Consider the following 60,948-nt stretch of genomic DNA (forward strand, 5'->3'; position numbering starts at 1 on the left):
GCTCGCAAAAATCTAACTTGCAAACACTGGCTCCTTTTAATAGTCCTTGATTCATCAGAAGATTCAAAGATTTTTCTCCGGCATGCCCTAAGCGCATATGCCATAATCTGGTTACTTTCAATTCTCGATCATCACTGGAAGCCACGGCCGCTACTCCAACAACTGCATTACCTTGATAGTAATACAAGTTATTATTTTTTCGGATTTCTTTCACCAGCACCAATGCACCTGAAATGATTTTCATCACTCCATTATATGCCGACACCTTGTAGCCCATTGATTCTAGTACTTCCACAGAAATGAGGTTCTTTTTCAATTCTGGCACATATCGGGCATTAGTTAGAATCTTAATTGATCCATCCTGATTCCTTAGCCGAATTGAACCAACCCCATTTGTTGCTAATGTGGTCTCATCTGCCGTGTAGACGACTCCACCTTCTTTTTCCTTGAAATCAAAGAACCATTCTCTATTGGACGTCATATGATGGCTACAACCTGAGTCCAATAGCCATGTACTAGAATGACCAGTAGGCATGACAGCTAATGAAAAATCTGAGTTTTGATCAATGCACTCAGATACATTTGAATCCGCAACAGCTTTTTCTTTGTCAGGTCTACCCTTCAGTTTTGGACAGTCCTTCTTCCAGTGCCCTTTCTCTCTGCAAAAGGCACACTCATCTTTACTTAGTCTGGCTCTTGACTTGGATCTTCTTCTCGTCCCCTTTCTCTGGTTTTGTGAGCGTCCTCTGGTTACCAGAGCTTCTGCTGCTCCATCTCTGCTATTTTGCTTGTCTTTTCTTCTGAGCTCATAGCTGTACAGGGCAGAGCTAACTTCACTGAGGGACACCTCAGCTTTCCCATGGAGTAGAGTTGTTTCAAGATGCTCAAACTCCTCAGGAAAAGATCCCAACAACATGAGAGCCAAATCTTCGTCTTCAAATGTCACATCTAAATTCATCAGATCAGTGATTAACTGATTGAAAATTAGTGATGTGATCACTTAGAGTTGTGCCAGGAACATAAGTGAAGCGAAATAAACGCTTCTTCATGTTGAGCCTGTTCTGACAATTTTTCTTCAAGAACTTCTCCTCCAATCCAGTCCATAATTTATTTGCAGAGGTTTCTTTTGAGAACACATATTTTTGTTCCCTTGAAAGACACGATCGAATTGTACCACACGCTAAACGATTTAGCGTCCTCCATTCCTTCTCTTCAATCTCTTCTGGTTTCTCTTTTTCGATGGCAATGTCTAGACCTTGATTAAAGAGCGCGTCTAGAATCTCACTTTGCCACATGCCGAAATGACCGGTACCATCAAATGTCTCCACATTTAATTTTGTATTCGTCATAACATTTCTCGCCATAATAGATAATGACGAGCTTGTTGATGCTTGCATTGTAGATGAAGATCTACTTTCGGCCATCTCTACAAATTATATTTAGTAGCTCCTAAATGTAGAGTAACAATAGCCCAAGAAATCTTTTCTGATGTGGAAGATCAGACCATGCTGCAACCACAGAGCATACTAAGAAACCTCGAGCTCTGATACCAATTGTTGCGGAAGCCCTACCAAAGTTAAGGTATAACGAGTAAATTATTGTACCTAAAATTGCAAAATGGTAATTCCCAGGAAATATTTGGTGAGGCACACTGGCCTGCTTAAGTACCAATTTCCTAGACAGAATCACCTATATATGCACTTAATTGCACAATAACTCACTACAAATATACCTACAAATATAGCTACTAAATAGACAATAAAATAGAACACCAGAATTTAACGAGGTTCGGCTAATTTGCCTACGTCCTCGGACACTACCGACAATTTAATATTTCACTAGAAGAAATATTACAAAGAGAGAGAAGAAAGCAAGTTATTGGCTCTTGCTTGGTGTACTTGAATTGGTTTGTTTGAGAGCTATTTATAGTTCTCAAACAACCTCTCAAATGTTAAACTTAACCGATGTGGGATTTAGAAACTTAGGCCAAAGAATTCAAAGTCCTCAATTTTGGCTTGAAAAAGTCATCAATTGAGGCTTGGCTTTGAATTCAACAGTATAATGTCTTCCGCCAATTCTATAAGGACCTCAGAGGTCTGCCATTGATAGATGGATAGTTAAAAGATTCTAAAACTGCAGCAAACAGTCCAGAGGTAGAAAACAATGACATCTTCTTGGCTAGGACACTATAGGGTATTTAAGCATTACAAATTAGTTCAATAATTACAATTTCCTAGAAATCTGGCCTAGAGAGTCCTGGATGAAGATTCCCTTTGGATTAGTGAATTTGCTGCAACTAAAATTTCAATGTTTGTGGCACAAATTCAAATAGGACTCCTCAACCAGGGAAGAAGAAGAAAAGGAGGGAAACTAGAGTTACCTCTGTACTGCTCCTATTTTTTTTTTTTTTTTTCCAAATTAAAGCATTTAAAAGATCAGAGACAATAATTTCGATGTGAAACCAATTTTACTTTTTGAAGAAAAGCCAATTCAGGGTATTGTATTGTTTCTGGTATGTTACATGTACTGTGGATGGGGACTTTGCACTTCTCAATGTTTGTTTCCTATGCTCAAATGCAGAATTGACCATTCAACTGCTGTTTTAAGTCTAAACTTTCCAGGAGCTAAATCTGGTTTATTATAGTCCAAAACAACAATGGGCAGTACCCACCGCAAGCAATACACTATGTAAAACCAAAAGAAGTCGAATTTGTAAAGTATTTGCCATATTTGAACAGAGTGAGCTGATTTTTAGCTATCAAAACATTCAGTCTAGAACAGCAAACAAACAAGTTAATAATTGGTTTCAGAAAGATAACAATCATTTCATTAATGCAATTGTTCATCATACTTTAATTGATTGAAGGGGAACGAAAGAAAATTGCACCTGCACTATGAAAATTCAAGGACAATTATGTGTTCTTATCATTATCTGCAGCAAACAAATTGTGATGAAATGTTGAGAGTGGCTCAAGAAAACTTTCCAGCCACCAGAAACCCCTTGTGGTCTCTTACTCTGTGTGTGTGTGTGGGGGGGGGGGGCAAAGCAAATTATACTGGATAGCTAGGAAGGATTGCAGATAAACATTCAAAAACGCATGTGAGTTTTCAAAAATATCCTTAAATATCATTTACAAGAATCAAGTTATAAGAGAAAATAATAGTTTGGGAGCTTATAGGATAGAACTCAGGAAATGCACATATCTAGAATGAATAGCTGCTAAGACTTGCAGTATGAAATCTGTAGTGTTGGGGCTGCTCCGAGAGGTGCATCTTTCCTGCACAGCTACTTTAAAAGACAAATAATTCATTGTTCAAAAAAAAAAAAAAAAGACAAATAATTCATGAACAGAAAAGCACAAGAACAAGAAGAAATAACAAGCTAGGAACTTGCATGCAGCGATCTGCTGGTTGGAAATCAAGCAACATCTGCTGTTTTCATGAATCTTTCTGAGAAGGAAATTAAGAAAAACATGGTAAGGGTCAAAAGAATCCCACACTTTGTATCAAGCTCAAAAAGTACTTATAGCAGGAAAGCAGAAATGGTAGACATTGGTTGAAATGAAGAGAAGAGACATTGAGCAGGAGTACAACTCAAGTTTGAGCACTTTATTATACTTCGACAGACAATACAACTGCAAATATTATTATTGAATACAGTATATGACCAACACAGAGAGTATTTTTATCCGCACAATACACTGACTAGACAAAGTACGAGTCTTCACACTTGTATGTCACTTTGCAGTGCTCACTCAATTAACCAGAGCTTGCTGTTTTGCTCTGCTTGGTTCGTACAATTGAAATATAGTCCTATTCGAAAGACAATGAAATAGAAGCAATTGTGGCTGCTGAAGATGTATTCCTTTTAACCATAAATGGGAGCAGTGGTTTACTGCAACCCCTTTGGAATAGTTGACATGACATTTTCCAAGTAGTCATGGCAATGCTTACAGTTGAAATTTGTCTGGCCAATTAAGAAAGTTGTCAGTACCAATATTCAAACAGACAAATACTTATGCACAACAAATGGAAAGTGAAAAGAAAACGAGAGAGAATGTTCAAGGAGAAGAGAAGAGAATCATTTTTTTGGGGAATAAAAAGCAAAGATATACCCAAATTAGCAATTATGGGAATGATAAGAAAATGCATCAGATAGTAGAATCTTACCAGACAGAATGAAATTTCAGTAAGCCCCAATAGGTTTGTCCTCAAATTGAATGTGGGAAATATTAAAAATCTTGGGCCACTCGGATGTAGCGCCAGGAGTGAAATTTTTCTCTAGGAGAGAACAACCAAAACTTCCCAGGAATTTTAATTTGGTGAGGCGCCTCATGGCAGCAGTGGAAGGTAAATGCTGAAGCTTTTCACAACCATCTAGCCGTAGTTCCTCAAGGGATGCAAGATTCGCCAACCAGTCTGGTAAAACTTCCACTCCAAAACCATGTAGACCTAGTGCTGTCAGGCTAGTAAGGTATTGAAGCTGTACGGGCAGAGAGTCTGATTGAGGCTGACCAACCAATGATAGTCTCTGAACAGAAGAGGAAGCCAATGCTGATAACCATTCATTCTCCGTGTGGGAATCTAAGAAGGGACCAACATGCAACATACTCAAGCTGGAAACCTGATCTAGTCCTTTAGGAATAGTGGTCAGCTTTGGACACCCGAACAATGCTAATGAAACAAGAGACGGCATTTGCCGCAAATCAATTGGAAAGGAGACAAGGTTGGGGCACTTACACACCGTCAGAGACAATAGAGATGAACGAGCCTCCAGCATTTCAACTGGTAGACTAGTTAACCCGTTGCAATAACCGATTCTCAAATCTTTGAGGGAGGTCAGGCCTTTTTGTCCACTAGGAATTGGAATTGTCTCCAAATTATGGCAACCCCCGATGACCAAAGAATCCAAATTCTGTAATTGATGGAGACCGCCATGTATGTCAACTAATTCGGGGCATTTTTCTAGTATCAGTGCCTGAAGGTTCAAGCCATTCAAAACATCTTGAACATGAGTGAGATCTGCCATCCCTTTGATCCAGACAGCTGAGAGGTTGGTTGCATTGCTGCAAATCTTTTTCACTGGCTGAAGCTTGTCAATCTTCTGAATTTTCAAACTCTTCAGACTTGGAAAATTGCTTGGAGCGTTGACCAGGCGGTAGCACTTCTTAATTGTCAAATCCTCAAGAATGGGAAACACTTTAACATCTTCATTACTCTCTCTTCTTGACTCAGCTTGTGCATCCATCCATTCTCTCAGATTTGGCATCTTTGATAGTACGAGACTTTTAAGAGCTGGAAACAATGTGTTTGACACTTCACTGCTGCTGTTGTTTCTTGATGCACGGCGATCGTCCATGTCATAGAAGGAACGTCCAAGGCATGTTAACTTATCTAGGCCATCCAACACGAGAAATTCAAGAGAAGGCAACCTTCCAAGGGCAGGGGCGTCTTCGCACATTTTGCAGTCTACTAATACCAGCTTTACCAATCTGTCAAGTCTTCTTAAGGAGCCATACATATTGTACTTTGCTATGCTCATATTCATCAACCAACGTGGAAATTGGCTCCCCATATAATTTTTCACATATAAAGATTGCAAATTTGGGTGAGGCAGGAGACCTTCCAACACATCTTCATCATTGTAGTCTCCTTCTCGACCGCTACCCCACTCAAATGCCAAATCACTCAAATTTGGCTTACTCAACAAATCTTCCTGGTGTGCTTCTCTTTTAGCATTTACAAATTCGAGGTTGCGTATTAGAATTTGGCCTCTGAGGTTTTTTAAGCATCCTACCTCCTCAATTTTGCAACCTTCCTCCTTGCCTATGTTGAAGAATTGTAATGTTTGAAGACAAGTTAATTGTCCCATCCCTTTTGGCATTCTAAATTTGCTATCAGGAGTGAAAAAAAAAAGATGTCTCAAGTTGATCAAGTTTCTCATCCCATCAGGAAGCTCCTTCAAGATTGTAGGGTTAAAGTGGTTGCTCAATACCAGTGTCTGCAAATTATATAGCTTGCAAATGGACTCTGGCAAAGCTTTGAACCTTGAGTGTGATAGGTCAAGAAATCGTAAATGGATTAGCTTGCTAATTGAGGTTGGCAGCTCCTGACTAGTCACAAGAGGCAACTGGAGAACACGCAAGTACTTTAATTTCAAGAATACCTCTCCAGACTCTATAGTCCCGTTCCCAAGTAAAGTCCGGAGTGAACTTGATCTGCTTTTCAAGTTTTCTTGCGTTTCTCCATCAAATGAAGGCAGCAATAGGTAGCGGCAATTCTCATCGGTGATGCTGTCAGATCTCAATACTGATTGTGCAAGGTCATGCACAAAATCATGCATTGTACAGTTTCTATCGCCTATATGATAAAAGGGGCCGAACATTGCTACCTCTTCAAACAAGGAGCTTTGCAATAAAATGTCGAAGTGCTCCTTGCCTATGTCCTCCAATACCTCATTAAATCTTGGTTGCAGAAAACCTTCTGCCATCCAGAGCAAGGTTAGCTTCTGCCTACTCATGACAGAACCTTTGCCAGCGATTGAGCAGTATGCAAAACACTTTTTGATGGACGCACTTGGCAAATGGTCAAAGCTCAACTTAAGAAGTTGCATCACACTACTTTCTTCCCCACCCAAACGCGCAAACCCACTCTCCAAAATAGCTAGCCACTCCTCTTTCCTCTTGAAACGTAACAAACCTCCAATTACAGTCGCAGCAAGAGGTAGACCTTGACATCTTTTTATTATTCTACTCTTTAGTGCTTCCAATTCTTTTGGTACTTCTCCACTTGGAAACACTTTCTCTTTCACAATCGACCAACAATCATCATCTCCTAATTTACTCAATGAATATGGAGGATGTGTAGCCACACGTGTGGCCACTTCTATATTACGAGTTGTTACAAGAATCCAATTTCCATTTGTAGTGCTAATTCCAACCAAAGAATGAATGAAATCCTCCCACAGCTCAGATCTCTCATTCCATACATCATCAAGTACCAGAAGATATCTTTTTCCTTCAATTTCTCTTCGAACTTCTTGAACTATAGGCTCCCTGCTTTCGACATCGGCTTTTCTCTTTGTTAATGATTCTAGGATCAGTTTGAAAAGCCTCGTAACTTCAAAATTACGAGACACACAAACCCAGATCTTTTTATCGAACTGCCTATTGATTTCTGGATCATTATAGACTAACTGAGCCAAAGTTGTTTTGCCCAACCCCCCCAGGCCTGTTATGGGAATAACAGAGACAACTTTTGCAGACGAGCTCAACAATGTTCCAACTATGTTGGATGCATCGGTGGCTCTTCCAACTACATTTTGACGAGCTATGGAGTCAGTCTCCCGACTCATAGTCATAGCAGGGAGGGGAGATACATATGCACCACCTCCCATTTGGGACCTACTAAGCCCAAAACCAACAGCTTCTTGATTGATAGATTTCAACTTCATGTTGAGATTCTTGACCTTAGAAGCCATTCTCCAACGAAAAGCAAAAGTACAGGAGGTGGAGAAGAAAAGGCATACCTTTTGCTTGAGACGATTTTGAGTCTCCATCCTACGACGAAGAAATTCATAGTTGATCTCATCCAACAGATTATCAGCATCAAAAGCCACTCCTTCAAGCCTCTTCAACCATAGTTGCACGTCCTGGTTCTGCACTTGCTTCTTCTCAGCATCAGCCATGACAGCTTGGATCATGGCAACAGATCCTTTTAGCTTCTCCAACTCCTTGAATCCTCCAAAAGCCACACCAATCACATCAGTGGTGGCAGAAACTAACTTTTCCAAGACAATCTGTATGCTAGCAGCAACCAGTGCGTCAGCCATTGTCCTCTCTTTGGTATGTGGTAGAGTGGAAGGAAGGAGTTTTTTTTCCCTTTTTTTGGTAGCTAAAAATTTATTGCCAGAGGAAATATTGGCGTAGGTAGCATAGGTTTGATCACCTCGAATACATAACACTAAGCAGACGCCAGATTGATTCTTTGCTTGATCAAACTTGTTGAGATGCCTTGAATTAGATCTTCAACCCCCGCTGAGCTGTACGGGGGTCTCGCTGCCCGGTCAGCGAGTCGGGGGTCCAGGGGGCGACGCGCCCCGATTGGGGGGCCCGGGGGGCAGCGTTGCCCCCGGTGGGGGTTCGGGGGCAACGCCCCCGAAGCTTACGGTATATATCAGTTACCGTGTCTGTTTTATTTCGGGTCTTGTTTTGGGCCTATTTTGGGTCCAGTCTGTTTGGTTGTATATATATACACCTTATATTAGTTTGTAAACTATTCCGATTACAACCCTAATAAAATCTGATTTCCCCCAAGTTGTTCTTGTCCATTCTTGTTTGTTCTTCTGTTCCGCTGCATCTGTTATAACAAACTGGTATCAGAGCTCTAGGTTTGTCCTAGGGCTCGGATCACGCAACAACATGTCTGCTTTGAACATCAAGATCGACAAGTTCACCGGGAGAAATAGTTTCAGTTTATGGCAGATCAAGATGCGGGCTCTGTTAAAGCAGCAGGGCCTGTGGAGTCCGCTGACGAAAAAGAAATCGGATTCCGTTGATGAAGAGTCGATGAGTCTGGAGGAAAAAGCTCACTCGACAATCATGCTGTGTCTGGCAGATGATGTCATCACTGAGGTCGCCGGTGAAGAAACTGCTGCGGGTTTGTGGGTTAAACTTGAAAGTCTCTATATGACGAAGTCTTTAACCAACAAGTTGCTCCTAAAGCAACGTCTGTTCGGTCTGCGTATGCAGGAAGGTACTCCTCTTCGAGAACATTTAGATCAATTAAATACAATTCTTCTTGAATTGCGTAATATTGATGTTAAAATTGAGGATGAGGATGCCGCGTTGATTTTGTTAGTGTCTCTACCGTTATCGTATGAGAATTTTGTTCAGTCTTTTATTGGCGGTAAAGATACAGTAACTTTAGAAGAAGTAAGATCAGCACTGCATAGTAGAGAATTGCGCCATAAGGCGGCTGGTAATGTTACAGATAATCAGGCTGCTGGATTAGTTGTCAGTAGTGATAAAGGAAAATTGGGGAAAAAGAAGTCCGGAAATAAGAAGCAGTTCTCTAAAGGTCCCAAGCCGGATGATGTCTGTAACTATTGCAAGGAAAAGGGTCATTGGAAATCTGATTGTCCCAAGAAGAAGAAACAGCAGGAAAAACAACACGCTTCAGCTTCAGTTGCAGAAAAGGAAGCGGAAAATTCAGAAGAAGACCTGGCCCTAATTGCAAACGAACCAACACATCACTCTGATGTGTGGGTTCTTGATTCTGGGGCGTCCTATCACATATGTCCAAATAGGGAATGGTTTACAACATATGAGCAGATAGATGGCGGAAATGTCGTGATGGCTAATAGCGCTGTCTGCAAGGCTGTTGGAATCGGTTCGATTAAGATCAGGACACATACTGGAAAAATTGCCACACTGAACGAAGTCAGGCACGTCCCCAAAATGACGAAGAATCTGATATCACTTAGTACTCTTGACAGTAAGGGTTTCAGGTTCAGCGGAGGAAGTGGAGAGTTGTGCATCAGTAAAGGTTCATTAGTGGTTCTCAAAGGAGTTAAGCATGGCACCCTGTACATCTTACAAGGTTCTACGCTAACAGGTTCTGCTGCTGCTGCTGTTGCATCTTCTGAAAATCGCAGGTCTGATATGACCAAGCTGTGGCACATTAGGCTTGGTCATATGAGCGAAAGAGGGATGCAGATTCTGTCTAAACGTGATCTTCTAGAAGGCCACAAGGTCACTGATCTTGGATTCTGTGAACATTGTACTTTCGGTAAATTACATCGCAGAAAGTTTGGGAAGGCAATTCACAGGACAAAAGGCACACTGGATTACATCCATTCTGACTGTTGGGGTCCTTCACGAGTTGAGTCCTTGGGAGGCTGTCGATATTTTTTATCTATGATTGATGATTATTCAAGGATGACTTGGGTAATCGTTATGAAGGAAAAAGGTGAAGCTTTCAAGAATTTCAAGCAGTGGAAGGCCTTAGTGGAGAATCAAACTGGAAAGAAGATCAAAAGGCTGAGAACTGATAATGGTCTGGAATTCTGTTCAAAGGAGTTCGATGAGTTCTGCAAAGATGAAGGAATTGCCCGGCATCACACAGTTCGACACACACCACAACAAAATGGTGTAGCAGAACGCATGAATCAGACACTTCTAGAGAGAGCACGGTGTATGCTCTTCAATGCTGGTTTGCCAAGGAGGTTCTGGGCGGAAGCAGTGAGCACGGCCTGCTTCTTGATCAATCGTGCACCTCATACAGGTATAGACTGCAAGATACCTTATGAAGTGTGGTCTGGTATGTCCCCTACTTACTCAAATTTGAAGGCTTTTGGTTGTACTGCGTATTATCATGTCAGTGAGGGTAAACTAGAACCAAGGGCTAAAAAGGGAGTGTTTCTGGGATATGGAGATGGGGTTAAAGGGTATAGAATCTGGTCACCCTCAGAAAGGAAAGTTATACTTAGTAGAAGTGTAATTTTTGATGAAAACTCTATACTTAACCCCCCTGTGAAGGCTGTTGTTGAAGAAAGTGCAGGTGTTGATAAACAGGTGGAGCTAAAAATCATTCAAAATGGTTTTGAATCACAGCAGCAATTTAGTGATTATCAACAGCTATCCTGTGAAACTGAACCTCCTGCAGAAGTAGAGTCTCCAGAATCTACATCAGCAGAAAGGTTGGCACCTATATCTCATACTACGTCAGAAACTCAGCAGCATGGTATTGCTTATGATCGTGCAAGGAGAGTGGGAGTACAAGTTCCCAGCAGGTATCGAGATTTTGTAGGTTATGCATTTCAGGTTGCTGAGGAGGTGGATTCTCCCGAGCCCTCTACCTATAGAGAAGCTATTTCAGGCAGTGAGTCAGTTCAATGGCTTGCTGCAATGGGTGATGAAATGGAGTCGTTACACAAGAATGGCACTTGGGAATTGGTCAAACGGCCAGCAGAGAGAAAGGTTGTGACTTGCAAATGGGTCTTTAAAAGGAAGGAAGGAATTTCTCCAGCTGAGGGCATCAAGTATAAAGCACGTGTTGTTGCAAGAGGGTTCACTCAAAGAGAAGGAGTAGACTACAATGAGATTTTCTCACCAGTGGTCAGACACACTTCTATCAGGGTGCTACTAGCAATGGTTGCACATCAGGACTTAGAACTTGAGCAGCTAGACGTGAAGACAGCTTTCCTACATGGAGAGTTAGATGAAGAGATTTATATGACTCAGCCAGATGGATTTCATGTTTCGGGAAAAGAAGATTATGTATGCAAGTTGAAGAAATCTTTGTATGGATTAAAGCAGTCCCCAAGGCAGTGGTACAAAAAATTTGATGGCTACATGATTGAGCTAGGCTACAACAGAAGTCAGTATGATTGTTGTGTATATCACAACAAACTTGAAGATGGTTCGATGATCTATTTGATTCTGTATGTAGATGATATGCTCATAGCTGCGAGGAACAAAGCTGATATACAGAAGTTGAAAAGTCTTCTCAGTGCAGAGTTTGAGATGAAAGACTTGGGTGCAGCACAGAAAATTTTGGGAATGGAGATTTTCAGGGATAGAAGTCAGAAAAAGCTTTTCTTATCGCAGAAGAGCTATATTGAGAAGGTACTATCCAGATTTGGCATGTCTACAGCAAAACCCTTGAATACTCCGAGTGCAGCGAATGCTCAACTATCAGTTACACTTGCACCACAGTCAGAAGCTGAGATGGAGTATATGGCTAAGGTTCCCTATTCTAGTGCAGTGGGTAGTTTGATGTATGCCATGGTCTGCACTAGACCTGATCTGGCACATGCAGTCAGTGTTGTTAGCAGATTTATGGCTAATCCTGGGAAGGAGCACTGGCTGGCCGTGAAGCGAATTTTTCGGTACTTGAGGGGTACATCTGATGTTGGTCTCATCTATGGAGGTGATACAGAGTGTTTGGTTACAGGCTATTCAGATTCTGATTATGCTGGAGATGTTGATAGTAGGAGGTCGATGACTGGTTATGTTTTCACTCTTGGGCATTCTGTAGTTAGTTGGAAAGCAACTCTACAACCTACAGTGACTCTGTCCACTACTGAGGCAGAGTATATGGCACTGACGGAGGCTGCTAAAGAGGGAATTTGGTTAAAGGGGCTAGTTGGAGATCTTGGCCTACATCAGGATCAGGCTAATATATATTGTGATAGTCTCAGTGCAATATGTCTAGCCAAGGATCAAGTTCATCATGAGAGGACTAAACACATTGATGTTCGATATCACTTCTTGAGATCTGAGACAAGGATCAAGGTGAAGAAAATTGGCACTGCTGACAATCCTGCTGATATGTTCACCAAGCCGGTCCCTCATAGCAAATTCAAACATTGTTTGGATTTGCTAAATGTCCTAAGTTTCTGATGGCCCTTATGGGCATTCTGATGGTACTTGAAGATAATCCTCTGAGTACTTTTGGCACTTCATTAGTGCGTCTGTTACATTTTTCGGGGAAGATTCAAGTCAAGGTGGAGATTGTTGAGATGCCTTGAATTAGATCTTCAACCCCCGCTGAGCTGTACGGGGGTCTCGCTGCCCGGTCAGCGAGTCGGGGGTCCAGGGGGCGACGCGCCCCGATTGGGGGGCCCGGGGGGCAGCGTTGCCCCCGGTGGGGGTTCGGGGGCAACGCCCCCGAAGCTTACGGTATATATCAGTTACCGTGTCTGTTTTATTTCGGGTCTTGTTTTGGGCCTATTTTGGGTCCAGTCTGTTTGGTTGTATATATATACACCTTATATTAGTTTGTAAACTATTCCGATTACAACCCTAATAAAATCTGATTTCCCCCAAGTTGTTCTTGTCCATTCTTGTTTGTTCTTCTGTTCCGCTGCATCTGTTATAACAAAACTTCCAAAGCATCTTCATGACAAAGTATTTAAATTAGTATCACTTTGAATTCTTAAAACACAAAAACACTAGAATTGGGTGCTTTTCTTTATTCTTTGCCTCGACATAGGGCGCAACGGATCTTCTGTCCCACACCTGTGCCACTCTCTGTCCCACTTTTTATTATATTGCTATTTGTCCTTCATAAACGTCATGTTTTAATTCTTTTTTGCTTCCTTAAGATCCAATAACTATTAATTGAGTAATACACAAAATTTAACAAACTCAAAAAATTAAAATGCATAAAAAATGAGATTTTTTATGAATTTTCTGCTATATTTTTTAATTTTCTATCATACATAGGGGCTTTGGTTTGGGGAAGCAAGATCATAAAAATATTATATGGAAAAGTATGCATCAAGGGTGGTCTAAACCTTATTCTCTTCATCGTTAAAGAAAAACCAATTAAACTGTATACAAATAAGAAAATGAAGAGTTTGACAATGGTCAAGAATAAGGTTCAAAACTTGGTGCATGTTTATGTATATCATCAAAATTCAGCTATAGTTATGAAATTACTGTAAAGCATTAATAGACATCTGCAGAAGATTAGCTAATATGCTCATGGTCATACCGAAGCAAGGCATTTCTTTCAAGTTTAACAAAACCAAGCACTTGAAGAGTCAAGAAAAAGAGATAGGTCACCTGAGATTAAGATTTACCTTAATGATGAAGACCTCCATTGCCTTTGCTGAACTAACAAGCAATCTACACTTCTGCCATATCATGCCAAAGAAAAGAATCTGGTCAAAATACAGCACTTATCTCACATTCAAAGAACTCCAGAGAAACAATGAAGAAAAATATCCAGGGCCTTTAGATATAGGATAACCTTTTATACATTGTTAGTGTAAAGATTTTTGTTTTTCTTTTACACAAACAGGTTTAGTTCATGCTATATGATATGAATTCAAAGTTGAATTCGAATCATGCACATGAGACATACATCTAAGATTGTTAGTGTAAAAAAATTATTACAGTGTAAAAAAGATTGTTAGTGTAAAAAAATTATTACAGTGTAAGTGCATAAAAAATTAATTTTTATAAATATTAACTGCTATTTAAATTTTTTCCTTGGTTATGATTTCTGAAAATGCATGAGGAACTAATCTACATATGGCTTATTATGCTAGTTCTGCATTTGTGAATGGGGTACCCGCTGAATGGTGCATGGAGCTTTTGATTTCATGAATAGTTCATCTGCAAAATTATTACTACCACCAGGTGCTGGGGCCTCATTTGCACCAAATAGAAAACCCTTGACTGCGTTTGGATTGAGAGATTTGATGTGATAGGTTGCAATTTTATCATTTATTTTTATTATTAATTTCTCTTATTACCTGACATGATGTGGATTAATTGCTATGTTTTACTTACTTTTTAGTATTTTGCATTCATTTCAGGGAGTAGAACGAAATTATGATAATAAGTACCAATTTAGCAGAAAGGGAGCCCAAGTGATAGAGCTTGCCCCAAGGGCATTTTTGAAAAAGAAGATATCACGCCCATTTCGATAATTTCTGCAGAGGAATGACGGACGAAGGGTTTCTTTCACCTAAGAGCCGCCGCACATCTGGGAGGAGGCAGAGGATAAAAACCAAAAGAATAGCAGAGGAAGGAGGCTCTGGCTTGTCCTCTTAGTTTTTCCGTTTCTTTAGTTTTAGCTTAGGATTTTGACTTTTCTTCTCTTAGGAATTTTGGGTAGCTTCTCTACCCATTTTATGTCAGACAAAGAAAAAGCTATCAATTACTTCCTGTGGCTTACGATCTAGTCAACACTTGGACGATTTGAATTGCCCAAATCTCAAAGGACGATGACAGCTGCTTTCTCTTCAATTGCGTGTGGGTTTTTAGCATTCAATATGAACTAATTTTTCCATTCTAGTCAAGAAACGATGGATGTTTTAGATTGTCTAAAAATTGTGAGATCGATTTAATTTTATCTTTTGCTTTTATTTATTGATATTCGCATATTCCTGATTACAGTGCTTATGATTGTTTAATTAATTGATTGTTTTGGATCCGGATAATTAGTTAATTTGATAATCTATTATCAATTGGGACGTTAAATCCGTAATTGTTTAATTGTCTCAAAATAGTGATAACTGACATGATTGGATTCGTGTCAGGGGGATACACGGGCTAATCTGAAATAACTCTGATAGTGCGTTATTTGATTAGAATAGGGTTCCTTTAATACGTAAGACAATTGGGAAATTAAATCATACGGGCGTACCTAGGATTATTTCTCAATTAGAGCAGTGATTAACGGACGTACCTTAATCACCGACACAGTAAGGAGGGGTTGACTGTCATCGCTTGTTTGACAGTTATAACCTATTTATTGGTAAATAATTGTAATTGGCTTTGTATCGATGATCAATTAGGTGAACCATTGCTGAAATTATTCCTTGGCTAAATCCTTAATTATCACTCATTTGATTTTAGTAATTTGTTATTTAATTTTTAGTAGTTTCTTAGATTTTATTTGAACTTCTTTTATTGTCACCGTCTGCACAAAAACACCCCCTTTGTTACTGTGAACTTGAAAAGAAACAATTACTCCTAGTCCCTGTGGATTCGACCCTACTTACCACTATCTATAGAAATTATTTTTAGTTTGAGCAGGTTTTATTATTGCACAGGTTTCGACACCCTGTCAATTTTTGGCGTCGTTGCCGGGGACTGGTGCCAAATTAATTTGTTTCTTTTTGAGTTCATCTTGTTTTTATTTATTTATTTATTTTTCTCTTATTTTTTTTTATATAGTTTATGGCTTCTAACACTCCGTATTCTGGTGATAGACTGGATTTTGTTTCCAGGGAAGGCAATGAGGCTTGTTTTTTTCCTGAGTTTGCATATGCAAAGACACTAAACTCTATTAGAGAAAGAATGGCTGCTGCAACCTGTAAAATTTGTTATGCCAGGGATCATTCAATCGGTATGTGCCCCGAATATCAAGATAATCTGAGTGTCCCATTCAATAATTATGGAGATTTTTCACCCTGGTCTCAAACGTGGTATAACCCTAATCCAAACGGGTATGATCAAGGATGGTGGGATAACTCCAATTATAATTATACAACGGGGCCAATGAATTTTCAGCAGTATGAGTCTCAAGAATCGTCATCTATGTCAGGTATGTCTCTTGAAGAAATAGTTGAATCAATAGCTACTAATACATACCAATTCCAACAGGAGACACAAATGAGGAATGAGATGATGAAGGATGCAATGAGTTATCTGGCAGATCAACTATGTCTATTGACATCCAGAATAAATCGATTGGCTTCTCAAATAGAAGAATTGCCCTCGAAAACCATTGTTGATCTAGAAGAAAATTAGAGTGCAGTTTGCTTGACTAGTGATGAGGAGATGCAAGAGTGTCAAAATGAGAAATCTACAGATGCAGTTGAAAAAGAAGGCGAAAAGGAAGAAATGGAACTCCAACCGCAACCCATTCAAGTGAAAGAATCCAGTGAAGAATCATCAAATATGGTGACACCACCTCCATTCCCTAACCCGCATTTTCTTAACTCTTACTCCATGATTTCTGTTAATAAGATTGATTTTGTTATACCGGAAGTTTTTGAGTCTCATGGCAGAAATAAGTTAAGAGTAGCTATGATCAAATATTTTAAATCGTTGAGTGCTCTTGATGGAGGAGTGGATGAAGAATTGAGATCACTGCTTGATTATTTGGCGCCATCAACTAGTCCATGGAAGACCGTAACTCGTGTGTTCAAGATTACTCCATCTATGAGGGTTACCAGGATCACATTGAAGATGAAACATTGAAACGAGCCACAAGATTTTATCCTCCATGAGCAAAACATGATAATGTTTAGTCAAAGACATTAAAGAAAGGCGCTCATTAGTAGGCAACCCAATTATTCCTTTTAATTGTTTGTTTTGATTTCGTGTGATAGTTTAAATATGTTTTCCTTGAATTTGACTGATTTCGGGTTTCAATTTTCGTTTTTTATGATTTGTAGGTGTCTTTCTGTCATGACGCGCCCGCGTCATGACGTCTGGAAAGCTCACGGTCAGAATCGTCAAAAGGGATTTCTGCCCTCATGACGTGCCCGCGTCATGTCATATGGAGAGCTCCAGATTCCGTGCCTTCATGACGTGCCCACGTCACATTCGCGGGAAAGGGAAGTATTCAAAAAAAAAACTCAAGAACGGTTATTGATTTTCGGTTAATCTCTAATTTTGAATTTCGAAAATAACATTTGCAAAAAAAAAAATGTAAAAAAAATTTTTTTTTTTAAAAAAAACAAAAAAAAAAGAAAAAAAAATTTCAACCGTAGCTAGGTTTGTGAGAACCCTGAAAATATATATACAAATAACATTGCATATTTCATTTGCATTTCTAATTCTCTAATAAATTTTAGCATTACTTTCACTTGTTTGTAAATAAGTGCATAAAACAATTTTCATGTGAAAAATAATATAAATTTTCTAAGTTACGAAATTTCTTTTGTTTTGCTAAACTAAATTAACACCTTTAGAGTTAGAATAATTTTAGCACCCCAACATAAAATATTAAAATACTTAGTCTCCATTATGTTAAATTAATACTACCTGAGCAGATTAATTTTACTACTTTAAAATAAATTACTTGGATTCCAATAATTAACTCCAAATAGATAATAACGTTAAATGTTAATAGAAATTTCACGTTAAGACGAGGCCGATAAAATTTAGATAAAAACAATACAAGTATACTAAATACGTGTAGGACGTAAAAATTTTGATAATTGAAACCTTGCAAGATTAGTGCATTATTAGGAGCTTAATTTATATTCAGAATAGATTTTTGGAGTTAAGTTAGAATTAAGGACTTAAGTGGTCATTAGAAGGAAAAGTGAAAAGACTAAACTACCCTCACAACCTCACAAATCACCATGCAATCCAACACCCTCTGACAACATCATCACTCACCACCCCATCCGGCCAATGAAACTTTCTCCAATCCAACACTCAAACCTCACCAACACGCAATCCCTCAACTACCGTAAATCATCTCTGCTACCTAGCACCACAATCACTCCACCATCTCACCTCAACTATAATCAATTCACTTCACCATATCAATTCCAATCCTCCACAACACAACTTCCTCATTTCCATCTCCTGCTGCAACCGAGAGAAAAGAAAAGAGAGAAACCGCAAGCTGCAATATTTTTTTTTTCTTTTCCTTCTTCTGTTCTGACCGTGGGCTAAGAGGGAAGAAAGGAGAGCAGCACTGCGTGAGTTTCAATCCTTGCTGCAACTTCAACCAGTTGCAACCATCTCCAACTACAAACACCACATCTGCAACCACCGGCAACCAAGACAGCAGCCAACCATCCAGTCGCGTGCGAGCCGAGAGGGAAGAAACATTAGCTTTCTGTCGTGAGTATAAGCTTCGATCTGAGGTAATTCTTAAGCTAAACTACATTGACCAGAGGTAGATTGAGCTATCTACGGCTGTGCATGTGAAGCTTAGGCGATTGGATGATGATTTTAGGAAAAGAAAACCTGATGTGCGAAGGAATGGGTTTTGCTGGAAAGCTGAATTGATAATGCAGCCTTAATCTTATTTATTTGAAGGAAGCTGAGCTTGTAACTACAATTAACTAATTAAGAACTAGAGGATTAAGACTTGCATGTTGAGAGTATGCATTCGGATGATGAACTAAGAGCATCGGAAATTCTGGTTTGGAAGAAATGAAAACTGCCGTGAGATGGATTTAGAAATGCAGACCTTAATTTGCTTATTTGTGGTAACCTGAGCTGATAAATGTAAGGATCAAACTAAGAACAAGATAATTAAGTCTTACATGAGGCTGAGCAGCTCGGCTAAACAAGGAAAAAAAAATTATAATAAGAATAAGCTACAATCTGTCGTATGCAACCTCATCCGAGATAGCTAAACCAATTTCTGGAATTTTGGATGATTTTAGTTATTGCTTGAATCTAATTTTGAACTGGAAATATTAATCGACTAGCTAAGTAATTGCATGCCAAAATTGAGTACTTAATATCATGTTTTAGCCGATGACAGATTTACTGTGGTGGATCTATTTGCTAAAATTACATGTTATTCGTTTTATTTCACGTTGGGAAAATTTTGATGGTGGGCTCTATGAACTCCCACCCTTGAATTGATGGTTGATGAAATGATTGATGATGGATATAATGCTAGTTTAGTGTTTAAATAGCTAGATTAATGATATCTAGCTAGTCTAGACTTCAAGGGATGCATAGTTCAAAAATGTTCAGTTTTGCCTTGTTTTAATCACACCCCTTTTTGTAGAATTTTGAGGGTTTCATGACTCGTATATTATGTTTATATGTTGAATATGTGGTGTACAAAGTTTCATTGAAAATATTGAGATTTGGTTGGTCAAATAAAATGATTTCACAAAGCTAGTAAATCTGGAACTGTTTCCGTAATATTCTGACCAGCTTTCGTATTTCGGCTATAAATCTGTGCTCTGATGTCGAAATTAAGTGCCGTTAGCGGCATTTAAAACTACACATCCCAGCCTTTCCGACGGTATAAAATGTACATTCTGGTTCCATGTGTGTGAGCCGAACCAGCCATTTTAAGTCGGCTGTCCTGTTTCTCTGTTTTACAAGAACAAAATGATGAGGCTGCAACTTGTGGCTCGAATTCGAGCTAGTTGTGTGCCGAATTTCAAAGTGATTTCTTCTGTGAAATTATAGCTCTATGAATATGTTTTCCAACGCCATAAACCATGCCAAATTCCTAGTTAATTTGAGTGATCTATGATCAAAATAGGAAACCTGCTCTGTCCTTGAAAACCCTGATTTTTAGACAGATTTGATGCAAGGCTCGGTATAGACTTGCAAATTAAAACTCTTGGTGTTAATCACCACAAATGTTGTTCTGGGATGACCCTTAAACCTTTTCTATGCAAATGAACCATGTTTAGAGGATTTTCCTTGGTCAAAAGTTTAGAAAAGGAAATGTTCATATACAAGGCAACTTTGCCTTAAAAATTTTGGAAACTTGAGTGATTTTGTTAAGTGACTTTCCGTGTATATTTTCCTATGAAATTTGGTAGAGGGACAACCCTTATATGGTAGTATTATACTGCTAATTTTGGTGTTATTCTGAGACCGTTTCATGGGTCAAATAAATTACCAAAGTTCATGACTCGAGCTTGAAAAACCCATGTTTCACAAGGAAATTTTGGTAACTTTGAGTTGCCATATCTTAATATTCAAAACTCCGTTTCTCATTCTGTTTGTTTTACTGTACACTTGGATTACGACTCTAAAAGAGTACCAAATTTCAAAAGCTAGTTCCCAACGAGTGAATTTTTCCGAATTTTCAAAGTTGACCAAAAATCAACTTAAATCTGTCTTATGAACCAAAGCAGCGTCCTTGAGCTCATTTTGAATATTTTTCATTTGGAATCATGGAAAAGTGTCTTCGAGGAACTTTTAATACTTTGGAATTAGTTTCCAATGGTACCAAGTTTTTCAATTTTGGACCTACTGAGTGCAAGACCTGATTTTTCTAAGTTTGACGTGCACAGCTGAAATTTGCCGATTTCTTAGAAAATGAAATTTTGAAAAAACCCGTTATTCCTTCTTGATGATAATTGGTCGCTTTAAACTTGATTTCATGAAGGAAATTATTTTTCCTTGTGTTAATAAAACCTCACTTTTGAACCTTTATTTGGAGTGGCTAAGGTTCTTGATTTGAGGTATTGACAAGTCTAGATGAGTGTAACTCCTTTCTTGATTAATGCGTGATTATGAGTAAAAAAAAAAAAATACTTGTCAATTGCTTCAGGTGCTCAAGCTAGTCTTGAAGAGAATCCCGGAGGGGACAATTAAAGATTTTCTCGTTCAATTACTTTTGAATAGGTGAGTGTCAAGTGCATGACTTGTCGTGTTTACTTGGTTTACCTGCTTATATACGTGAATATCGCTTGATGGGACGAGTGTGTACTTTATCGCACTCGCTCTCCTTTACTTGAACTTTATTCGTATTAACTTGGTTTTCAAGTCGATTTGAGTGAATCTCGTCGGCTAAAATATACCCGTTTTCGTGTACGTGTCGTGCGTGACGTGTTGTCGGGGTGGAGTGAAACTTCTCGGCTTATGGGGACGCCCAAATTCTCTTAGCCAATCTTGCAACTCGAGCCGGCATGGGCTTGGTCGAGAAGCTTGAAAAGCCAAGGGAACAACAAAACATAACTTGATCTTTTGAGATCTTGTTCGGCATACTCGTGGAATATCGCCCTTTTCGTGCGTGTTCAAAAATCAAAACTTGATCTCTTGAGGTCTCGTTCGGCATACTCAATGAGTATCGCCCTTTTCGTGCGTGTTTGGTTACGGATCCGAGAGGATGGAATGTTGGCCGGAGAGAGTAATAAGTGAAGTTTCTACGGATATATACCCACCCGAATGACGGAGGGTCATCGTGAGGGGGTATCGGATCGAGCCGTGGCGAAGCAAGTGGAAAATACCTCCTGAGAGCTCCTATATCCTTGAATTGTTTCTGTTTACTTGCCTCGCTTGAATTGTAAATTACTTGAACCTTATTGTTCTACTTGGACAACGTGCGTGCATGTGTGTTTTCTTGGCCTCACGAGCTATTGGCTCACCGTGTATATTTGTTTTCCTTGACAGGTTCTGAAAATTGAGAGCTTTACAATTTACTTAGACTTTCTTATGGATGTAAATGAATACTATGACTTCGCTTTGCGGTCTGTAATGTTTAATGTTACTTATGTCATGTATCGGATTGGAGATACGTTAAGCTAGGTGTACTTATTGCTTTGGATTGCCACTTGAAGTTGGAAAAGTGAAATCCCTGATTCAGATATTCGGCTTGTACGTTCGTACTTGTGTTGTATGAACTTGTATGCTTGGGATGGTATGACTTTAGACTTGGGTTGTAACGCGTAAGGTTCTTAAGAGTCGACGATTGGCTATATTGAATGCTGTTATCTCTGAAATTAATGTGGTTTGGTTAATGACCATTTTGGAGGGAAGCGATATTGTAATAGATTAGGTTATTCTTCGGAAGGGTTTTGGCTAGATTTCTTGCGTGAGTCCTGGCGAGAGCTGGGCAGGCGTTCCGCAGATATCTCTTGGTTCGCCTTGGGGAGAAGTGGGGCCGTCACAAGGTTTCTCAATTTCAAAAAAAAAAAAAATTTTTTTCTTTTCTCTTTTCTTTTGTTTTCTTCCTTTTTCTTTCTTTCTTTCTTTCTCTCTCTATTCTTTCTTTCTTCTCCCCTGTTTTTCCTTCCTCTTTGTCGGCCGAGCACACCTCATGCCCACCGCCATCTCCTTCACCCGCGACCAACGCCCAGTGCGTCTCCACCTCTACCGCAGCTCACCTTCACGCACGACGAACAACGCCGCAACTGGCCGCCGTCGATCTCTCTAATTGCGCGCCGCCAGCAAAGCCACCGCCGCTGCCTGCGATCTCGCCGTCGCCAGGTGCACGGCTGCAGTGCCTCGCACCCAAGTAGAGGGGCGCCGCCGCCCCTTAGTCGACATCGCATCCACCGCGCGCGCCCTCTCTCCTCCTCGCCAGTGAGCTCTCCACTCGCGACTCCACCACAGCAAACCCATTGGCCGCCGCCGTCCGCAGCATCGTGCGCCGCTGCTCCGCGCAGTCCACTCCTCCACTTCACAGCCGTGACATCTTTTCTCTGCCCTTGCACCAGCGACGACCACCATCGCGTGACACCGCCCTCACCGTTGCTGGAGCTTGCGCGCCTCTGCCCAGCAGGCAGCGCCACCAGCAGCTCACACCTTTCTCCCTCTCGATCTCACCCTCCACCCGCAGCTACTACCGTCGAGCTCCACTACTGCCACCCAGCCTCCACCTGCGCTCAGGTCTACTCCAGCAGTCAACCAGCCGCGCGTCTCCTCTTCCCCGATCTCACTCCAGCGACTGTCACCACCTTCCTCCACATCGCAGCGTGACCTCTTCCTCACAAGCCACCAGCGAAGCCGCTTCTCCCACAGTCGCTGTTTCTCGCTCACGCATGCACGCCAGGACTTGTGCCTATCCCACTTCTTTCGACCATCAAACAATTGAGGTATTTGACATTCGTTCCACAACTCCTCAGTAGTATTTGGTGTTGTTTGGGGGTCATTTTTTGTTTGAGCGGGACGCGGAGTTGTTTTTCTTTTACTGAGGAATCCACCAGTGGTACTGGTGGGGTAAATTGGACGTGAATTTGGTACCTTCATTTGGTTGTCTGAGTTATTATTGTCAAATTTCTAAACTGTTATCATTGAGATTGCTAATTTTGAGTTAAAACTTTAACTGGCCAACTGGAGCCATTTGTTGAGAATTTGGGTGAGCTGAAATATTGCACTTGTTTGTTAAATTTGGAGGCTTCTATACCATTTACATCGCTTATTCCAGTTCAGTGCATCTAGTTGAAATGCTGGGTTCATTATTAGATTTGACTGAGAATCCTGTGGATACATTGCTTGTTGTCCGAATTGAGCTACATTATTTAGGGGGTCTCACTAGTGTAGGTTAGCCGTTGAACTTGTTTCATCCACTGTTTGGGTATTTTGGCTTCACTGGGTCACTTCTACTCTTTTGGCTGACTGTTGGAGGTTGGGCACTTGGAATTACTCTGCTACTGTCGAATTTATGAGTTATTATTGATTGCATTGTTCTTTCTTGGGGCTGTTTGATTGGGTTGTTAATTCCATTTTCCGCCAGTGGTACTGGTTGGATTGTTTTCACTTCAATTTGATGCTTCTTTTGGGTTGGTTAACATTGTGCGGTTAATTGTCAAATTGGGACCATTTGTTGGGATTCTGGTTGACCTTTGTCTACTTTTACCTGTAAATTTGGGAGCCGTTGTTGCCTGATGAATTGGGAGACATAGATGACTATTGCTCTGCCCTGATATTGCTTGGTTGCTGGCGCATTCTCTATCTTATGATTGGGTTAATACTTGGGGCTGTCGATTTATTACTGCTTTGCTCTGCTATAGCAATTTCTCTCATTTTGGACTGTGATTTGCACCAGTGGTACTGGTGCGAGTATTTGTTAACTCTATTTGATTCGACATCCGATTGACTGCCACGGGCCTGTGACTGTGTGGCTATTGCTCAATTTCTGAACTCATATCGCTGGGGTTAACATATTATTTTTGACTGACTGAATTGGGTAGTCCCTGTGCTTATTGACGTGCCTTTGCTAGTTTCCAGTTGTTGATAATAGTTTCTAATTGTTGGTTTTGGAGTGCAACTGTTGCTTTGTTGACCATATTTGGGCTTGGGTGCTCGTGTTTGCTTTTGCATTTGACTATTGAGTTCGGGAACACCAGTGCCTATGGATTTACATTTGTTGGTTGCTATCTTTGTTGGATATTCTGTCTTTTGTTGTTTGGGGTGATAATTGGCGACAATGGTGAGTGGCGCCACTTACAAGCACAGGTTCACAACGTAGATGAGCGAATGACGAACATCACCCGCCAAGTGGCAAGGATGTCTTAGAACTCGGCTTCCCTCCACTGTTCCCTCCTATCCCTTAGCTGTTCAACAGGGAAGTTTCATTATTCTCTTCGCTTTCATTACTTTATTACCTCCATTGAGGACAATGTAGGATTTAGGTGTGGGGGGAGCAGTTATGGTGCTAGTGTCTTTCGTTCATTTTCTTTTTCTTCTTTTTAGTGATTAGCTCAAGTTTGATGTTGGATTATTGTCTCTATTTCTACTTTTGCCAAGTTTTAATAATAAAAGAATGTATCAAGTTAATGTGGTTGAATCCAATGACATCTCTTTGGTGAATATCGATGATTGTTTTACCCTTATAATTTTTGGTTAACTTTCCTAGGCGTAGGGAATGACTGTTGGCATTTTCATGTGAATTGGTCCGATTATTAACCTTAGTTCTCCATATTTGAAAATGAGGCTAGCTGATGCAAATTTTCTTTTGATTTTTTGTGTTATTTTGAAGTTTTGGGTGTTATTTGGCTGTGAATAAGAGTTGACTGTACTCTGCTAGTATTTACTACCGAGTAACTGGAGATCTTCACCAAAAGTGTCGATTATCGCGTCAAAAAGTAGTAATTGCTATGAGTGCGTGGTCACGTGGCGATAGGAGCTGAATAACCGGACTCTTTCATCTGACAAATGTCGGAGTTCGCGTCAAAAAGCTTCAATGGCCAGAGATTAAGTCTTTTGTTACTATTGAAAAAAAAGAAAAAGAAAAAAAGGAAAAAGATAGAAAACATAAAAAAATAAAGTGAAGGTTGTGTTAGTGTGTGATAAAAGTCAGCTTGCCGATTTATGAATTTAGTGTTGAGATGTTGGTTAATAGTTGGACCATTTGCTGATAAATGTTGTGTTTCATTCCATTTTCTTAGATTAGTTAACCTAAAATTAGAGGAGTTTGTGGTTTAGAAACTAACCAAAGTGATGTTTCTTGAATCTTTATTACTGATGCTTGATATATGTTTTTCTTGGTATCTTAGCAATAAGATAGATGGAGCAATAGCCATTGTCAAATATTGGTGTTTGTTTACTGTTCTTATGCTTGAGAACAAGCATGGTTTAGGTATGGGGGGAATTGATAGGTTGCAATTTTATCATTTATTTAATTATTAATTTCTCTTATTACCTGACCTGATGTGGATTAATTGCTATATTTTACTTTCTTTTTAGTATTTTGCATTCATTTCAGGGAGTAGAACAAAATTATGATAATAAGTACCAATTTAGCAGAAAACGAGCCCAAGTGATAGAGCTTGCCCCAAGGGCATTTTTGGAAAAAAAGATGTCATGCCCATTTCGGTAATTTCTGCAGAGGAATGACGGACGGAGGGTTTCTTTCTCCTAAGAGCCGCCGCACATCTGGGAGGAGGCAGAGGATAAAAACCAAAAGAATAGCAGAGGAAGGAGGCTCTGGCTTGTCCTCTTATTTTTCCGTTTCTTTAGTTTTAGCTTAGGATTTTGACTTTTCTTCTCTTAGGAATTTTGGGTAGCTTCTCTACCCATTGTATGTCAGACAAAGAAAAAGCTATCAATTACTTCCTGTGGCTTACGATCTAGTCAACACTTGGACAATTTGAATTGCCCAAATCTCAAAGGACGATGACAGCTGCTTTCTCTTCAATTGCGTGTGGGTTTTTAGCATTCAATATGAACTAATTTTCCCATTCTAGTCAAGAAACGACGGATGCTTTGGGTTGTCTAAAAATTGTGAGATCGATTTAATTTTATCTTTTGCTTTTATTTATTGATATTCGCATATTTCCTGATTACAGTGCTTATGATTGTTTAATTAATTGATTGTTTTGGATCCGGATAATTAGTTAATTTGATAGTCTATTGTCAATTGGGACGTTAAATCCGTAATTGTTTAATTGTCTCAAAATAGTGATAACTGGCATGATTGGATTCGTGTCAGGGAGATACGCGGGCTAATCTGAAATAACCCTGATAGTGTGTTATTTGGTTAGAATAGGGCTCCTCTAATACGTAAGGCAATTGGGAAGTTAAATCCTACGGGCGTACTTAGGATTATTTCTCAATTAGAGCAGTGATTAACGAGCGTACCTTAATCACCGACACAGTAAAGAGGGGTTGACTGTCATCGCTTGTTTGGCAGTTATAACCTATTTATTGGTAAATAATTGTAATTGGTTTTTTATCGATGATCAATTAGGTGAACCATTGCTGAAGTTATTCCTTGGCTAGATCCTTAATTATCACTCATTTGATTTTAGTAATTTGTTATTTAATTTTTAGTAGTTTCTTAGATTTTATTTGAACTTCTTTTATTGTCACCTTCTGCACAAAAACACCCCCTTTGTTACTGTGAACTTAAAAAGAAACAATTACTTCCAGTCCCTGTGGATTCGACCCTACTTACCACTATCTACAGAAATTACTTTTAATTTGAGCAGGATTTATTATTGCACAGGTTTCGACACTCTGTCATGATGAAAGATTTGAAATCCTCTCAAATCTCTCTAGCTATTTATGTTATTTAAAAGGTAAGTAGATTTGTAAATCATCAATTATTTTAGTGTTTAAAATGTATTAAATAATTAATGAATTACAAACCTAAATATTTTTTAAGCAATTCAAACAACTAGAGCAATTTGAGTGGATTTCAAATTATTCTGCAAATTTCTCAATCCAAATGAAGCCTTAAATTTTAGGATAAATTACATTTTACCCCCTGTGATTTACCCTTTTTTTACATAACCCCCCTATGGTTTCAAAAGTTATACATAACCCCCTCATGGTTTGGATTAAAGTGCTAAAGTAACGGAAATAGTCACTCGTAACGGAACTTCTAAAAATGTCGAAATTACCCTTATAAATACATGACACATTAACCCCCTATAATTTTTATATTTTACTATATAACCCCCTTATGGTTTAATACTTTACCATATAACCCCCTTATGATTTTCAAAATATACACACAACCCCCTTTGGTTAATACATAAATTTCAACCTTACATAAGGGTATTTTTGACATTTTAGGTGATGCCGTTACGAGTGACTATTTCCGTTACTTTGACACTTTAATCCAAACCATAAGGGGGTTATGTATAGCTTTTGAAATCATAGGGGGATTATGTAAAAAAAATGCTAAACCACAGGGGGGTAAAGTGGAATTTGTCCTAAATTTTATGGATAATCACCTGTGAAAGTTTCTTTGTGGGTGTTTTAACCTTATATCAATTCAGGCCAATTGATACCTTTTACTGATGTTGAGCTAGCATTCAAATTGGGTAAGGGAAACAAAAAGGAAAAGTTGGAAATTAGTGATTTGTTGTCGTGAGACTTTTTATTTTGGTGGTGGCTTACAAGTGAAACAGCAGAAGTGTCATTTTGTCACACCAATTACAAGAATCCATTATCCACTGATGTTCAATTGGTTTGAGTTGTATACATAGTAATTTTAGTGAAATGTAGCAACTGAAAATTGTTAGGGGGTAAAATTGATAACAAGTAATAGTTCAAGAGAACAAGTTGCAATTGACGCTGGAAAAACTAATGCTAATAAAAAAAACACAAGTGATTGACCTCTGCTTGAGTCCTGAATTTAAAAGTGGACGATAATTACCAAAAGAAAATTATTTTGAATAAGCACTAAAATGGAAACAAAGAACATTCAAATCCTAGGAACTCTATTCGAGATTCTACAAAACAGAAGCACAATTTCGAAACAAAGAGCACATTTACTTCAACAGCAACAGCCTTGCATACACCACAAATCAGTTTCATTAAAAAAGGCATTGTCCAACATGTAGCCAGAGTAGTATTTTTTTTTTTCTTTTTTGGCAGAGTATGACTTTCACAATCATAATAATATACTCCATCCGTTCCAAAAAAAGATGGTTACTTTTTGGGAGGAGTGCTTTTTATCAATAGTAAAGATAATTTGGTCAATTTTGCATTACTTTTTTATTATGGGACAATGCTTTAGTAACGACAGTTATGGTAACGAAACAGTTTTTTACCTGATATAACAGGTTGTTGCACTTTTAGCGACCATTTGATTACTTGATGGACCTATCAACCTAAATAGGATAACACTTAAAAATAAGAAAGTAAGTTTCCCATCTAAAATAGTAAGTTAACCTTAATAAATTAGTAGCTTTTATACTTCAAAAGGTAAATTTGAATAAATATTAAACTAACTTTTTAAATAAATAAATTACTACTTTATATCCCAAACTTAATTTTTAGGGAGTAAGTTTAATTCAAGTAATAGTAAGTTTTTATACATAAATAGTAATTCTTACTGATAATATAGTAAATTTGATTAATAATCAAAACTTACTGATTTATGGGACACATATACTATTTTACTTTAAAACATATTTCAAACTAGTATTAGGAAATTTATTTGAAATAACGATAAGATGTTTTATTAATGATTAATGCTTAGTACCTTGGTTAGTAAGTACTCGTAATATACCTATATAATACATGATTATAGGTATAATTTAAAAATATTTTGTATTTATATATTTTAAAATACTATGAAAAATAGTTTGACTTTTTACATAATCTCGTAAAATATATAATAAAATTTTATCATATTATAAGTTTTTAATCATTTTCAATTTTTAAAAGTTTGAAAGTTTGGATAACAATAACAACAAATCTTCCTAGTTATATATAGAATATCACTTGTTTATATATCAAAATTTTTATAAGTTAACACCTATGAATATAATAACATGATAAAGTTTTAATAAATTTACATTTGGGATACAAGAAATAATAAGAGTTAAAGCCCAAACAAAATGAGAAATAATATAACAATAAAAATGACAAAATTAGTATAACAATTAATATAAGAAAATCAGTATGATTGGACTTTTTGGGAGATTGTTCATAAAAATGGGATCCAACAATTATAAATGAGAATCACATGCATATATAATCTATTGTATAATTTAAATTAAATTTAGTCCATGTATAAAATGGTCCTAAAATAATTAGTACACTATGATACAATGCTATTTTAACAACAAATTTTTTTTTTTACTAAAAGTCTCAAATATCCATGACATACGTATGAGGGAAATTTTACCATATTTGTATCTCACATCTAATCATTAAAGTTAATTTGAGAAAAAATATTTTTGACAATAGAATTATTTTGAATTTAGTTAACAAGTTGAGATTTTTTAAACAATAAAAGTGAAATATTTTGGGAACTTAGTTGTTTATTTTCCCATAATTAAAAATTGCTATATTTTTGCAATTGTTGCCATTGACTTTTCATTCTGTAGACTAATTATTATCAATGCAAAATTAGTTTTATTAACAATAATTGAAGTTCCATTGATCTGAGGATTGGCATTCTATTGCTATTATTTTATATGTAAATATTTAACCTAAGCAATAAAATAAATAATAGCTACTTAAAAAAAGGAAATTGGTGCTCAATTAATTGTGGCGTAAAATATTAGTATACAATTAAGTAGAGCTTGAAATGGAATTAAATTTATTTAGTATTTTACTGCTAACAACTTTGACCACATCTAATGGTTAAAGAAAAAATAAAAGAGATGTAGAGATTGGGATTGGTTCCTTAGTGTGAAAAAGAAAAGTTCCTCTAAAGTAATGCTGCATGAAATTCTGGATGCATATGAAATTAGAAATATGATAACTTTGTAATTCATTCTCATTCATGATGAATTTCTTCAATTCTATATAGAATCATAATTTTTTTCGTTCAGTACGAAAATATTATTTTTTTGTCATATTGATGGCTTTGCTTTTAAGATTATCTACATGTCGGTGGTTAGTATTATTGACAAGATTAGAGGTCATGGAAAATGTTACTAATTTTAGGAGAAATTATGTATTGTAAAAATGGTTTAATAATTTTCTACTAAGCATAACTACTACATACAAAAAGAAAAGATATTTGATTTTATTTTGCTTTGATTAGAAGGACTTGTATTGGTAATAAAGGAAATTTCAATTCAACAATCAACGTACACATGATTACAGTAATTTTTTAGTCAATTAGACTAATATATGCCATAAAGTAGTAAGATTTAGTCATTTGTGAATTGATAATTTTAACAGTTTACATAACATTCATCTATAAAAAATTATGATTATTATAAAATGACATTTTATAATAATTTACATACCATTTGCCAATAAAAAAAGAGTTTGATAGAAAAAATATAGAAACAAATCCATAATGTAAATGATACAAAGTATGTTTGAAAGTCACAGAACTTAACATATGGGTAATTTGACTATAATTTTCAAAGATTATGCTACATTAATACAACTTTAATTTTTATACTTGTGACCCAGAAAATAAATTTATTAAAATTTTACCATTTTATTAAATTCATAGGCATTAATATATGAAAATTGTGATGTATAAGTAAGTGCTATTTTATATACAACTCGAAAAATTTGTTGTTATTATAATACAACTTTAACTTTTATACTTGTGACCCAGTAAATAAATTTATTAAACCTTTATCATTTTATTATACTCATAGGTATTAATATATGGAAATTGTGATATATAGATAAGTGCAATTCTATATATAACTCGAAAGATTTGTTGTTATTGTCATCCAAACTTTCGAACCTTTCACAAATTCTAAAATAATTCAAAATTTATAATATGAAAATTTTTTCTTACATATTTTATAAGGTCATGTGCAAAAAAAAAAAAAGTTTTCATAGTATATTTAAAATGCTTAAAACATATAACATTTATAAATGATACATACAATTGTGTATCATACATTTACATTATGAGTAATTACTAACTAAAATACTAAGTTTCAATCATTAATAAAAAATCTCAGCATTATTTCAAATAAACTTCCTAATACTTGTTACATATTAGTTTTTTAAGTAAAATAGCAAATTTATACCACAAACTAGTAGGTTTTGACCACTAACCAATTTTACTATTCTATCAACAATATTTATTATTAATCTATAAAAACTTACTATTACTTGAACTAAACTTACTCTCCAAAAAGTAAGTTTCGGATATAAAGTAGTAATTTATTTCAAAAAAAAAAGTAAGTTCCATGCATATTTATTGTAATTTACTTTTTGAGACATAAAAGTTACTAATTTATCGAATTAACTTACTATTCTTTATGTAAAACTTACTAACCAAATTTTTAGGTACTATCTTATTTAGGTGACCAGTCCAATAGGTAATTAAATGATCACTAAAAGTATTTTTACCTGTTATATCAGGTAAAAAGAGTTTCGTTACCGCAACAATCGTTACTTCAGACTTTTCCTTTTATTATGTTCTTATGAAGCGTACTCACTAGCGGAGAGATGTCTTGGAAGTCAACATGTGTGAGGTCCGTTTGTTTGGTTTGTCTCGAGAGTTTACACGTCACTCGACCACATGTGTATAGGGGTGGCAATGGGGTGGGGGATCCTTCCCCCGTCCCGTTGTTAAATAACTTCCCCCGCCCTTTGCCCCCCACCGCCCGCTTCGCCCCCGCCCCGTGTCCCCCGCAATCCCCCGCAGGGAAAGAAATCGAAGTGGAAGACTTCATCTATCAAAGTGCCTTCAGACACTTTGTAGTTAAGGGGAGACTTGTTTGCGATGCTTCCTTTACTCGTCGGAGGCTCTCTTGCCAGATCAGTGGCTAATGGAGCAGAGACGGTAGTGCCCAGGCTGGGAGCAGGAGCGTGAGTTGCGGTCGATCTGAACTCTGGAGGTGAGATATAGTCCGTCAAGAAATATGGTGACCTCTGTTTATGTGTCTCAAAGTTTGTTGCTTTTGATCCAATTGTTGAGGGCCAGCTTCCCGGCGAGATCGCTGCCTTGGAGCGGCTAGACACCAACGATCTGGATATGTTGCGAGAGTGGAGGTTTGCGTTGGTGGTGGAAACGATGTGCTGATGTGCTGCCAGGCAGTGCGGACAGCAGCCGTGCAGCTAAGGGAGGAGGAGATGATGGCAACGGGTTGAACTCAGATTCAGAAGAAACCGTGATCCAGAAGAAACCGTGATCTACTGCCCAGACTGGTTTGCAGGTATATTTTTAAACCAATAGAAGAAGATAGATGCAAGTCCCACACAAAGAAGAAAGGAAGAAAAAGGAGCCGACGGTGGATGGCCTGACCTACAGCTCGAAGAAAAATTTGGGATTGTTGTGTATATATATATATATATATTTTAATGTACGCGGGGACGGGGCGGGAATGGGGCGGATGTATGTTGCCCCGTCCCCCGCCACATTTTAAGACGGGGGATATATTTTGCCCCCGCCCAATTTTTATCCCTGCAGGCACCCGCACCCGTTGCCATCCCTATTTGTGTACATGGGCATCCTCAAAATTGGATGGTGTATGTCACACACTAAGTGTTTTAATCTTTCATTCACTACTAGTGAGTTAAATAACCACCAGCAGCTTGGGCTGGCAGCGACTGCCAAAGACTTCAAAGTTTTGGTCATCATTCGTCACAGTAGGTTGTTTCCTCAAATTCGTATATGTTGGGGCTCACATCATTTATTTGGTTCGATGGTGATTCAAACATCATGATCTTTCCTATAGATTCAGTTGAGCCTCCTCTGAATTAAGTTAGAGTAGTAGTAGAGTAAATAAATGACGAATTACCAAAAAAAAAACCAGTGAGTTAAATGTTTGGGCCCACATTTTTCTACTAATAAAATAACTTTCATTGTATATATAAGTGCAAAGATTGAAATTGGATGAGAAATACATTTCCATTTTGGATAAGTGACAATAGATTTGATACAAATTAAAAAGAAAAGTATGACACTTTCAATAGGACAGACGAGTAATATATCGATGAATATGTAAAAATTGGCATCTCTAAGCATTGAATCAATGATTATAATTCAGGAGTTAGTATTATGCAAGTTTGGATGAACAAATGAATTTTGATGCAGATGCTGATCATACATACAGGGCAAGAACAACGTGCAAATCAGATGATTCGGGTAAAGAATATGTACAAACAAGGCAATCAATCTGAAAACTAGTAGCGAGCAATACGAGGGTCAAGGTCCATCTGCTTCCTTGTTTTCCCAGGAAATAGATCCTTGGATATGATCAAACAAGGAAGAAGACCAATCAATGTTGTGAATGGAAATCGAGCCACTGCATCATGCCTTCCAAGTGAGACAATAACCTTCCCATCCGTTCCCAGTTTTCGTTCATCCTCCTTGTATAAAATGACTCAAAATAGATTAGGTTTCATGCACTAAAAAAACTCAGATTAATAATATCATTGCCAACTGTTGGATTCAAGATGGAGAAGGCTTCAATCAAGTCCGGTCTCTTTGTTGCTCTCTTTGTTCTTCCAATCTGTTAGTCTCTCCCTTTCTCTGTTGATCTTCTCATCTACACTGACAATCATCGCTTGCTTTCCTCTCAGAAAAAGTCATTTATTTATTTATTTATTTATTTTGCAGTATCATCACTGCCAATGATGAAAGGGATGGAGGCCAATCTGACGACACAAAGTTTCAAGCTCTGGACACAAATTTAGGTCTACTAAGACACAAAATACTAATCCAAGAATTAGACCTAAAAAACCAAAATTCCGTAGCAAAGCTGCTCATAGAGCATTGTTTTTAAGCTCAAAATTGATTGTTCCTCCGTTTTCTTTCTCTTGTCCCTTTATTCATGTTAGTTTCAGCCAAAATTAGAGCAGAACAGCTTTTATATAAAAGATGAGAAGAAATTGAAGAAATATGAAACTTACAATTCACTGGTCAGTCCAAGAATTGATGAAGCTTCTCTATAAAGAACGGTGACTGGTGGAATTATTGAAGACTTGAAGTTGCAAAAAGTTTTGGGATGGAGCCTTAGATATAAGCTCCATTCCGGTTCCAAGAATTTCTTTATGGAAGACAGAACTTTTTTATTATTGGCCTTTCCATGCAAAGTGATTTCCTCTATTTCCGGCCAATTTTTCCATGCTCCGGTTCCAAGAATTTCCGCTGCATTCAATCAAGCACATTGAATTTAAATTCTATTTTTTTTCAAACTTTGGCAGGAGCAAGGATTTCGTTGCATGTAAATCTAGATACATACTCGTTGCGATATTTTGTTATTGCTTGCTACGAATTCTGGTCATAGTTGATTGTAGAATCATTTCTTGTGGGAACTAATTATTTACATTACATACTATCAACTCCTTAATTTAGGTTAACTTAGCACAATTGCAGATGCAAACCGAGAAATAAGCCGCTAGCACTAATTGAAGTCCACAACTAAAATCTCACGGGTAAGATCTAAGCCATCAAAGTCTCACCCAAACTCTTTTCTTTCCCTTCTCTCTAGAACTCTTTCAATCAAGATTTTTTCCATCTCTCCAATGAAAGAGAGACCAAATTTGGTCTTTCCCCATGAGAGGAAGTACTTTTTATAGTTTTTAGTTTTTCTTATATGAATAAATTCTTTCCTAGGATTTTCTAATGAGATAATTCTTCTCTCCTAGGATCTCCTAGTGAGAGTTTTATTTTCTTTTGGATTTTTCATTGTAAGAGTTTTTTAGGGTTTTATCTTTGTAAAATTTGAGATTCTGTAAATCTAAAATCTACTTTCTCATATATACAATTTCTCCATTATTATCATCTCTAAATTTCTCTTTGGACTTGAATTAGTTTTAAACAGATCTAATTATCAGCAAACATGCACTGATGTATTAAGCTACAATAACTCATCCGAATAGAAGATATATGGGAGCATCAATGTTATCTTTATTTGTATTGTTTTCTTAGATCTGCTATATCTATTGATTTCAGATATATATATATATATATATATATATATCTATGTCATGTTTATTTGATGTATTTTCTACCATTAGTACAAATTTGTTTGAATGAAATGATCTTTTCTATCAAAAAAGAAAAAGGTCTCACATTTACCGACTTGTATATGCTCGTTTTTTGAAATCAAGTGGTAAAATCTTTTATTATATATATGGTTTTATACGAAGACAAATAGTAAACCGTTATACATCTTTGCTAGACTAGCACGGAAAGGGTATGAATCTCTTGCCACTCTTTACCCCTAGCCTACCTTATTTTCCTCTATACTAAAAGGATGTACTTTAAGGTTTTGATTTCCATTTCAAGCTGTGCTAGTGTGACACAAATTTACAATTTTGAAACTTATAAATGGTCCACGGCTAAGATTTAAGGCATTAAAGCCTAATACTATGTATAGCATGATTTGTCTCGTATCTTGAAATCAAGTGATAATAATTATATGGTTCTATTTAAAAAGTAATGTAAACAGTCGTATCTTTGTTAGACTAGTAAAGAAAGATACATGTTGAATCCCATACTACTGTTTATAGTTTTAAGGGGTTATATATAGTTTTTAAAATCCTAGAGGGGTTAAAGTGTACTTTAGCCAAAATAAATAAATGTTCAATGAGCCAGGCATAAATATCCGAAGATCCAATTTTCACTATTGGCAAGATTAAACTAGAAGGTTAATCTGCTTTTCAGAATCCAAAGGCTTCAAACATCATATAAAATTCCATTCAACAAATTTTAATCATGAAGCCATCTAGTGAGACTAAGGCTCCGTTTGATAAAACTGAATCTGAATTCTGAATTCTGAATATTGAAACAATTAATTTGCTGAATATTAAGCACTGAAAAGAGATATATGAATATCTGAATCTTAATGCTGAATATATTTTTACTGTTTGACAAACATTTATAACTTAATGCTTAATAAGCTAAATTGTACAATTTTGCCCTTCTATCTTTTAATCCAAAAAGGAAATAGAACCTATGATTTAATTAGCTTAAAATTGTTAGGTATGAAAATGACAATATTTATTTTTAAATCAAAGTAATATAAAAGAAGAAATATATTATGGAAAAGTCCAAATATCGGTGCAAATATATTTTTAAATCAGAGTTTGATAAGAAAAGTCCAAATATAAGCAAAAGGAAGCTGCAATAAACAAGTTTTAAATTCACACCAAATTATATAGAAATTTAATTACTTCAATGGAAAAATGTTGAAGCAAAACAACAAATAATCAATGCCACTTACCTTGGAAATAATGAATTTGAGATCGGTGAGTACGGTAGCAATAAAAAAAATTGGGAGGAAAAAATGACAAAATTATGAAAGAGTAGAAAGATGGAAAAAGATAAGGAGTAGACAGATGTGAGGAGCATGGAAAAATTGTAAAAAAGTAATTAAATAGGAAGAAAATAGAAGTAGAAAGCCATTAGACAAAGAATGTCTGGTTGTTTAATTAGATAAGGATTTTGGATAGAGAATATTAGGTTGTTTAATTAGATAAGGATTTTGAATGTAATTAACAAACAAGGATAGATTTGGTAGATAAGATAAAGTAGTTGAAGTAAATCTCTTGATTCTTATCAAATTAAGCATTCAGTTACGATTCTTGTGCTGAAAAAAATACATACAAATTCAGCACCACTTAATAAGTTCAGCAGAAAAATTTTTATTTATCAAACGCTCAAAACATCTGAATGTCTGAATGAATTCAGTTTCAGCACTTTTTTATGTTATCAAACAGACACTAAAAAATGCTATCCTTTATGTACAATGGCGACAATTAACAAGCTTCAGACAGTTAATGATCATGACGAAGTTATACAAGTCTGGGAGAATGCAAAAGCTTCAACCATTAAAACTAAAATGCTCCAGATGACAATCTGTTTCTCTTTTAAGGAGCTTTACTCCAACATAGCTCCTAATGGAGATCATCAGAGAGTTGAGGCATCTTCAAAGGGTTAACATTTTTGGTAAAAGAAATTTCCTGCCACTCTACTTCATAAAACAGACTGCGAAAAATTATCAGAATGTTACCTTACAGTACTGCTTCAATTATGACCGGCCAACAAATCAAATTATTAAGTATGTACATCGGCCAGGAAAGGTGTCATTTGGTAACCAGAGGAATGAAAAAAGAAAGTGCTTAAAATCATTTTGAGTTCCAAAATGCTGATAATCTTTTGATGGTTCAAAGAAGAAGATCAAGTCCACAGCTTTAATCTCTTTCAATCTGTGAAATTACGCTTTCTTAATGACAACAATTAGCTTATAAATTGAAAGGAAACCAATATTTACAGAAAGGAATAGAGAAATCAATGTCCACTGAGAACAAATTTAGTGAACTAATGAGATTAAAAGAAGGGACCAAGAAAAGCGAATACATTAGAGAGAACAAAGCAGAGGTGAAAATCTTACAGGACGACTTAGAAAGATGAATGTTAATCAATATCAAGCTCCATGTGTGAAATCTTTGACCACTCTGAGTCGTCCCCACTTTCAAAATTGCACCTATCGATTAACAGAGAACAATCAATAATCCGCAGATATGTTAATTTAGTGAGGCGTCTCATGGCAGCCATGGAGGGCAAATATTGAAGCTCTTCGCAACTCTCTAATACTAGTCTTTCAAGAGACGCAAGGTTCCCAATCCAATGTGGTAATGCTTTAATTCTTCCAAAGTCGAATAGAGATAGTGACGTGAGAGTAGTCAAGTATTGGAGCTGATGTGGAAGAGACTCCATATCAGACATCCCATTTAACTCAAGCTCACAGAGTGTTGATGATGATATTAATCCAGACCAATCAACCAAGGAGTAATCTGAGAAGGGCCCGATCATCAGTGTCGTTAAGCAAGTAAGAAAGGCAAATCCTTTGGGCATATCATTGATCAATTCGGGGCAATTGGTTAAGATGCAGGTCTCGAGAGAAGGCGTCTGTTGCAAATCAAGTGGAAAGGAGACCAGATTGGGACATTCATACACCTGAAGGCTCTGACGAGGTGAACAGGACTCTAGCATTTCACTGGCTATATGGTCAACCCATCACAATCAGAAATTGTCAAACTCTTGAGAGACTTGAGGAGGCTTTTCTGTCCATCGTTCCGATTTTCTCCAAGATCAATTAGGGGGCATACCCGTATAGACAAATCACGCAAGGCCTGGAACTTATACAGATTTTCCGGCAACTCCCTCAAATTATCACAGTCAAACAATTTTAAACTCTCAAGACAGGTGCCGCAATTTAATCTTCTTAGACTCGTCACATTGGGGCAATACGACACTTGTAGATGTTGAAGACTTGGAAAATGACAGAGTCGCTCAACCATTTCACTCGGTAGAAGCTCACAACCATCTCCTAGAGTCAAAGAACTCCCTTGGTGGCTACCATCTTCTGAATTCAAAGGTCTTTTCACCAAATCGAGAGATTCTCTATGTTGATGAGCTTCAGAATTATGTCGCGAAGACATACTTCCATCTAGTTTGAGTGACGAGAGAGTGGTTATATTGTTTAAAACCTTTTCTGCCAGAGAAGAGTGGCAATAGAATCTGATTTCGAGCTCCTCAAGAGTTGGAAAATGACTAGGAGTTGGAGCAGTGGTCAGTTGGGAGCAACCACTGATAGACAACCTCTTCAGCACACGAAATGCAGCTACATCTTCATCCGTTGTTGATCTCACTTCGTCTGGGTCCCTCCACTCAACCAAATTCACCATCTCTTCTAGAGTGAGACTTTTAAGGGCTGGAAAGAATTTGCATTCACTAGTGCTCCCTCTTCCATCCTGCTTATCAAAAATACCATAGAATGAAAGGCCAATGCATGTTAAGTTTTCCAATTTACTCAAAGAAAGAAGTTGGAGGAATGCTAGTTCTCCTAGCCCAGCATGGAGTTCTCTGCATCTGTTGCAACCTGTTAACTCCAGGGACACTAATTTCGACAAATTCATAAACCATTGCAGAAATTGGTAACCCATAAAATCTTGAATTTCTGACACTTGTAAATAACTAGTAATGGAGCACGTGCTTTAACCGTGAACATGATGCTTTTAGATTTTTTTCCTTTAAAATTTCTAAAAAATTAATTATTTTGAAGGAATAAATGTAATTGAGACAAACAAATGTAATATTTAATATTTATATTATTTGGAACTTAGTGTGCCCTAACCAATACAAATGTACAAGCAATAAACCATTCATTGTTCCAAAAGCACTTTTATTTTGTAACAATATCAATATTTTTTGTATTTTGGTTAAATATAGATGACCTAAATGTTCATTTTTATGCCATTTGAGTTTAATTTTTTTTAATAATTTGTTGCTCCCCTTTAAATCAGTCTATGAAATGTTTATTAGTTTTAGTGAGACTTTCTAATTATTGCTACTTTTTTGCTAGCTGTGGATTGTAAAATGATCAATTGTACTATTGTAATTATAATAGTATCTAAACATATTGAAATTCCATTGTTCGAATTTAAATAGCTTAACTTTGAAGAGAAATGTTTTGATTTAGTGAAACTTATTTGCATTTCTTATTGATGACATGCTTTATGATAATAGTGTTTATATGATTAAAAATTGTAAGAAATTAAAATTATTTATTATATTATAGTCAACCTGGACTTGGATATATTTTTATTCATCTTTGAAGTACTCCTTGAAATTGATATTTATAAAAAAATGTTTTTTTTGGCTTAATTCACCATAATTCAAAGGGATGTTTCACCTTTGTAATTATTATTATGATTGGCATTGATGAATATAATATTCATAAATTATAGTTTAATACTGTTAGTTGTTACAGGAATATGACTGATAAAATTCATTAAATTTAATCTTTATTGCAATTTAAATAAATAAATTCCCAACATAAAACTCTTTGCCTACCTTGGTACTCCATTTGCTACTATATATTGGATTAATGTTTTTTAACTCAGTACCAATATACATAAATTAAAAAGGTGCTCTTAAAGCTTAATTTACTTATATCCTAAAAATGAAAAGGCTTGCAATACTTTTTAGGAGACTCATAGTACCAATTTGTTATGTTTTGTTTCATATTTGAAATATATACTCTCTAAACTTGGATTTTGTAAATAAATTTGTTCTTCTTTCTTTTGATAAATGAAAAAAAAACTAAGGAATCTTTCATTTTTGTAACTGCTTGCATGTTTGATATTATTTATTAATGATGAAATGCAACACAATTTGTTCATTTATTGGAGAGGAGTGTAATTTTGGCATCACAAAAACTAATATCATTTTTCGCTTACACTATTAACCACTAAGATTCACCATATTTTATTATAATTTATAAATAAAATTTGTTCTTCATTTTTTGATTTAATTCTCTATAACTCAAGGGAATGTTTTTCATTCTTGTAATTGTTAGCATAACAGATATTAATTATTGATGAAATGCAATGAATTGGTTGTTTCTTTTTTGGTTTAATTAACCAGAATTATCACAATTCAAAAAATGTTTCTTTGTAACGGTTAGCATAATTCTTATTAATTATTAAGGAAATGCAATGTAATTTGTCCATTTATTAGTGTCAAGGGTAATATTGGTATCACAAAAACTAAGACCAATTTTTACTTACACTCACACTAAAGGTTCATCATGCTTTTTATAATATCTTAAAATATATTATTTTTCAGATACTAAAAATTTTTTATGAAATTTTGATCTTCAACATCGTGATATAGTATTTTTATGTTATTTATTTTTTTAAGCTAGTTACTTTTAAAAATTTTATGAAATGAAAAGAGGCAGAAAACATTCCAATGTAGTTGACATATCCCTTAGGATTGAATTTGAAATCATGAACCAAATACTTTTTGATTTATAGCTTGAACTCCAACATATCAAATATTGATAATATCATGTTTTACCAAAATTATTGTATATTCATGACTCTATTGCATATAAACCACAATCATCACAATTTTTTATAAACGAAGAATATAATTAAGTTAAAAAAATAAACATTAATGTAATTTGATTTCTTTGTATTATGTTAATTCTATTTTTGTCAATAATGGAGTATAAATGATCCACCACGTAAAGTTTTTTTGGCTTGTGCATTCTAACAATTGCAATTTTATAGATAGAGATAGTTGGAGTTTTTCTATTTTCCTTTTTCTTTATTCATGTTTTTAGCACAATCCAATGCGAAGCAAGAGCAACAACAAGTCTACTTTTTTCATATGAGCACAATATTTTTTGTTTTAATATTAGTTTTTTTGATGATTATGAAATTGGAATGAGAATTGTGGCTAATTAATAATTTTAATATTAATTTTTTGTATATTGCCATGATTTAGTTTTTAATTGCCAACTTTTAATCCATAACCACTATCATTATTATCAATTATTGGAATGCATTAAATCTGTCTAATTACAATTGTCACTATAAATGAAATTTACTTAATTTTAAAGCTTTTCATTTCATAACTGCTTCCATTATTCACTAATATTGCAATATAATAAATATATGTAATCATTAGAAAAACAAGAGTATTTTGGATATCACCAAAAACAATTTGGATATCATTTTTATTTTATCATTCTTCATTTTATATTTACTCTTATTATAATTCTTATTTTATCATTAGAGATGGTTTCTGACTTGATGGATGGATTTGGTTTGCTCAAACCAATACAAACGAAGCATTACTATATTATTGCCAATAACAATGTTTGTCTTCCCCTGGATATCAGTGATTTGGATGTTGTCTTTGGTATTACTTGAATTGTATTCTAACATTTTAATTCATTTGCTATTTACTTTATGTCATTTTATAAATAGTTTTCAATTTTATTTTAGTTTTTCTTGTTTTGATCGGTTACTATTAATGATAATAGTGGTTTGTATGGTGCTATTTTAGATTTCTTTTTTCTAGTTTAACATTGCTATTTCAGTTATAAAGGTGTCATCATTTTTTGTATATTGAAATTTCATTGGGTGTAACATAAAAAATTCTTCATATTGGTAAAAGTGCATAATTGTAAAATTTGCTCGTGATAGTTGTGTGAAGATATACAGATGAATAAGGGTTTTCTTATCATTGTATGTATCTCCATTTTCTAGAGAGTAGCTATTTTTTGAAATTGATTTTTTTTAACAATCTCAACTAATGACTAATGAGAAAATTTTCATGCTTCAATTAAGAAATTTTGATACATATAATAATAGGAGATGGAGTCCAAGGGTAGGTAAATAGTTTTTAATGAGAAATTTTTAATTATAATTACCAAAACCATTAAAATGTAATCAATTGGAGTGTTTTATTTCTTTTAATTAGTGCCACATTAAAATGTAATAATTCTAATTAAAAGACATGAGGGTAATTTAGGGATAACAAAAACTAAGATAAAAAAGTGCTTACACTTGTACTCCCCAATACCAACATTCATACTTTTTATATAGTAATGATAATGATAATGATAATGATGATAATGATAGTAATGATAATGATAGTGAGGTTGGAGACCTTCCAACACAGCTCCATCGCCGTTATCACTCTCCCGATCCCCACTTCCCTACTCGAATACCAACCTAGACAGATTTGACTTGTCAATTAATTTTGCTAGTGCAGCTCCTTCTTTACTCTTTACTAACTTAAGATTTCTTATCACCAACGATCCTTTGAGATCTTTCAAGGTTCCAAGCTCTTCAACACCATGACCCTTCTCTTCTCCTATGTTAAAGAACTCTAATGTTTGAAGGCTAGTCAATCGTCCCAGTTTGATCGGCATTTGGAGTTCTGCATCACTATGATAATAGTGAAGATGTCTCAAGCTAATCAAATTGCTTGTGCCCTCTGGAAGACCTTCATGAAGTTTTTCACCATTGATCCTCAGTGTTTGCAAGTTGTAAAGCTTGCAAAGAGATTCTGGCAAAGTTGTAATACCAGAATCTGATATATCAAGAAACCGTAAATGTAACAGGCTGCCAATGGAGTTTGGCAGCACATTGACATCTGGTCCAGCCAATTTCAGAACATGCAAGTACTCCATCTTTGATAACATGTTATCAGATATGCCATTCTCTAGAAATAATGTGCGAAGTGAGGTTGGAATTTTCTCTGTGATATTTTTTGCCTTTGCTTCAGATGAGTACAATGCAAGGTAGCTGTACTGATTGCTGCTTTTAGGATTCAAGATTGATTTTGCAAAATCATGCACAAGATCATGCATTTTATAATATGTTCTCTCCTCTTCTTCTACTTTTTCCAACAAGGAAGCCTGCAGCAAAATTCTCAAATAGTCACTCCCTATTTCCTCCATCACACTTCCATTTTGGTGGCCTGGTTGAAGAAAGCCTTCCGCCATCCAAAGCTCAGTTAATAGATCTTGTTCCAATTCAGTATCCTGGGGGAAGATCGAGCAGCATGCAAAACATTTCTTGACTGATACAGGTGACAAATGATCAATACTCACCTTAAGTATTTGCTCGATCTCACCTTGATCTCCATCCAAGAGACTCTTCTCCACAATAGACAGCCACTTTTCCTTTCCCTTGTTACGTAACATACCTTCAATTAAACTTGCTGCTAGTGGTAGACCATCACCACATCTTCTAAGAATTTTCTCCTTTAATGCTTCCAATTCCTTTGGCACTCCTTCCCCTCTAATTGCCTTTTCTTTCAGAATAGACCAACACTCATCGTCTGCTAGCCTTCCCAAGATATATGGACCATCATTCATCTTCATATGCATAGACATTGCATCAGCTACTGGGTCCAGACAAGTAGTAACAAGACACCAGCTTCCTTTGGTTGGATTGAGTCCCTCCAAAGTGGTGAAAAAGTCATTCCACAATCCTTCTTCATGATTCCACACATCATCAAGAACAAGGAGAAATCATTTTCTCGCAATTTCTCCTCAAATTTCTTGAACAATAGCATCCCTACCATCCACTTCAACTTTTTTCCTTGTCAATGTTCCAAAACGAATTTGAACAGCTCCATTAATTCAATTTCTTTAGCCAGGCAAATCCAAATCTTCTTGCCAAAATGCTCATCAATTTGCGGATTATTGTACACTGATTTAGCGAGAGTTGTTTTTCCCAACCCTCCCATGCCTGTTATAGGAACAACAGAAATAACTTTATCAGAGGGGCTCAACATCATGTCCACTATCTTTGATTCATCGCTGGCTCTTCCCACAACATTTGGAACAAGAATAGAGTCAGCCTGTCGGTTTGTGGCGGCTCCATCGGCAGCTGGGAGTGCGGCTTCAATTTGGTACTTCACAACCAATCCCAACTCGTTGGCTTTACCGTTGATCCTGTCTAGGTTGGTGTTGATGTCCCTGATTTTTGAAGCCAATCTCGAACGAAAAACAATCGTACTAAAGCAGGAGAATGAGAAGAAGAAGCATACCTTCCTCTTCTTGACTTGACCACGATACTTCACCTCCTGACGGAGATTTTCATAATTGACCTCATCCAGCACATATTCTGCTTTAAAAACCTCTCCCTCAAGCTGCTTGAGCCAATCTTGGACCCCTGGGCTATGCATTTCCCGTCAGCATCAGCCAAGAAACCTTGGATCGTTTCAGCAGTCGCGCTTATCCTCTCCAACTCCTTTTTGACCCCAAGAATCATACGGATACGATCAACCGCAAGGGAAACAGCAGTCCCCAGCACAAAATTGATAGTTGTATTAATAGCAGCATCAGCCATTTTTTCTTGCTTCGAATTGGAATTAGGAGCAAAAGTTTTCTGTTCTCAGAGAAGGAAGGAAGGATTGATTCAGCAGCAAATAGCGTAAACTCTGTGTAGTATAGAAGCAATGATAAATTTTTCTTTGATCCATGGTGGCGGCCCTTAAAAATTTGAAATTAGCAATAAAAAGTTCTCTTTGTCCGAATCAGACAACAAAAGTATGGCCTAGTAAAGACTAAATCGTAGTAGCAGGCAAGCCTTGTTTTAAATATTTGCCTGGTAAGAAAACCACATAAAAGTGTTATTAATCAGTTAATTCTTTTTTAATCTCGTCAGTTTAATTTAATAATTTGGTCACATATCATATCATGATCATCATTAGTTGGCATTATTGGGACAGACAAGTTAAGGGCAAGTTCTTTCCGCTTTGTTTCTTCCTCCATAATATGATTAAGATTTAATTTAATTTGTGAAGGTTAATTTTTTATTATGGCAAGTTAAGGAGAAGAAAATTTTGATTATTAATCCATTATTCCAAAACTATTTTTACAATTGTTACTTTGTACATGCAGGAACTATTTTACTTCTTAACAATGATATTGACTCAAACTTTTCCATACACTAGTGTAAAAACAATGTGGTGCTTACCCAAAAAAAAAAAAAGAGTTATAAATAAATAAAAATCGCTGACGAATCAAAGCATTTGAACTTGTTTTGGCCCCTACAGAAATTTCAGCTAAATACTTCTTACCCACCAGATTAGAAATCAATTGTCCACCTGCAGTGAATTTGTATTTTTTTTGTGTGTCATAACCAGTAATCATCACGAAAATAGCAAAGCTGAAAATGCTAAAACTTTTAGGGTTCGCTGTTTTTTTTTTCCTCTATCTGTTTGAGAAGAATGGTTTACTTTTTTTTATTTTCCACTGAAAGTTTCAATCAGGCTCCTCTATTTTGAGCCAATTGATAGGGTGTTAATTGTTGGTTATTTTATTATTAATTTTCCCTTTATTTTTGTCAAATATTGTTTTAATTAGTAATATTTACTTATATTTGGTATTTGGACTTAATTCCAGGGATTGGAGCAAGAAACTACAAAAAAATAGGGACTTGCTCCATAAGTGGAAGACTTCAAGAAGGCTCCATCGACCTGGCCCACAAAGAGAGGAAGAGACGGACTGCATTTGCTTTCTGATTTGGAGATTAGAGCTCTACTGGCAATAGGAAACAAGGAGCAATTCGGCAGGACCCCACCTTGTGGACTTGGTTTCTCTCAATTCGGCAGAGTTTCCTTCTTGGACTTTGACTCTTAATTCGGCAGGGCTCCAATTCTTTTGCTCCTTGACTTCTAATCTGTGGGGACCACTAGATAGCATGAGTCATTGCCCTTTGGCTTTAAAAAGACAAACGTGCTGAAGGTTTTCGAATCAATAGTTTTAGCTTAGTTTTTAGCATAGTTTAGTTTTATTCTTTCTTAGTTCCTTTGATGGCCTGGACCTCAGTAAAATTACTTGGATATTTTCTCATGAGGCGTGGCTAAGTTTCTCATCTAGTCGAGGAACAACGGAGGACTTGGTTCTACTAAATTTGTGAGATCAAATTAGTTTTTATTTATTTCCATTATTCACTGGTATTTGTCTATCTTCTGCTTTATGTTCATATGGTTGTTTTATTATTCGATTATCCAGGGCCCGGATTCTAGATTAATTCAATAACCTGAAGCCAATTAGGGTAGTTAAATCCGTAATTGTTTAATTATTCTAAACTGGTGGCAACTGGCATGATTGGGTTTGTGTCAGGAAGATAGACGGGCTAACTTAAAGAGACCCTCGTAGCGTGTTGATTGGTTAGAATTAGGCTCTTCTAATTATTCATGCAATTAGGGAATTGAACTTCTATGGTCGTACCTAGGGTTGTTTCCTGATTAGAGAAATAGTCAACGGTCGTACCTTGGCTATCGACAAATTGAGGAAGAGTTGGTTGTTTATCGCGTGTATGACAACTATAACTAATTTATCAGATAGTAACTGGAATAATCCTTGCATCTGTGATCGAATTAAGTGAACCATCTCCGAAATTGTCTCTTGGCTAGAGTTCGTCCATTATTATTTTTATTGTGATAATTAGTTATTTGAGTTGTAGTTGTTTTATTTTATTTTATTCCAAGTAATTTAGTTACTCTCATTTTCAAAAAACCCCCCATACTTCGGACTCTAAAAGAAATAAATTATCCCCAATCCCTGTGGATTCGACCATGCTTATCACTATCTACAGAAATTATATTTTATTTAAGCAGGTATTTATTATTGCACAGGTTCGACAACCTGTCAATTTTTGGCGCCGTTGCCGGGGACTGGTGCCAGATTAATTTGTTTCTTTTTTAGTTCATTTTATTTTATTTATTTTTCTCTTTTTTTTAATATAGTTTATGGCTTCTAACACTCCGTATTTTGGTGATAGACTGGATTTTGTTTCCAGGGAAGGCAATGAGGCTTCTTTTTTTGCTAAGTTTGCATATTCAGAGGCACTAAACTCTATTAGAGAAAGAATGGCTGCTGCAACCTGTAAAATTTGTTATGCCAGGAATCGTTCAACTGGTATGTGCCCCGAATATCAAGATAATCTGAATGTCCCACTCAATAATTATGGAGATTTTTCACCCTGGTCTCAAACGTGGTATAACCCTAATCCAAACGGGTATGATCAAGGATGGTGGGATAACTCCTATTATAATTATACAACGGGGCCAATGAATTTTCAGCAGTATAAGTCTCAAGAATCGTCATCTATATCAGGTATGTCTCTTGAAGAAATAGTTGAATCAATAGCTACTAATACATACCAATTCCAACAGGAGACACAAATGAGGAATGAGATGATGAAGGATGCAATGAGTAATCTGGCAGATCAACTATGTCTATTGACATCCAGAATAAATCGATTGGCTTCTCAAATGGAAGAATTGCCCTCGAAAACCATTGTTGATCTAGAAGAAAACGAGAGTGCAATTTGCTTGACTAGTGATGAGGAGATGCAAGAGTGTCAAAATGAGAAATCTACAGATGCAGTTGAAAGAAAAGCCGAAAAGGAAGAAATGGAACCCCAACCGCAACCCATTCAAGTGAAAGAATCCAATGAAGAATCATCAAATGTGGTGACACCACCTCCATTCCCTAAAGTGCATTTTCTTAACTCTTACTCTATGATTTCTGTTAATGAGATTGATTTCGTTATACCGGAAGTTTTTGAGTCTCGTGGCAGAAATAAGTTAAGAGTAGCTATGGTCAAATATCTTGAACCGTTGAGTGCTCTTGATGGAGGAGTGGATGAAGAATTGAGATCACTGCTTGATTATTGGGCGCCATCAACTAGTCCATGGAAGACCGTAGCTCATGTGCTCAAGGATTACTCTATTTACGAGGGCTATCAAGACTATATAGAGGATGAAGCACTGAAACGAGCCACAAGATTTTATCCTCCCTGAGCAAACATGATAATGTCTAGCCAAAAACGTTAAAGAAAGGCGCTTTTTGGGAGGCAACCCAAATATTGATTTTATTGTTTTTCGTTGTTAAATTCTTTAATTATGTCGTTTCTTATTTAGATTGTGGTCGGTTTTAATGTTTTCCTCCACTGTGGTCAGGACAGCAATCTTGGCGTGCCCACGCGGTGTTTATAACTCCTGAGGTCAGTGGACATTTATCAATTTTGGCGTGCCTACGCCATGTTTGACGACCCAAAAGCTAAGAAAAAAAAATTTATTATTTATTTATTTATTATTATTATTATTTCTAAAAAAAACAAAAAGGAAGTAAAGTATTTTAGCAATTACAATTTTCGAAATTTGAATTCAAAAAGGAAAAAAAAACTGAAAAAAAAACAAAAATCCACAAAAACTATTTTTTCTTTTCTTTTTCTCCTTTCTTTCTCTTTTCTTCTTTCTTCTTTCTTTCTTTTTTTTTTCCTTTTCTTTCTTTCTTCCTTCTGCCCCCGCTGCTTTCCCTTTTTCCCTTTTTCCTGCGTTTCTTCCTCCATTGCCGCCACCAAACCCAGCTTCCCAGCACGACCACCACCTCGCAGCTCTACCGCGCGCTAGCCCGCCACCAACCGCCGCTGCTCCGCTTCTCCCACCCGCTACCAGCTCGCGGCCAAGCTCCTCTACTGCGCCTCCAGGCCGTCGCCCTGCTCCGCGAGCTCCACCGCACACGCCCCTCCCTCTCCATCCACCTCAGCTCCACTTCACCCACAGACCACGGCCGCACTCTTCTCACCTAGCGTCCTACCACCATCGCAAGCTTCACCCCAGCTTACCGCCACCACCTCCCTCTGCTCTCTCTCCACTTCACACCAGATCACGGCTAATAGCTCCTCCTCGCAGCCCCCAGCTCCTCCACCATAGCGACTCCGTGCGCTCCGCCGCTGCTCCACTGCTCCACCACCCATGGCCATCTGCTTGGTGTCTCTGGCATGCAGCAGAGGTACTTGTTTTTCCCAATTTATTGGCTAATTTTCTAAGGTAAATTACTTATATTTGGGGTACTATTTCTGGAATAGATCTCTAGAGTGAATTGGACACAGGCTTTGGGTTCTATGTTGAGCTTTGGTTTTCGGGTCCCTGTTAAATTATTTTACTGAATTCTTGATGCCCTATGACTGTTGATTTAAGTTGCTAAATTATTCGGGCCTCTGCTGAATTGTAGTTCGCAGAGTTGTGCATTTATTTGTTCAGTCCAGCAACTATAATACTTAATGCATTGATTGCTGATTCATGGCCGTAGTTACTATCCCAATTCATTCATTTGGGACTTCTTTTAGCCCTTGAGATTGATATTTTCTAGACCCTCTGATAGCTATTTTATTTGGAAGTTATCGGGGGTTGACTTTGGGGGTTTGCTGCTTTTGTTGGGCGTTTGTTGCGATTTTGGGTTGGGCATTTAGTTGCTGTTTCTGTGCACCATTGGTTGCGATTTCTAAGAGGTTCTTGTGGCTGATTTAATTTTGCTCTGATTCCATTTTTGTTGTGCACCATTGACTATTGGGCTTTTGTGCTTAAAGTGTTGCTCCTTCTAGATCTCTGAACTGTTGCTGGAGTTACCATTTTCTTGGGTCAATTGCTGATTTTGGCAGGTTGAATTGGGGAATTGACTGTTCAATTGGAGGCAGCTGTTACCATTTTGGGACCAATTGTGTCTATTTTGCTGTGATTTGTGTCTAATTGTGGGTAATTTGCTTGTTAAATTGGGAGGTGCCTATAACGCTGAAATTTGCTTATTGAAGTTAGTTGCCTCTGATTGCCTTGTTTAGGAGCATTTTATCCTTTTGGTTTCCTTTACTAAGCTATTTGGAGCACTTGTTGCATGATTGGACTGCCTTGATTCTGAATTTGACTACATTTGGACCACAGGGGCTCATTGATTGCATTTGTTATTAGTGTTGAGGTATTCGTATAACCTGGGGGTGATTGAATTGTGCCTATTGTTCATTGGGTTGGTTTTAAACAAAAAATTGTTATTACTTTGAAATTCCTATTTCCATTATCTGTTGGCAATTGTAGTCCCTTGTGATTAGAGTGACATCTAGAGATCATGGTAAGGCCAAGATCCGCTTCTAGGTTTAGGACACCTAGACACTCGCAGCCTCCTCCTACCCCAGGGGCTGACGAATGGCACCGGCTCCAGATGCGAGTTGAGCGACTAGCGACTCGGATGACCCACATTGACGTCAACCTACATCACATGCGCAGAATTTGGCAGCATTTATGCCCCATGCAGGCCTTGATCCTCAATTTCCACCTGAACCGCCCCTGTTTTGATGACTTCAGGGAAGTACCGTTGCCCCTCTCTTTTATTCTATTTTTACATTATCACATTGAGGGCAATGTGTGGCTTAGGTGTGGGGGGGTCAGTTTGGGTGCTAGTATTTTTAGTTTTTAGGTTCTAGAGGTTTTTCCTTTGTTTTAGTTTGATATTTATCTCCTTTTTCGTTTATTTTATTTTCTTTTCTTTTTCTAGTGGTCAGTCTTCATATGAATACCAAGTTTGATGCTGGATTGTTGTCTCTAATTCTGCTATTGCCAAATTTATTAATAAAAAGGTATCAAGTTTTTAGTGGCTGAGTTCAGGAACATCTCTTTGGTGAATATCAATAATTGCTCAACTTTTTCAATTTTTGGTTAATTTTTCTAGGCATAGGGAATGATTGTTGGCATTTTTCATATGAATTGGTCCAGTTATTAATTTTAGTTCTCCATGTCTGGAAATTTGAGGCTGGCTGCTGTTATTCTTGTGTTGCTTTTTGTTATTGTGATATATGGTTGTAAATAAGAGTTGACTGTACTCCGCTAGTGGTTACTACTGAGTAACCGGGGATCTTCACCTAAAGTGTCGATTTTCGCGTCAAAAGGTAGTAGTTCCTATGAATGCGTGGTCCTGTAGGGATTGGAGCTGAGTAACTGGGCTCCTCCATCTGTCAAATGTTGGAGTTCGCGTCAAAAGGCTCTAAGGGTTATAGACTGAGTCTTTTGTTACTCAAAAAAAAAAAAAGGAAAAAGTAAAGTAAAGATTGTGTTAGTATGTGAATAAGTCAGCTTGCCGGTTTATGATCTTAATGTCGAGATTTTAGTTAATAGTTGGACCATTTGTTGATAAATGTGAGCAACCATTCCTTTTTCTTAGATTAGTTTATTTTAAATTGGAGGAGTTGGTAGTTTAGAGGCTAACCGGGGTGATTTTTCTTGGATGTTGACCTATGATGCTTGATATTTATTTTTCTTGGGCATCTTGGCAATACGGTAGTTGGAGCAACAGCCATTGTCAAATTTTGGTGTTCAATTGCTGTTCCCATGCTTGAGGGCAAGCATGATTCAGGTGTGGGGGGAATTGATAGGGTGTTAATTGTTGATTATTTTATTATTAATTTCCCCTTTATCTTTGCCAAATATTGTTTTAATTAGTAATATTTACTTATATTTGGTATTTGGACTTAATTCCAGGGATTGGAGCAAGAAACTACAAAAAAGTAGGGACTTGCTCCATAAGTGGAAGATTTCAAGAAGGCTCCATCGACCTAGCCCACAAAGAGAGAAAGAGACGGACTGCATTTGCTTTCTGATTAGGAGATTAGAGCTCTACTGGCAATAGGAAACAAGGAGCAATTCGGCAGGACCCCACCTTGTGGACTTGGTTTCTCTCAATTCGGCAGAGTTTCCTTCTTGGACTTTGACTCTTAATTCGGCAGGGCTCCAATTCTTTTGCTCCTTGACTTCTAATCCGTGGGGACCACTAGATAGCATGAGTCATTGCCCTTTGGCTTTAAAAAAGACAAACGTGCTGAAGGTTTTCGAATCAATAGTTTTAGCTTAGTTTTTAGCATAGTTTAGTTTTATTCTTTCTTAGTTCCTTTGATGGCCTGGACCTCAGTAAAATTACTTGGATATTTTCTCATGAGGCGTGGTTAAGTTTCTCATCTAGTCGAGGAACAACGGAGGACTTGGTTCTACTAAATTTGTGAGATCGAATTAGTTTTTATTTATTTCCATTATTCACTGGTATTTGTCTATCTTCTGCTTTATGTTCATATGGTTGTTTTATTATTCGATTATCCAGGGCCCGGATTCTAGATTAATTCAATAACCTGAAGCCAATTAGGGTAGTTAAATCCGTAATTGTTTAATTATTCTAAACTGGTGGCAACTGGCATGATTGGGTTTGTGTCAGGGAGATAGACGGGCTAACTTAAAGAGACCCTCGTAGCGTGTTGATTGGTTAGAATTAGGCTCTTCTAATTATTCATGCAATTAGGGAATTGAACTTCTATGGTCGTACCTAGGGTTGTTTCCTGATTAGAGAAATAGTCAACGGTCATACCTTGACTATCGACAAATTGAGGAAGAGTTGGTTGTTTATCGCATGTATGACAACTATAACTAATTTATCAGATAGTAACTGGAATAATCCTTGCATCTGTGATCGAATTATGTGAACCATCTCCGAAGTTGTCTCTTGGCTAGAGTTCGTCCATTATTATTTTTATTGTGATAATTAGTTATTTGAGTTGTAGTTGTTTTATTTTATTTTATTCCAAGTAATTTAGTTACTCTCATTTTCAAAAACCCCCCATACTTCGGACTCTAAAAGAAATAAATTATCCCCAGTCTCTGTGGATTCGACCCTGCTTATCACTATCTACAGAAATTATATTTTATTTAAGCAGGTATTTATTATTGCACAGGTTCGACAACCTGTCACCAATGAATGTGGCTGCCTTTGGTAATCTAATGCCAATAAAATGGAGTGTTTTTTTGGAAGGAATACAAATCAAACATGGAGTCATTTTTTAGAACTTTGGTTTCAACCTTCCCCGGGAAAATTTTACATAGAGTGATTAACATAGTTTTCTGAAAAAGAACTTTATTTTAATTTCAATCAATTAACTTATTCTTTGACTCCTTGCTCATGAGGGGTAGGAAAATCCAGTGTCAGTAGAACCGCTCTAATTTTTATCATTATTATTTTTTTAACTTCTCTTTGGATAATGGGCTGATCATGACACTATTGAAATCAATCAGCTTCTTATTCTTTTTTTTTGTTCATAACTGGGCTTATTTCGATGGATTTGTAAGGCGTCACACTCTTGGATGGGGACTGAGGGACCAATTGATCACAAGTTTTGAAATGTTTAATTTATTGAATTAATTTGTTACATACCGATATCATATACACTTTTATCATTAGATATATGATGCATAATCTAAATTTAAATGTGAAATTCAAATTTTACATATATGTCATGTATCTAATGTGATAGTGTATACACTGTAAGTACAGTATATATAAAAGGGTTATTATCACTTTACCTCCTTAACTATATTACTACTACCAGTTTACCCCTAACGTTATCTTTTAGTCACTTTACCTCCATAAGTAATTTAACTCAATACATTAAGAAATTTTGGACAAAAATACCCTCTTATTTTATAGCATTACTACATTATTATTATCACTTTATTCGTTTAGATTATAGCGATACAATCACTTTAGTTCCTAACATTATTTTCTAGGCATTTTATCTCATCGTTAATCTAACTATTATGGTTAAAAAATTTTAAATATATTTACCCTTTTTTATATATTATTAAAAATAAAAAAGTTGAAATGGTTATTCTTCCTTTTTTTCACTTTAAAAGATCAAAAAACATAAAAATAAAAAGGATTTCTCAAATTTCTTTTTTTCACACTTATTAATACTCGAAAAAGAAAAAGAGATGAGAAAGAAGGAGACAGAAAATTAGATTTTGCAAAAAAAGAAAATAAAGAAAAGTATAACATTATCGTATTACTTTAAGGTTGTCGAAATTAGGATTGGAATTTGGTAGTAAACAGAAACATGAAATAATTTTAAAATAATAAAAGTATTCAATTCTTTCTTTTTTGTAATTTTTAAAAAAAGAATTGAGCTCTCTCTCTCCCTCTCCCCTCCCCCCCTCTCCCTCTTTCTATTTTTTTTTTCAATATTAATAAGATTGTCAAGAAAAAAGAAATGAATTCTTTGACTTTTTTTCTTGATACTAAAAAGGAGAGTGGCGGAGTTAGGAATTAACTTTGGGGGGAGCGAGTCTATAGCAATGAAAATAAAATATATTTATAAAAAAAAATAATGTGAACATATATACCACAAGATTAGAAACAACCTTATATAGAATGAAAATTATTTATACGTTTCACATAAACAAAAATATCATCATATTTACAAATCTATTTGACTGTGTGGGACATATGAAATTGTGCACGATGACTTTTAATTTTATCAAAGTCATCAATGATTGAATTTATATAAAAAGTTCTAGCAATTTCTTTCTCAATATACATTATCATAGAGTTAGCAAGAAAGTCTTCCTCCATCCTAGAACGCAAACAAGTCTAGATAATTTTCATAGCAGAAAATGCATGCTCTGTTGTAGCTGTTCAAACAGAAAGAGTCAAAATAAGATGAACCAATCTATCAATAAGAGTATAGCACATTGACTTTCTTGTCTTTGCTAACACTTGGCACAACTCTTGAAGTGATGACAAATTTTGAAGCTGAGAATTACAGGAAAACTCAACCTGGAAAAGCTCTAATTGAGTTCTTAAGTGTAACTTCTCTTGATCTGTGAAGTCAGCTGAATAAAACTTGTTTGCAAGTTGACAAATTTGTTCAATATTGAAAGCCTGAAAACTATCTTTAGGGTGCAATGCTGAACTAAGAATAAGCAACTCTATTATATCTTCCTTAAACCTATTCTTCATTTCAAGTATTTGAGAATCAACCGTTGCCAAAAACACATCAATCCTGTAGTGATGCTACATGGTAATTGGATCATTTTGTTTTCGAATTCTTCCTCGACTTGCTTTATAAATGACATTCATATCATGCATCTCTATATTTCGTGCATCACAAAATGTCTTTACATTGGTGAACAATTCATTCCATCCATTATCTCTGTAACATTGAAGTCGATCCTTTGTTACTGAAACCAATTTAAGGGCATTCAAAATATCTTGAGATTTGCATTGTAAAGCTTGAGAAAGTACTTGTGCAAATCCAAAAATGTCCCTCATCATATGCATAACAAGAACAAAATCAAAGGATGTTATGAAATCGTAAACTCTGTCAGCTTCACTTCTTTGAGTTGATGTATTTCCATAATTGATAACATCAATTAGGACAGAGCAAATGTCCTCATATTCTGTGAATAAGCTACAGATAGAACTAAAATGAGACCCCTATCTTGTAGTCCTTGGCTGTTTTAAGGTGCCAATCTGATTCTGACCCCTACCAGTCTCAAGTTCATCAATAGCAATCAATTCAACAATTCTAGCAGCTCTAGCAACTCTAAGTTGGTCCACACGTTTGCAAGAAGATGAAATTAAATTTATAAGAAGAGATAAGTATGTAAAGAATTGTTCCACAGGAACTACCTCTTGAGATGTTGCTACCAATGCTAATTGCAATCGATGAGCAAAACAGTGAATATAATATGCATAGGGGCACTCCTGAATAAATAATGCTTGCAGTCCATTCCATTCTCCACGCATGTTACTAGCTCCATCATATCCTTGGCCACGAATGTTTTGCACACTAAGATTATGGCGAGAAAGGACATCACATATCTCCTTCTTCAAAGTCAAGGAATTGGTTTCGTGCACATGAACAATGTCAAAAAATCTCTCTCAAATATAGCCTTGCTTGTCCACAAATCTAAGAACAATAGCCATTTGCTCTCTTTTTTATCTATCTTGAGCCTCATCAACATGTATAGAAAATTTTGAATCACTAATCTCTTCTCGAATATACTTTTGTATCTTGCTTGACCAAATGGATAATATCTCCTTTTGGATCGTAGGAGAAGTATAAGATGCATTTTGAGGAGCATTATCAAGGACCACAGCAGCCACTTTTCATTATAAGAAGACACATGCTTGATCAACTCAATAAAATTACCTCGATTGTTAGAATCTAAACTTTCATCATGACCCCTAAAAGCCACCGCTTGAAATGCACACCATTTTGTAGCATCTATGGAAACTTGAAGTTGCAACCGATTTTTTGCAACCTGCTCAGAATTTTGCTTCTCAATAATTTTATCAAGATGTTGCAATGAGTTTCCCAAATCATGATAGCATTGCATTGTCACTTTGTGTGATGAGTTAGGATCTTTTCCAATGTGATTAAAAAAAGCACAATTTTTTCCATCATTTACCTTTTTCCATGATCTAAATCCACTAGTTGTGAAGGCCATTGATCCAAAACGGTCCGTTGGCTTGGAAAAAAGTGAGCAAGGAAGACAAAAGGCAGCCTTCTTTGTTGGAAAAAATTCCAACCAATCTGGAAACAATTTATACCAAGACAAAAGGAAACGTCGGCCCTTCTTGTCAACAACCATTGATTCAATCGGAAGCTCAGGTTAGTATGGCCCAAACTTAATATATGCTATCCGTACCTCATCCCTTTGAAGCTCTAGATATTCCCAAATGGATTTTCGCTTTCCAGGATCATGTTCTATGAATGAAATATCAAACTCTAATGATTCAGCTCTACAAAATTTCTTTGTTTGATGCTTAGGAGAAGAATCACGAAGAGGACAAGGAGTTTCACCACTTCCACTTGGTTCTAGATGTCTTTTCTTGAAAAAAGAATCAATTGTCCTGTTGGCCATTACCACTATATTTGCAACAAAACAATAACCTGTAATCGAAATAAAATTGATTGAGAAATGCTGGTTATGGCCTATAAAGATGGGAATTTGACCAATGCAAGAGACTGATTTCCCTAATTCCCTTACAAATTTTAGCCATTCAGCCTGACTGAAAAGCCCGGCCATCACCCAAGGAAGCCAACAGGATCCTCAAAATAAAATTAGTATGAAAATTGGAAAAGGAAACCAGTCTCAGAATCAACTAAAATAAATGCTTATCACCCGAATTCAGAAGGCCAAGTACGAAAAACAATACAAGTCCCTCTCGAGCAATTCATCAAACAACTGGCGGGCAAACTTCTTACACCCACATTTCACTAAATAAATGCAATGTCAAACTAATCTGGTAAATGGTAATAGCTTAAAATTTCAGAGCTTTTGGTATATCCAGTTTCAAAGCCGCGCATTTCAACTTTTGCAGAAAAATTCGGGTGAGAACTGAGGAGTTACAATTCTCTGCCATAGAGTATTAGCTTGTATTTGGAAATGAAAAAAAAAAAAAAAAAAAACTGGAGATCGAAGAGGGAATTGAAGTTGGGAGTTGAGAGTTGAGGCTTTTCTGTAAGAAGGAAATAAGAGGTGCATTGGTGAAAAACGGCAATTGTGAAGTTCAGAAAATAGTAGGTAAGTGATTTGGACCAAGTCTGTTATTCTCCTTTAAGAAAATAGTGGCAATTCTCTGTTATTTGAACCAAGTCCAAATAACTTTCAAATATTATTGTTTGGGCCCTTGGGGGGGCAAAGTGAATTTTTTGATCAATTTTTGGGAGGGCAAAACATAATAATAAAAAATGTTTTACTTAGAAATTTTTTTTAACAATTGGAGAGGGGCGGTTGCCCCCCCCGGCCCCCCTTCCCTCCACCTCTGAGAAGAGCCACTTTAAATTTTTTATTATTTTTATTATGCAAAGAGGAGGGTATTTGCTTCTAAAGTTTTTTAACTTGTTAAGTTGGTTTAATGATAAGATAAATTGTCTAAAAAATAATTTTAGGGGGTAAATTGATAATGAAACTATAGTTTATGGGAGTAAAGTGATAATCATTTTAAGGGTTAAACATGTCTTTTCACTTTAATTAACAAACTCCGTTAAGTTTGACCATTAGTCTTGAGGGTAAAGTGACTAAAAGATAATGTTAAGGAGCAAATTGATAGTGACACCAAACGTTTAGGGGGTAAGGTGATAATAATCCTATATAAAATTAACTCTAATTTATTATGGTGAATAACAATAATGATTTAGCCTAATTCCAAAACTCGAATGAAAAGTGTAGGCTCGTAATGCGGTATATCTAGTCCATCAACTGGTGTCTAAAATTGGTCAAGTTATAAAACAAAATGAGGGTCAAGGCATTAGGAATTAGATGTCGTGGATTCGATTATCATGTAATTATATTTATAGAAAAGTGATCGGTACGCTAATCTAAGTCACGGTTGCATGCGCTAGTTACAATTATTACACTGTTTTTTCATACAATTATATTATCGTGTTGTACATGTAAATTTTACTCTTTTTATTGGCAAAAAATATAAATTTTGCTTGTATAGACCAAATAATTATAAAAAGGCATAATTTCAGAAACCTTTCTCGAGGTTTCTGACAATTTCATCTAGTAACCTTAAGATTTTCAATATTACACTTACCTCCCTTGACCCTATAAAATGATCATAATAACCTTAATTTATTAATATTTTTCATACAATTAAATAATACGCTCCTAATCTTGTGCATAGGAATGCACCACACAATTAAATATTTAATAGAAACAAAAACAAGGTTTACTTTTAGAATAACTAATTATATCCTAAACATAATTCGAACATATTACAAATTAATTTTAACTTGACTTGAAAGATCTAAAGATGAATAGAAGGAGATGCAAGTTGAAGATTTAAATATAACGGGGCATATATTGGTACTCCAACATTTGAGAGATGGGATGTTATATTAATACAGTTAGTCAAATTTTTTAAATTTTACGGTACTCTTTTTTTCTTTTGTAACTTAGATTGAGATTTTAGGATTTTGGGACTGAGGGTAGCGGTGGTCATGAAGATAGTGGTACTAATTTGAGATGTAAGAATATGAAAGGTTTAGAATAGTAGAAAAAAGGGTTGAAAGTGGGTTTGAGGTTTTGTGCACATTCCATATTTTTTTTTATAGAATTTTGTAAGAAAATAAAATGAACTTTACAATTTCATAAGGGCAAATTGGGTTATTCATTCAAAATTTTGAGCATTGAATAGTTTTTGTTACCTGATATTGCCGTTTGTTTAAAAAAAAATAATAGTTTTTGTTACCAAAATGATAAATTCAAGGGAGTTAAGTGCAATTTTTTAAATCTCAAGAGAACTAAGTGAAATTGTTAAAAATCTCGAGAGAGGTTTCTAAAATTATCCTCTATAAAAAATACAATAATTTAGGTAAGGATACACCTATTACAAGAAATACAATAACCGAACACAGCTGCACCTGCACAGGTATCCCTATTTCTACCATCTCCTCTTAGGGTAGCTGGATGTCTATTGTATCTTTTTTCGACAAACATGCTGAGCCATTCATGATGGTCGATAAATATTGATGGTCGGAGAATTTCAAATACCATATTGAATTTTGCGTTATTTTTTCCTTCTTTTTGTTTTTTTTTCTCCTTTTAAATCAAGAACAAACAATTTGAAGGTAAACAGCCATGTAGAGAATCTCTCAATTGTTGGTGGAAACCATTCATGTTATCAGAAGTTGTCTTAAGCTTCGAATTATGCCATGTTTAGAGGGCTAGATGTCCAGCTCATATTCTGTATACTTGCTCCTTTATTTTTCTCGTAGCATTTCCACCTGAAACATTGGCCGCCTCTGCAGCTGATTTGATTTATTAAATACATGTTTCCCATCAAGACAAAATTGAATTCCCAATCTTTCCACATTGCAGCAGAATATGATCTAGAATCCAGCTATTCAAATGAACCTTTTCACATTGAACGTCGAAGTACATTTCAACTAAAGGCTTCAGTTGAGAACTTCCCCAGTCGGTCGACCAAATATGAATGCACAGCCAACTCTTCTTCCTTTTTGTTTTGTTTAGTCTGAATGCTATTTGGCAGAGTTTAGCAGAGACAACAGAGCATTTTTCATTTCACACACACACACAGAGTATATATATATATATATATATATATAATTTTTCATATATGTTATGCATCCAATCGTGATAGTATATATATTCATGAATCCAATCGTGATAGTGTATACACTGTCGATATATATAAGATTAATTATATATGTGTATACACACACACATATATTGGTTCTTCTTTTTATTTACCAAAGCAAAACTGTTCCCTTCCTTTTGTTTTTTGGTTTGCATCCTTAGTAATGCTGAGAAAGAGAGAGAGAGAGAGAGAGAGAGAGAGAGAGTTCAATTTTTTATTTAAAAAAAAAAGAAAAAATAAGAAAGAATCTAGTATACTTATTATTTTAAAATCACTTCTTATTCTTCCACCTACCACCCAATTCCAACACAAACAATTTTAAAGTAATAATAATATTGAATTCTTTTTTATTTTTCTGCTTTCAAAAATTGTGCTTTTGTATCCTTCTGTCCCATCTCTCTATCCCCTTTTTTTTTCATTCCCTTGACATTAGTAACAGTGAAAAAAAGAGGAGACCAATCCTTTTTATTTTTTTATTTTTTGGTACTCTTAGAGAGAAAAAAAAAGGTGAAAGTTTTTCCAAAATTTTTATTGTTTTGACTATAGATTGGGAGAAGGATATTTTCATTAAGAAATTTTCAGCATATTGAGTTGCTTAATGGTGCAGT

The 60,948-nt window shown here is 36.3% G+C and overlaps 4 protein-coding genes across 4 annotated transcripts; all 4 read right to left on the minus strand.

Moving 5' to 3' along the window:
- Positions 1 to 4,186: 4,186 nt before the first annotated feature.
- LOC113723667 (disease resistance protein RGA2-like) lies at positions 4,187 to 7,831 on the minus strand. Its single transcript, XM_072083755.1, has one exon. The coding sequence runs from the start codon at positions 7,829 to 7,831 to the stop codon at positions 4,187 to 4,189; it is 3,645 nt and encodes a 1,214-aa protein (XP_071939856.1).
- A 29,837-nt stretch (positions 7,832 to 37,668) lies between these two features.
- On the minus strand, positions 37,669 to 38,247 carry LOC140038411 (uncharacterized). Its single transcript, XM_072083763.1, has one exon. The coding sequence runs from the start codon at positions 38,245 to 38,247 to the stop codon at positions 37,669 to 37,671; it is 579 nt and encodes a 192-aa protein (XP_071939864.1).
- Positions 38,248 to 38,255: 8 nt separating this feature from the next.
- Positions 38,256 to 39,200, minus strand: LOC140038415 (uncharacterized). The gene has a single exon (XM_072083768.1). It carries the CDS (start codon positions 39,198 to 39,200, stop codon positions 38,256 to 38,258), a length of 945 nt encoding a protein of 314 aa, XP_071939869.1.
- A 3,569-nt stretch (positions 39,201 to 42,769) lies between these two features.
- Positions 42,770 to 43,954, minus strand: LOC140038418 (putative disease resistance protein RGA3). Its single transcript, XM_072083772.1, has one exon. It carries the CDS (start codon positions 43,952 to 43,954, stop codon positions 42,770 to 42,772), a length of 1,185 nt encoding a protein of 394 aa, XP_071939873.1.
- Between the last annotated feature and the right edge of the window lie 16,994 nt (positions 43,955 to 60,948).

Source organism: Coffea arabica, chromosome 1c (genome assembly GCF_036785885.1).
Source record: "Coffea arabica cultivar ET-39 chromosome 1c, Coffea Arabica ET-39 HiFi, whole genome shotgun sequence".
Classification (NCBI taxonomy): Eukaryota; Viridiplantae; Streptophyta; class Magnoliopsida; order Gentianales; family Rubiaceae; genus Coffea; species Coffea arabica.

Excerpts from the sequence above, each read along its gene's own strand:
- LOC113723667 (XM_072083755.1), bottom strand. The coding sequence starts at position 7,831 with ATGGCTGACGCACTGGTTGCTGCTAGCATACAGATTGTCTTGGAAAAG.
- LOC140038411 (XM_072083763.1), bottom strand. The coding sequence starts at position 38,247 with ATGCTAGAGTCCTGTTCACCTCGTCAGAGCCTTCAGGTGTATGAATGT.
- LOC140038415 (XM_072083768.1), bottom strand. The coding sequence starts at position 39,200 with ATGGGTTACCAATTTCTGCAATGGTTTATGAATTTGTCGAAATTAGTG.
- LOC140038418 (XM_072083772.1), bottom strand. The coding sequence starts at position 43,954 with ATGTCTATGCATATGAAGATGAATGATGGTCCATATATCTTGGGAAGG.